We start from the raw sequence: 59,445 nt of genomic DNA on the forward strand, positions 1-59,445 counted from the left end.
TGCGCAAGTCACTGTGGATGTACATAATAGGAAAGGAAAGAAAATGCCCATGTTTATACCAATGTTGGCTGACAATAAAGAGAGTACTGTTAAACGTTAGGGATGTTAACACTCGGTAAAGTAAAAAATAGTGCCTGGTCCAACAATGTGTAATTAAATCTTTTTTGCATGGTTGATAACATCTTTCCAATGATTACTAAGTTTGTACCCATCATCACGGTTGAAATTATGTCTGTGTTTGTATATCTGAATGGCTTCGTGTACAAACCTTTGATGGTAGCCAGTGGGTTTGCAGAGCACTTTAGTCTCGAAGAAAACAATCCCATGAGAGCCCACCGCATTGTAGTTTTATAAGGGCACCACGGGGTGACCAGCCCCTCCCCACCCAGCCCCACCCCCCACCCAGCCCCACCCTCCCCACCCAGCCCTTCCCCACCCTCCCCACCCAGCCCCTCCCCACCCTCCCACCCAGCCCCTCCCCACCCTCCCCACCCAGCCCCTCCCCACCCTCCCCACCCAGCCCCTCCCCACCCAGCCCCTCTCCACCCTCCCCTCCCCACCCTCCCCACCCAGCCCCTCCCCACCCAGCCCCACCCCCCACCCAGCCCCACCCTCCCCACCCAGCCCCACCCTCCCCACCCAGCCCTTCCCCACCCTCCCCACCCAGCCCCTCCCCACCATCCCCACCCAGCCCCTCCCCACCCTCCCCACCCAGCCCCTCCCCACCCAGCCCCTCCTTCCCCACCCAGCCCCTCCCTGCACGACGGACGGACACAATAATCACCTGTGGGCTGGTGAAACCAGGAGGTTCCTACCAGTAACATCATGTGATGAATGGATTCGTCCAACGCGCTCCACCCCCACCGCCTGCTGACTTAATGGGCCGGCCCGACCCGGAAGTGGTCCACGCCGCCGGGGTGCGTGGGAGCTCCCGGGGCGCTGCTCTATCCACTGCTGGACGGCGGCCTCTTCCCCCCCCCCACGCGTGGGGACAGAGGGGTTGTTTGGCCATACTTCACCACTCCGGTCAGTACGGGTTGTTGGTGAACGATTGGGGGAGGTACAGTGACCAAATACAACAGACTGTTGGCGAGTAGCAGCACCTAAGGCCGGCACGGCGGCACACGAGGGGGTGGGTAGAACAGCACCACGCCCGGCCGCCTTTGTCTCCCCAGTGGCGATGTTTCTACACACCGCGCCAGGTACTAATTTGAGGCTGAGTTGACCTAGGGGAGGCCCAGGACCGGTTCAGATAATCGTCGCAGGTGTTGGTGGAGAACACGGTTCCTAGCCGGGTTCGTAGCGCAGCGCGCTAACCGCTACGCCACCGCTCCCCAGAGACACGTGGCGAGATTCACACACACAGAGACCCACGGTGCTGTTGGTGTGGTCCGTCTCGTACGATTTGGCGACGAAACTTGCAAGCGAAAAGCAGCTGGCGACGTGATATTTATTGCATCAATGCGTGTGCAATTTGTACGGCCGCGGGGACACAGACTTATTTGATGTAAATGCTTTACAGTGCTACCTCGGAATACGACGTTAATTCGTTCCAGAAGGAAGGACTTTTTCCGAAAATGAGGTAGCCCAACGAATCTTTCCCATAAATAAATGGAAAGGAAATAATCCGTTCCAGAGTATAAGAAATTATATTTTATATGGCATATTATACATTAATGGGGTTGTATAAAATAATTTAGACACTACTTATTACAAAAATGCATAGATAAATTAAAATAAATGCATAAATAAATTAAAATTAATTGAAATTAAAATAAAATGTAACGTCGCTTCACCTTGCTGAGAGGAGGTGATCGCCTACGAGGATGGTGGTGAGGCAGGGGAGGATGAGGAGGAGGAGATGGTATTTTTTGGAAGTGGAGTCCCCTTCCATTACAACTTCAGGAAGCTGAAATTCTGTGGTTTTTTCTCTTTCTCTTTTCTGTCTTTTTTCTTGACTTGGACCTGGTTGAGGCTCACCAGGTTTGAGTTTTACTAAAAACCTGCCCATTGAAGTTTGTTTTTGCCTTCTAAGAATGTTCCTGAAGTGTGACATTATCTGGTCATTCCACACACTACTGTTACGGCTTGTTAGAGCTTTATTGGGGTGGTATTTGCTGCAAAACTTTGCACTTCCATCCATTTTGCACACATTTATTTAATAAGTGAAGTAGGAGCTTCCTCTATCTCCTCCTCGCCTGAATTCGCAACAAAATAACGTTAAAATGACAATAAAACACGTGAAAATTCACAGAGTTATCGCAAGGGTTGTGCACTGAACCAGATCTACTGTACAGGCAGACTGAGGAGCGGCGCTTTGTTTCAGTCGTGAACGGGGTCTACGCGGGTACGCGGTGACTCATCCCGACCCATACACGTTCTAGCGAGCGCGTCGTATCCCAAGCAAGACGTCGTATCCCAAGCAAGACGTCGTATCCCAAGACATTTTTTTCTCGTCAAAACACGACGTATACCAAATTCGACGTATTCCAAAGCGGTTGTATACCGAGGTATGACTGTAATCTCTTGTTCATCTCGACGTCCTTTTTACTTCTATGTCTCAATAGCGTCACGGAGATGGCGTGACGTGAGGGTTCTGCCTTTGTAGTGAGGGTTGTAAGTTGACGCTGAGGAGGGGGAAGGAGGTGCCTTGGCCCCCATGTGGAGTGACGTCAGCCGCTAATTATTATTAATGAGGGGGGGTCCATGTGGAGGACGTCACCTGTTCATGATTATTAATGAGGGGGGCTGGTCGACGTGGAGTGACGTCACGCGCGGGACACACAGACATTCTTGGCTCATAGTAAATACCGTTTGTGTGAATCGTGCATACCGTGCGTATTCATTTTTCTAATGATTCCATGTGTATATCACGAATGTGGAATGATGGTTGTGCCCCCGTGTCTCATGAACAGCAGTTACATAACCAGTTCTAACCCTGCTATCTTCTCCGCAGTGTCTCAGTATCGCAACGTCTCCTCATCGCTCTATCCCAGTGAGTTTGCCTCTCCCCAGTGTCGCTGCTGCTCCCTGGACTCTATCTCCATGTCTCTGTTTTTATTGTCCCCGTGTCTATCCCCGTGGCCCCATCTCCTGCACCCCTGTCCCCATGGCTCTGTAATTCGCCGTGCCTGTCCCTGCATCTCTCGTTGCCCCCTGTCTCCCCATGCCCTGTAACTTACCGTGCTTGTGTCACCGCGTCTTACAATGTCTCCCCGCGCTCTCCCCGTGTCCCTGCGTCTCTCCGTGTCTCCCCGTGTCCTCCCGCGCGTCTCCCTGCGTCTCCTCGTGTCTCTCCGCATCCCCCGTGTCTGCTCGTTCTCTCCGCGTTTGATCGTGTCTCCCCTTATCTCCCCGTGACTCCCCCCCCCTGCCCCTTGTGCAGGCCGTCTCGATGGGAGTTTCCCGCCGGCTGCTGCGCCGTCTGCGCCGCTGGGCGCGCCGCGGCTCGTGCCGCCGCCTCCGCTCGCTGCTGCGCCGCCACCCGGAGATCTGCGGGGCGGGGGCCGGGGGGAGCTCGGCGGCGGGGGCGGCCCTGATCTCGGCGAGCCGCCGGGGCCACGCGTCCGTGGTGCGGCTTCTGCTGCGCCGCGGCGTGGACGGGGCGGCGGCCAGGGGTCGCGGCGGGGAGACGGCGGCGCACGCAGTGGTGCACAGGGCGCTGAGACGGCCCGCGGACAAGGGTGCGGGGACACGCGGGGGCGCTCGGGGAGAGACACCAGGGAGACACGGGGGGAGACGTCATGTAGATCAGGGTTGAGACACACGGGGAAAGATATGGGGGAGACACGGAACACAACGGGGACGTGGGTGGGGATGCATGGGGGACACGGGGGGACACGTGGCCATGCCCATGGCAGCTCTGCCTGTGCGTGCGTATTCACCAGTAGCTGTAGGAGTGGGTCGCTGTCGTGTTTAATGCAGCACTGCGCTACAAATGCGGCAGGATCCCGAGTTCGATTCCCGCTCACGGCCACCACCAACCCCAGTGACGATTATTTGAAAGGGGTCTTGGGCCTCCCCTAGGTCGACTCGGCCTCAAATGAGTACCCGGTGCAGTGCGTAAACATCGCCGCTTGGAGAGGCTATGGCGGCCGGGCGTGGTGTTAGCCACCCACCCCCTCGCATGCCGTTATCGGCCTTCACAGGTGCGACTCACCAACAGCACTTGCCCTAACTGTGTTGAGGCTACATGGTGGATCTTTGTTTGTGGTGCCGCAGGCTGCCTCCGCGTGATCGCCCTGCTGCGCAAGTACTGCCCGGACTGCCTCCAGGTGCGCAACCTGGACGGCATCACCGCAGCACACCTCCTGGCTCGCCTGCCTCACCAGGTGTGCCCCCCCCCCCTCCTCACCCCACTCCCCACTCCCTTCCACTCCCGATCCCCTCCTCCCCCAACCCAACTCCCCATTGCTTCCTCCCTGCTGTGACTCACTCATCACTTTTCTACTTCTCCTCCTCCCCATGTCTATCACCTGCTCCCCACTCCTCCTACTCCCTGTGTCTCCCATCTCCTACTCCTCTTCCTCCCCCTTCTCCCTGTGTCTCCAACCTCCTCCCCCGTCCTCCTCTTCCCCCTCCCCTTCCTCCCCACGTCTCTCACCTCCTCCCCCCTCTTCCTCCTCTTTCTCCTCATCCTCCTCCTCCGCCCCCACCCCCGCTTCTCTCCGCGTGTCCCATTACCTCCCGCCTCCACCACCAGGTCGGGCTTGCGGAGCAGCAGGAGGAGGCGGTGTCGCTGGTGGGGGCCATGCTGGGCGAGCGTGGGGGTTGGGGCTCCGAGGAGGAGGGGCCGTGGGGAAGCCGTGGGGAGGACTCCGCGTGGCTGCGCCGCGTGCAGGACGAGTGTGAGGACGAGTACAACACTGCCTGGGGGCGCTACGAGGGTGAGACGCCCACTCCCTCACCATCCGTCCGTGGGTCTCTCTGTGCGAGTCTGTGGGTCACCGAGTGATGAGTCTGCGAGTCTCTGTGCGAGTCTGTGGGTCTCTCTGTGCGAGTCTGTGGGTCACCGAGTGATGAGTCTGCGAGTCTCTGTGCGAGTTTGTCGGTCTCTCCGTGTGATGAGTCTGTGGGTCACACGCACCTCCTCCATGCTTCTCTTCACTTTCGCTCCGACCCAGACGACTTCGAGGCGGCGGACGGCAACGGCTCCGAGCCCGAGACCTTCGAGGGCTGGGTTCAGCGCCTGGCCCGGGAGCAGCGCGAGCGCAGCCGCCCGGGCCCCAGTGCCGCCGAGCTCCGGCGCCGGCGGCTCCGCGAGGAGCGCGAGCGGCGCGAGGAGCGCTGGCGGCAGGAGCTGCGAGCGACGCTCGCCACGGAGCATTCGGAGCGCCAGCGCCGCGCGGCCGCGGCCTCCTCCGCCGCGGCCGACGCCGCGGCCGCCGCCAAGGAGTCGTACGAGCGCCGGCTCCTGGCCGCGGCGGAGAAGCTGGCGCGGTCGGCCGAGTCCGCTGCCGATTCTGCCGGGGGTGGGGCGCAGCGGCAGGGGGAGCTGCGGTACGATGACATCCCGTGGCCGGCGCCGCACGGCACCGCCGAGGAGATGGCGGCGGTGCTGGCGCACGGCGTGGACCGGACGGAGGAGGGAGGCGCCCCCTACAGGCGCCACCTACGCCGCCAGCTCGTGTTGTGGCACCCGGACAAGTTCGAGCAGCGGTTTGGCGCAAGGCTTCACGTGGCCGAGCGGGAGGGCGTCCTGCGCACCGTCAAGGAGTTGTCGCAGGCACTCAACAGGCTCATGGGGGCCAGCGCCACGTGATCGCGGTGGTGGTGATGAGGAAGATGGTGGTGACGGTGGAGGTGATGGTGGTGGTGATGGTAGTGGTGATGATGAAGTTGGTGATGGTGGTGGTGATGATGATGATGAAGGTGATGATGGCGAGCTGTGGTGCAGCGGTTTAGCGCGCCGGGCGTGGTGCTGGCCGCCCACCCCCTCAGGTGCTGTACTGGCCTTCATAGGTACTACTTGTTCACTTGCCCCAACGGTCTTTGTGTGAATGTGTGCATCGGGTCACGCCACTCCTCTTTGCACGAATACACGTCACAATATTACTAAATGTAAATTATCTGAAAGTCTGAAAAATGTACAAACATACCCTTCAAATGTTGAAAATCCAACAATTTTTAATACATAGATTATCCTGATGTGTACACACGTGTCTGTGTGTGTGAGGCTGGTCGATGCTTCGGGTCTTCTCGGCCACGGTCATGCCCTCCTTTTATGCTTGCGAAACGTGGACCCCCCCCCCCCAAATAGAACATCTACACCAGATCCATAGAGTTACATAGAGACGCATAAAGTTACATAGAGATGCATAGAGTTACATAGACATCCTGAGTTGCATCGACATCCATAGAGTTACGTAGAGACGCATAGACTTACATTGATATCCTTAGTTACATAGACATCCATAGAGTTACGTAGGGATGCATAGAGTTACATAGACATCCATAGAGTTACGTAGAGATGCATAGAGTTACATAGAATTACGTAGAGACTTATAGAGTTGCATAGATATCCTGTGTTACTACTCTTTTGGTCTTTCGGTAAAGTCACGTAGATAGAAAAATAATCAAATCAAATAAATTCACGACGTTTCGATCATAACACAAGCAATCGTCTTCAGGTGAAAAATTACAGCAGGCGGAGTGCTGAGGCAGGAAGAAATAATCAGTCCGCCTGCTGTAATTTTTCACCTGAAGATGATTGCTCATGTTGTGATCGAAACGTCGTCATTTTTTATAATTTTTCTATCTACGTGACTTTACCGAAAGACCCAAAGAGTATGAATTCCACTAAAGCTTTAAGTAAATCTTTGTTACGTAGAGGCACATGGAGTTGCATAGAGTTACATGGAGACACACCGAGGCCACAGCCCAAGACCGTGGGCAGTGGTGGCAGTCCCAGCACACGGCAGGGTGGAGTGAATGTGAAACTCAACCAGCGCCAAACAGAACCAGAATACTGATCCTGGAGGAATCCGATGAGTTGTCAAGCTCTTGGTTCACAGATGTCTAGTCAGGGTACGGGGGTCACAACATTATATCCACAAACAACATACACGAAGACAACAACAATAGCAGTGCAAAGTAAAGGAGGGGAAATCAAGTCACTAAATATGAATGAAAATAAATCAAGTATACAAGTACAAGTTACATAAACATGAACCGGCACGTTTATACAAATCTTGACATCAGTGAGCTTTATAATCGAGGTTTGTTGGGTTGGATGGCATCAATATAAACGTGTCGTTAACCGCGCCACCACCCGACCGCCAATTATGAAGGTTGTGTCAACAAAACGTGCCAATTAGCTACTGGTTCAGCACACCCCGGTTGTGTGTTGGAGAGTAAATCCACTACAACATTTAGAATTCGAGTCGCAATAGTTCAGTCGTAGCGAGAGGAGTGATACGGGGGCGACTGAGCGCCAGTGAGCGAGCGAGAGCAGTGATTCGGTGAGTGCTGGGCTACAGGGCACCCTGTGGCTACCTTTGCATAACAGGTGCTATAGGCTGCTTCGGAGTTGTGCTAAACATTTGGGAGCGGCAGCCGCCCGTGAAGTCAAATCAATTCCTGTACTGCACTTCTATGGCTCCCCTTCCTGCCCGATGCATCCTCCGCCTTCACCGAGCCAACAAACCCCCGTGACTGGCGTGGTGAAGTATGTCAATCCACGGCTGGAGGCCCTCATCCAGCAGTGGATTTGGCATTGCTGCATGCGGAGCACGTGGGCTCGCTGTTTTAGGGGCCGTCCATAAATGACGTCACGCGATTTTGGAGGATTTTTGACCCCCCCCATCGTCACAAAAAGTCAGACCCTCCCCCATATATGACGTCACAAAGCTCTGCCCCCCCCCCCCCACCAAAATAAAACACGCTTCAAATCGCTTTAAACTATTGTCATTGTAGTGCGTATTAAATTGGCGCTGCACTCTGATGTAGGAGAAAACATTTATTAAAAAGTTATTTAATTAAGTAGAACGTGTTTATATTTAAAATTGCGCATTTTGATGTGACGTCACATTTCTCACCCCCCCCCCCCCCTCGTCACAAATGTCTGACCCCCCCTAGTTGCGTGACGTCATTTATGGACGGCCCTTTAGCCGCCGTTGCTGCTACTGTGTTCACTCTGGCGATGTCTGTGATGCTCGTGTCCAGGGAATCTCCGTGCCGTGCTACTCGCTCAACTAAAACTACACTATTTATTTGACCAAACTGAACTAGTTTTTGACTTTAACCAAGCAAGGCGCGCTGAGCTACGTAGCTCTCTTTCAGAAGCGAGCTGCCCACAAATGACAGCTCAACAAAGGGGGTCGTCATCATGTGGAACATTTACAAGCCGTCAATACTCGCATTGGTTCTAAACAGGGAGGGAAAACCCGGAGGTGGTGATGATGGAACATCCACAGGGAGAGAGACACGCAAACTCCAAATATACAGCAGCAGCAGGCGTCAGGGTTGGGATCGAACTCACGACCTCCTGCACACCAGGCGAGGTAGTTAACATCTCCTAGCCACCGTGATGATGAGAGAGACACGCAAACTCCAAATATACAGCAGCAGGGTTGGGATCGAACTCACGACCTGCACACCAGGCGAGGTAGTTAACATCTCTTAGCCACCGTGACGATGATGAGAGAGACACGCAAACTCCAAAAATACAGCAGGCGTCAGAGTTGGGATCGAACTCACGACCTCCTGCACACCAGGCGAGGTAGTTAACATCTGCTGGCCACGTGGTCTGTTCAGGCTGCTCTGGTGACCGATGGTGAAACCCGCCGGCAACGCGCGTGACGTCATCGCGCGTGACGTCACAGGGAAACTTCCTCGGATTCCAACATTTGCATGAATCCGTGTTGAGTCGACTCCGTGTTTTGTGGCCGATACCGACTCTTACAAAGACAACGAACCACCCGTGTAGCCTCAACAGACTGTCGGGGCAAGTGCTGTTCGCGAGGTTCCGGCACAACCACCACGCCTGGCCGCCTTCGCCCTGCCTAGTGGCGACGTTAACTGCACATCGCATCCGGTTATCATTTGAGGCTGAGTCGACCTAGGGGTGGGGGGGGGCACAGAACCGGTTCAAACGATCGTCACCGGTGTTGGTGACTCGATCGGGTTCGTAGCGCAGCGCGCTAACCGCTGCGCCACCGCTCCCCCGCGCCGATCGGGCCCCAGTACACAACGGAGCGTTGCATCGAATCGCCAATGAATGGACGAGGCGCCAATGCGTGAAGATTGTTGTTATCCATCGGGTTCGAGGGCGGTAAATGCCGACATCAGCAAAGGACATTTACGTGCGCTGCCAATGTTAAATAACAACAGGGTGGGGGGGACAATGCTGATGCGTTAATTCGCGCTAAAATTAGATGTGTACATTTATATCCTGCAGCGGAAGATTAGTGCTGCCGGATACGACAAACCACATTTGCAAGTCTTTGATCCTTTGCCGTGTCCGTAGTAGGGGTCGTATCGATAGTTCAATGTGAATGCGCGGGGTGATTGAAGGCCCTCCCGTGCGTTGTCTTGTGTGGCTCTGGGACTGCTGCTGCTGCTGTTTTGTATCGCTGCCTTGCCGTGCGTTCATTTTAGTGTCGACAAATGGGACAGCCAGTGCCCAAGTATTTATACATTCTAGTGACTCCATTACCCTTCCTATCGGTTATCTTTGCACTCCTTGTTGTTGTAACTTTCTGAGACCCCCCTCCCCCACCTTGCCCCCACTGAACATCTGTGCGGGAAGCAAAGAGCTTCACAGCTCATCGGATTTCTACTCCTCCTGCAGTCTAAATCAAGATTCCGAATCGCCGAACAACAGAACGACGAATCGAATCGACCGTCGTGCGCTGGACCAATCAGCGGCGTCCGCGAGGGCATCGCCGGACGCCCCCCCCCGCCCCTTGGCTCGCCTCGCCGCTTGAGCCAATGGGAGGCGTCCACGAGCTTTGGCGCCCCTCGACCAATGGGGCGCGTCCACAGCGGCGACTCGACCGTCGCGGACCAATGGGAGGCGTCCACGCGCCTCCGCCTGGAAGTATATAAAGCGGGCGGCAACGGGAGGAGGTGCCCGTCAGTCATCTGCAGAGCAACGTTGGGGGTTGAGCCTTGCGCGTGGTGGTGGTGGAGGAGCCTTCGTGGTCCCGTGAGCGTTAAGTGATCATTGCCAATTAGGGTTCTCGGTTATAACCGCCCGGTGGGGGTTGTGTGTAGGTCTCCATTTGACGAAGGCGGTCTAAATCCGTTGGGGCGCGGGTCGAGCCGGGCGAAGACGAGGCCACGTCTACGGTCCAGCCCAGGAGCAGTGTCGCCATAACGCAACTGAGGTGAGTGTCGTGACGGTGGTGGTTGGTCCGCGTCAGCCGTGTTCTATCCGCTGCTGGGTGAAGTCCCGCGCCTTCCTCACGCCGCCAAGCCGATAACCGCGTCTCTCTAAATATCCGGCGGGTTGTTAATCCGCCCCTCCAGATGGCAGGACGAGTTCGGTGGGCGTCTCTTGCGCGTCGAACGTAACGAGCGGCCCTCGACTGGCCGCGCGGAGCTGACGGAGACGTCAAATGGACGCTGACGACTGCGAATCGATTCGCTAAAAACAACGAATCGATTCCCCGCTTGACACGCCCGTCTCCCTGTTCGCAGCGGTGTTGCGCGAATCGAATTGTCGATTCGCGCAAAGATGTCGGGAGTCGATTCGCGTCTTGCGTTTTTTAAAGCTAAGCAAGTGTTGTGCCTGGCTATGGCTTGGATGGGCGATCACCGAGCGTGCGTAACAGTTGCTACAGGCTGCGGTGTCGCGTTGGTAAGCGTACAGTAACCACGAGCTAGCAGTGGCGCGGATAAGTTGTGCAGTACTCCACTGCCAGCGTCTATGTTCGCCACCTTCGCCAAAGCTTACGCAGTGACCGGCGCGGTGAGGTCTGGTTCATTGGCATCGCCACCCCCCGAAACGGCGAACTGTGTAAGCGACTAAGTAACGGACGTTGAGTCTTGGGTCACGCTCCCCCCCCCCCCCCCCCCCCCGTTGTTACGCCCCCCCTCCCCCCGGGTTGCGCTAACTCCCCCACCCCTCCCCGGGTTACGCCCCCCCCTCCCCGAGTTACGCTAACTCCCCCCCCCCCCCCCCCACACGGGTAACTGCCCCCCCCCCCGCACCTCCGATTAGCACGGTTGGCTACGTACGGAGCACAGAAGTTCGGTATACTGTACATGCATATACCTGGCGCCCCCATTACAACTTGTGGAGCCCAGGTGTGTGACTGTCGCCAGGCCTCTATGTTGTACCAGGTAAGCTCCACTCAGCTGCTGTGTAGCTCTTTTTTCAGAAGCGACCTGGCCATCGCATGATGGCTCAACGAAGTGGGTTGCGTGGAAATTTCTAGCAGCCAAATATTCTTAACGCGTGATGTTGATTTCTAAATGTGGAGGGGGGAAAGCCGTAGGGCCTGGGGAGAGACGAGCGACCATGTAGCAGGCATCGGGGTCGCGTTCAAACCTCCGACCACCGCATACCAGGCAAGGGATGACATCTCGCCCTGTAGAAGAAAGTTTCCTCACCCGGCACACCACATCCAGTACACCTCATCGCCGGTGTGAAAGACGTTTAGCGTACGTGCAGAGCGCTAACGAGGCCCTCGTTTGTGTCCGCAGAGCGATGGCGCCTGGGAGGATGGCGCTGGTGGTGGTGGTGGCGGTGTGCTGCGTGGCGCTGTGCCGCGCAGCCGAGGACGACAAGGAGAAGGAGAACATGGGCACGGTGATCGGCATCGACCTGGGCACCACCTACTCGTGGTGAGGTGCCAGCGCACTCTTACACGTGTACACACACACACACGTGTGTGTGTGTGTTCCCTCGCCACACACTCGTATTGAGTCGCACCCGCGGTCACTGATACACTCCTGCACACACGTGCACTGTGCAGCGCACTGAAGTGCAGAGCCAGCCGTGTGAGCGCTTGCTGCAAACGTGCACGATCGTGAATATTCTCATGGCTTTTACTAATTTCCCATCCATTCGATCCATTAATTTACTGTCAATTTAATCATCACAGATTTGCTTGCCCCCCATTGCTTCCCGTCTATTTTCTTCATCTCATTACCATTCCATTCATACAACATACACATACCAGTCTTCAATTCTCTTTAAACGCCTCGGTTAAGGTGTCGTATAAATTGCGATAAAGTAAGATGTGCATGCATTATCTGGCTTCTCTGAACGCTCGCGCATGCGTCAGAGCACTCGAACAAATGGACCGCGCGCCTGGTGAGATGTGCGTCGTGGAATCTACATGCGCACGCCTCATTCTGTACCCTCTCTTCCCTCCGGGGTTTTGAAATCCGGCAGCGTGGGCGTGTTCAAGAACGGCCGCGTGGAGATAATCGCCAACGACCAGGGGAACCGCATCACGCCGTCATACGTCGCCTTCACGGCCGAGGGGGAGCGCCTCATCGGCGATGCCGCCAAGAACCAGCTGACCTCCAACCCCGAGAACACCGTGTTCGACGCCAAGCGGCTCATCGGGCGCTCGTGGACGGACCCCACCGTGCAGCACGACATCAAGTTCTGGCCCTTCACGGTGCGTGGGTGTCGGTAGTTTTCGTCGTGCTCCCTGCCCGCCCCCACTACCCCCCCCCCTCGCATTGTCGCCGGTTTTTCCACAGTCCCTGCTACCCCTCGTACAATTGCACAAGGTTAACGCGTAGTAGTGTCAGGCCTTTTTGGGGGTTTTTTGGGTTGGATCACGTAAATATAAACGTGTCATTGAGAGCGATCCTTGGATCTCTTCGGCTCAAGTGGCGAGTCCACTGCCATGTATGTGTGGCAGTTATTTTCGTGTGGAGCGGAAGTGTCGTGGTTAGCGCGCTGCACTACGAACCCGGGGGCACCTGAGTTCGATTCCCACTCACGGCTGCCAATGCCAATGACGATTATCTGAAATATTTCTGGGCTTCCCCTAGGTCGTCTCTGCCTCGAATGAGTGTAAACATCGCTACTTGGGAGATGAAGGTGGTCTGGCATGGTACTGGCCACCCCAGTCCCTCGTGTACAGTACAGGCACCTTCATAGGTGCTTGCTAACAACACTCGCCCCAACAGTCGGTTCAGGCTATAAGGGGCATCTGCCCCTTGTCGGGTGCCACAGTGGCTATGACACGTTAACTACCTCTCCTGGTATACAGAAAGGAGGGGGTCGTGAGTTTGATCCTGACCCTAACGCCTGCTATATAGTTGGAGTTTGCATGTTCTCACTGGTTGTAGGGACTTTTCTCTTGGTCCTCTGGTTTTTCCCTCCATTTTAGAAACACGTTTTTTAGCATTTGGCCACTGTCCACCTGATTTTTGATGAGAAGCCAATTCATTGCTATCATGTGTAATAGCCAAATTGAAAAAGAGTACCTGGTGTGGTGTGTATACATCGCCACTAGGGGGAGACAAAGGTGGCAGGGCGTGGTTCTGGCCACCCACCCCCTAGTGTGCTCTGCCAGCCTTCATCGGTGTTGCTTGCTAACAGCACTTGCCCCATCAGTCTGTTCAGGTCATGCGGGGAATCTTTGTCTTTGTTTGAAACTTATTTCACACCGTACATGTGGTGTGGATTGGTGGTTATGGTGGTGGTTCTGCCTATGGTACCCTCTGTGAAAAAGAGCTTCATCGCTCGGCGGATTTCTCCCAAGATAAATAAAGATTCTCATTCTGGTTCCTACCCCCCTCTCTCTGCCGCCCTGCAGGTTCTGGAGAAGAAGGGGAAGCCCCACATCCAGGTTGAGGTGATAGCCGGCGAGTCCAAGACCTTCGCCCCGGAGGAGATCTCGGCCATGGTGCTCACCAAGATGAAGGAGACGGCCGAGGCCTACCTGGGCAAGAAGGTGCGACACGCATAACAGCGCTCGCGACCACGCTCCACGCACGCACCGGGCAAACCTCCCGTTCTGTGGGGGGGGGGGTTGGGGAGCACGAGCGTTGCATCTCGATCGTCAAGTTGCTCACGGGGGTTTGTTGTCGTCTGCAGGTGACGCACGCGGTGGTGACCGTGCCCGCCTACTTCAACGACGCCCAGCGACAGGCCACCAAGGACGCCGGCACCATCGCCGGCCTCAACGTGCTGCGCATCATCAACGAGCCGTACGCAACACACGGGGGTGGGGGGGGGCTACACGGTAGGGGCAGGGGAGCTACACGGTAGGGGGGGGCACACGGGTGGGGGACACGGGAGGGGGGGGGGAAACTATACAGTGGGGTGCCACGGTGGTGGGGTTAACAGATACCGGCCAAAACACTGGGTGAGTTTTTGGCCGGTATCGGTCGACCTCTCGTGACCGATTCTAAAATTAACCCCAATGAGCGCTGACCATCGAACGCGGTAGAGGAGACGCTGGACTCCAACTCGTCCACCGCCATCCACCCCGCTGATGGTCCTACTGGCTCTGCCCGTCCATCCCCGTGCGTGCAGGACTGCAGCGGCCATCGCCTACGGGCTGGACAAGAAGGAGGGCGAGAAGAACATCCTGGTGTTCGACCTGGGTGGGGGCACCTTCGACGTGTCGCTGCTCACCATCGACCACGGCGTGTTCGAGGTGGTGGCCACCAACGGAGACACCCACCTTGGTGAGCAGAGTGCCACGCCCCCCCCCGTGCCCCTCCCCTTGCCGCACCCACCCACTTTCTCTTCTGCCACACGCTTTACCCAACCACCACCACATTCTGGTAGTTTCCCGGCTGGTGGTCCTCGTTTTTAATATTGCCTGGGTGTGCCGTGGGGGAATGGGGTGCCGCTGTCAGTGGCTAGGAGATGTTAATGACCTCGCGTGAAATTTTCTCCGGCTACTCCGGTTATTCTTTCTACATTTTAGAATCGACGTCGTGCATATGTGGCTGCCGCTATAAATTTCTACGAGATAAGCCACTTCGTTGAGATAATCTGTGGCCAGGTTTCTTCTAAAGAGTTGCACAACTCTGTGGGACTTGCTTGGTAAAATAAGAAAGTGTAGTAGTGTCAGAAGATGCATCGTAAATCGATCTAACAGTAGTGTTATATTAACATTGTACATCAGACCGTCTAAAACCAGAGACCGCCCTTTACAGGCAGGTCCTCGATACGAACGTTCCACACTTAAACGAACGAACCCGCCACGAGACATTATTTCTGACTTTTTCGAACGTTCGGCTCCGTAACCTTTTACGAACCGAACTGCGGCGTTGACAGCACGCTGACCTGACCACGGCTCTCCCACCCCACCCTTCGACCCGCAGGTGGCGAGGACTTTGACCAACGCGTGATGGAGCACTTCATCAAGCTGTACAAGAAGAAGACTGGCAAGGATGTGCGCAAGGACCACCGCGCAGTGCAGAAGCTCCGCCGCGAGGTGGAGAAGGCAAAGCGCACGCTCTCCACGCAGCACCAGGCGCGCATCGACATCGAGTCCTTCTACGACGGCGACGACTTCTCCGAGACGCTCACGCGCGCAAAGTTTGAGGAGCTCAACATGGTGAGAAGGGGAGGGTCACCGGCGGTGGTGGTGGTGTCTGTGTAACGGTGTCTGTGTGCTACGTGTAACTGTGTATATGCTCTAACTTTGTGCTGTGTAATTATGTAGGTAGTAGCGGTTAGCGCGCTGCACTAAAAGGTTAAATTCCCAACGCTAGTGACGATTATCTGAACTGGTCCTGGGCCTCCCCTAGGTCGGCTCTGCCTCAAATGAGTGTAAACATCGCTACTTGGGAGATGAAGGTGGTCTGGCATGGTGCTGGCCACCCCAGTCCCTCGTGTACAGTACAGGCACCTTCATAGGTGCTTGCTAACAACACTTGCCCCAACAGTCGGTTCAGGCTATAAGGGGGGCATCTGCCCCTTGTCGGGTGCCACAGTGGCTATGACACGTTAACTACCTCTCCTGGTATACAGAAAGGAGGGGGTCGTGAGTTTGATCCTGACCCTAACGCCTGCTATATAGTTGGCGTTTGCATGTTCTCACTGGTTGTAGGGACTTTTCTCTTGGTCCTCTGGTTTTTCCCTCCATTTTAGAAACACGTTTTTTAGCATTTGGCCACTGTCCACCTGATTTTGATGAGAAGCCAATTCATTGCTATAATGTGTAATAGCCAAATTGAAAAAGAGCTATATAGCTCGATGGTGCCTTGCCTGGTAAAATGAGAATGGAAGTCTTTAGTAGCTTTATTGTCGAGCTATATGCTGAACAACCGCGGGGTATGGAGCTCGCTCTCCACCGTACTGACTTCCTAACCTTGGCCTTGCCACCGCTGTGCCCGTGCCCCGCAGGACCTGTTCCGCTCGACGATGAAGCCGGTGCAGAAGGTGATGGAGGACTCGGACCTGAAGAAGACGGACATCGACGAGATCGTGCTGGTGGGTGGCTCGACGCGCATCCCCAAGATCCAGCAGCTGGTGAAGGAGCTGTTCAACGGCAAGGAGCCGTCGCGCGGCATCAACCCCGACGAGGCGGTGGCCTACGGCGCCGCCGTGCAGGCTGGCGTGCTGTCCGGGGAGGACAACACCGGTACGTGTGCGCTTGTGTCTTTGTAGCGGTTAGCGCTACGCTGCGCTATGAACCTGGCGACCCGGGTTCGATTCCCACTCACGGCCAACACCAGTGACGATTATCTTAACCGGTTCCGGGCCTCCCCTAGGTCGACTCGGTCTCAAATGAGGTACCTGGTGTGATGTGTAAACAACGTCACTAGGGAGACGAAGGCGGCCGGGCGTGGTGTTGGCCACCCACCCCCTTGTGTGCCGTGCCGGCCTTCATAGGCGCTCGCTTAACAGCACTTTCCCCCTACGGTCTGTTCAGGCTACACGGGGGATCTTTGTAGGGGGCACAAGTGGTGCATCTGCCAGTCATCTCGGTCAACCCCCATGGCACCTGGGTCTGTCCCGTGACCTGCTGCCAGTGGGCACCTAGCCTGGCACAAGTCCCGTGGTGACGTCACCGCCACTTGGTGGCGAATGACGTTGGTTTTTAAATCGTTTATATTAAGTTTGCTTGCTTGCGCGCTTACGACCGTGCAAATCTTTCGGTCGTTTTTAACCCACTTCCCGTGATCCAATCGAGCTGACATTTTGCACACAGACTCGTTGTGCGTGACAATTTATTTTCGTGAAAAAAAATCCAAAATTTTCCACTTTTTAGGGGAATTTTTATTCATATTTCATTTAAAAATACCAATGTGATAAAAATGAAACTCTTACTCAAGAAAAACAGAAATGAATAATAAAATAAAACCGATGCCATTCATATAAAGGATTTATAGTGAAAAACTTTGTTTTTACGGGTTAATTTTTTTTTGTCTAAACTTGCGTTGAGCACAGTTGGCTACGTATGGTACCAAAGAAGTTAATCGAACGTGTGGCACTGACACAAATGCGCGGACACAGACAAGATCCCCCGTGTTAGCCTTAACAGACTGTTGGGGTAAGTGCTGTCAGCAGCACCTAAGGAAGGCTGGTACAGCACACGAGAGGGGGTGGGTGGCCGGCCAGCAACCACGCTTGGCCACCTCTCTCTCTCCAGTGGTGATGTTAACACTTCACACGAGATGCTAATTTGAGGCTTAGTCGACCTAGGTGAGGCCCAGGACCGGTTCATATTCGCCACTGTTATTACCCTTGAGTGGGAATTGAACTTTGGTGGCTGGGTTTGTAGCGCAGTGCGCTCACCATTGCGCAACCGCTCCACACATGCTTGTCTTGGTTATTCTCAATGTACGTGTACAGATTTTTGGTTCTTTCACATGTAGGTTGGGTAGCCCTTGCACAGGGTTGGGGCTGGCTACGTGTACACACGGTTAGGGTTGAAGATTCGTGCCTACGTGCGTGAACAACTCCAGCGTGTGCACATGTACATGCGGTGTGCGTGCTAGTTTTGGGAAAGCTCAGCATTGCAATCCATGTGCCAAACGTGGCATCGTGCTTTTAAATATGACGGTGCTGCCCAATCAAAACATACGCTCGTGTACCTGTGTCTGTCACGGGCGCCGGTGGCTAGGATATGTTAACTACCTCACCTGGTATACAGGACGTCGTGGGTTCTATCCCGACCTTGACGCCTGCTGTATATTTGAAGTTTGCAGTGTCTCTCCATGGATACTTTCCCTCCACATTTATACACATTCGTTTGTGGTGTATTTGGCTGCTGCTATAATTTAAGCTATCATTTGTTATAGCCAGGTTGCTTCTGAAAAGGAGCTCTGAAGCTCGGTGGGCTTTACCTGGTGAGATAAAAATGTTTCTTAGTTTTATTGTCGTCATCGTCACACTCTCTCTCTGCCGTGTGCTGCTGCAGGCGACCTTGTGCTGCTGGACGTGTGCCCCCTGACCCTGGGCATCGAGACGGTGGGTGGCGTCATGACCAAGCTGATCCCTCGCAACACCGTGGTGCCCACCAAGAAGTCGCAGATCTTCTCGACGGCCGCCGACAACCAGCCCACCGTCACCATCCAGGTGTTTGAGGGCGAGCGCCCCATGACCAAGGACAACCACCTGCTGGGCAAGTTCGACCTGACGGGCATCCCGCCGGCCCCGCGCGGGGTCCCCCAGATCGAGGTGACCTTCGAGATCGACGTCAACGGTATCCTTCGCGTGTCCGCAGAGGACAAGGGCACGGGCAACAAGAACAAGATCACCATCACCAACGACCAGAACCGCCTGACGCCCGAGGAGATTGAGAGGATGGTGTCCGACGCGGAGCGCTTCGCTGACGACGACAAGCGGGTGAAGGAGCGCGTGGAGGCTCGCAACGAGCTGGAGAGCTACGCCTACTCGCTCAAGAACCAGATCGGCGACAAGGAGAAGCTGGGCGGCAAGCTGTCGGACGAGGACCGCGAGACCGTCGAGAAGGCCGTGGAGGACAAGATCGCCTGGCTCGAGGGCCATCAGGAGGCCGACACGGACGACTTCAAGGCGCAGAAGAAGGAGCTGGAGGAGGTGGTGCAGCCCATCGTGAGCAAGCTGTACGGCGGAGCGGGGGCCGGCCCCGGTGGGGAGGACGAGGGAGGGGAGGAAGGGGCTGACAAGGACGAGCTGTGAGGCGGCGATGGTGGGAGGCGGAGTCGGAACGACACCCACGGCAATCGCCGCCACCCCTCTGTCGGCCAACCACGACCTCTCTGGACTCTGTAAAGTTTCCGCTGTGTTTGTTGCCTTTGTCGTTCAATGATTGAGCTGGAGAGAGACAGTGCCCCCCCCCACACCCCTGCATTGGTTTGGGTTCATCGGATATTTAAACCCTGCCTAGTGGTGGGCCCCTAGCACTTGGTGGCGGGGTGGACCCCAGATCTGCATGTGGTGTGGGTCATGCCACCCAGGAGACGGCGGTGGTACCAATGCTGGCTTTGCCTCCTTCTCCCCCCCCCCCCCCCCCCCCCCACTTTCCCTTCCCTTATTCAGCCGGGGATTTGTCAAACTTGAGAGTTTGCCAGCCCAGCAGCAGCACCGCCGTATGGTCACCAAGCGGATCGGCCTCTCCCAGTGCTCCAGGTGCCCAGGATAGAGGGGTGGGTGGTTGCGTTAGTGAGACGATTATCTCGGTTTAAGTTATTGCAGAGCAGCAGGGACGGCGACCGTTCAGACCCGATGCAGTGGGGGACTCGACTCGACGGCAAAACGGAGAATAAACGGAAACGCGAGATGAGGCCCGCGTGTGACCCGTGGTGTTTATTTACAAGCGCCCGCCCTCCTTGGGTGCAATTCTGATGCTCCACACTGCAACAACCCCGATTCTAAAGTCTTTATTTGGACTGCATGAGGAGTGAATCTGAGTTTGTTTTCAAATGGTCATTTACAACGGGCAGGCTGCAAAAAACCCGATGGGTGTACAAAATAGAGAAAATGGGAAGAAAGTCACGGCAAATACAATTCGTTGTATACAGTCTGTTCTATAACGTGGTGGTAGCATTCCTGCAGAACACACCGCGTTATGCCATAATCACGTAACAATATAGTGAAGCGGTCTGCGTCTAACACGTGATGTGTAATGCTGGCCGAACAAAGCCCGAGGGTACTGTGAGGATCCAGCAGCATCTCGGTGTCTTGTGCAGTGACGTTATGCTGAGGCGGCTCTAACAACCACGTGGTCCTACCTGCGTGCCCGTAGTTGTGTTTGCTCTCGTGTTTATACATCCAGTTTGCGTTTATTAAAACACGCGATTATAGAACAGACTGTCAGATGTCTCAAGATTGTTAAAGGCAGCCACGACAAAGCCAGGCCACACCGAGCACCACTGGTTCCCGTGTTGAACGTATGGAGTGACGCTTCACATTGGGGGTCAAGGCTCTCGCGCTTGCGTCCCCTACGCAGTGTGCGTGCCGATCCTTGGCATGCTTGTGCTGCGTGTAACGGCCTCGTCTACGATACAATACAACGCGGGGCTGGTGAGGAATCCTTGTGAGCGTCGCCTCTGCAAACGCATTTGTTCTGCCACGGACATGGCCTGGTGTCATCGACTGCTGAGAGAAGGACCCCTCCCCAAGCTCTCGCCGCCTCTCTCAATCCCACGATTTGTAATAATAATCCACCCGGCCAGCTGCTCTGTGCACACGAGCAGATTTGTAACAGCTCCATCTCCCTTGCAACCCTTGCCATATATGAAGAGTGAACACTTGGGGCTGTTGCCTGTACTGAATAAGAACCACAGCCATACATTTTGGTGGTGTGATCACCCAGCCACTTGGCCTCCCCGGCTGGTGTGGTGTTTTTTGGCAAGGCCGCCTGCACGCCACTGCGTTGGCGGCGGTGTTACCAGCAAACACCGTTCTGGTGATGTGGGCAAGGCAATTTGGGGATACTACGGTTGCCAGCCTGCAGACATTGCGATGGGCCGTCTTATATTTACGAGGGTATTTGTTCAGGAGGAGGGTTTTTGGGGTTGGGGGGGGCATGGAAGACGTGTCAGTCGGTGACCTGTTGGAATCCTTTTACTTTTGGTTTCCCCACGTGCTTTTTTTGTGCCGTTTGTTAAAAGTTTGAGGCAGTGCGACACGGTTTAATGTGTGAAGATTAGAACGCAGTCCTGTGGTGTACCTTTGCTTGTCACCTAACAATTACACACATTGTCTCTGCTGTTTGGCGGAAGGGGGAGTGTTTCGATCCATTTTCCCAGGGCGCCCCCCACTCTCCCCTCTCCTCTCCCTGAGGTCTGGGTCCAGCCGCTTTCCAATGGCCAGTCCCCACCGGGTTACCCCACGAGATTTCTCCAATTCTTGCGGTTGGTGCTGTGGCAATCAAATCTGGTGCCACCCATGCCCTGCTCGCTTCCCCCAGAGTATTGTTGCTCTGCTCTGGCTCAAGCGTCTGCTGCTGCCCCCACGGGGCTCCCCTGGCGCCATCACCCCTGTGCCCCCCTCCCCCAGGCGAGAAGGGTGGGGGGTGGGGGGTTATTTATGCTCTGCGCTACCGCTTGGAATTCTCCCCTGGCCCTGCCACCTTTGTTTCTCCTCTACTGCCTCATTTTTGCGAGGTCCGCACGCCCCCCCCCCCCCCCCCCCCCACTACTGATCTGTGTGCGCCCTCTGCCGTCGGTCGAGTGCGTTCTGTCAAACCGGAAATTGTCAAAAGTAAAGTTTTTACAGAAAAACCGCTGCCTCGGCTTGTCCAGCGTGTGCGTGGTGTTTGCTGCTGGGCGTGGGGAGTTGTACGGCGGTTCGCGCACTGCACTACAATCCTCGGTGGGCCACGGTTCGAGTTCCGCTCACGGCCACCAACGCCACTGACGATGATCTGCACCGATCCTGCCCCTCCCCCTCGGCTGACTCGGCCTCCAAATGAGTGCTTGGTGCGATGTGTAAAACCTCGCCAGAACAACTTATTTTACCAGGTAAGGGCCCACTGAGCTATGTAGCTCTCTTTCGAATTTACCTGGCTACCACATAGCTCAACGAAGTGGCTTGTGGAAATGTACAGCAGCCAAAGAATTTAAACGCATGTTTCGAAATGTGGAGGGGAACTGGAGGCCCCGGACAAAAATCCACGCGCCCGCGGGAAGAACATGCCAACTCCAAATATACAGGCATCGGGTTGGGATCAATCCCACGAAAATTGTAAACCTGGCAAGGTCGTGAACATCGTTGCACCGTGGCACCCCAAACACGGATGGGAGGTGGTGGAGACATTCCAGCTGTGAAAATTCGCCACTCCAATCCTCCCTACGTGATAATCTGGCTCGTCAAACGCCTCCATGCAAAATCACAGCCGTTTTTCATCAACAGCCGTACGAATAGTAAGGCCTCAAAAGTCTCACAGAGACCCATCCACTCGCACAGATTAACAGACTCGCACTGGGATCTCTAACTTCGCATACAGACCCATAGACTCGCACAGATCGAGAGATTCGCATACATTTTGCAGCGGGCAAAGTATAAATTCGCGAAGACAGCCCGAAGTAAAGCGACGTCACCGATTCGATTTGAAAGAGAAACATCACGCCCATCAATAATCATCTTCGTGTGGCTGTTGTTTGATGCCGAGTAGAAGCAGTGGTTCCACATCGAGGTGGTTGATGAGCCAGATGACTGCGTCTCGATTCGCAGAGTGGTGAATCATCGCTGCTGTGATGATGCCTCTCCTTCACGTAGTTCTGTATGGGACCTATGGGTCTCTTCCGTGAGTATATGGGCATCTATGTAAGTCTATCAGTATTTATAAGTATTGTTTTCTGTGAATATGGTTCTCTGTGAGTATCGGTATCTGTGTGAGTCTATAGGTCTCGCGTCACCTGCTTCAACGTACGTTAAAGAACCCGTGTTGTAATTTACAAAGACCAGCATCGCCCCCTCCCGCCAGACTTTCACACACGGGCAGCTGCCACTGGGTGTGCCCCTCGGCTTGATCACACAAGCAGCAACAACATCGCCCCCTACCGCCAGACTAACGCACAGGGGTAGCTGCCACTGGGTGTGCCCCTCGGCTTGACCACAGCAGCGGCAGCAGCAGTTGCATCGCCCCCTACCGCCAGACTAACGCACACACGGGCAGCTGCCACTGGGTGTGCCCCTAGGCTTGATTACACAGCAGCGGCAGAAATACCAACTCCCGCAGGCTGCGTGCGTCTCGCGTGGTTCCCTCGCTCCTGTGTTACGATAGCGCCATTGCCCCCCCAACCTCCCCCTGTAAGTTGTAAATTCGTCATTGCCTCGTCCACCAAACCTCAGGGGCTCGTAACCCCCCCCCCTCTCCCATAGGGAGATTGCTTTGGTCCGAGTGGAAAATCCTCACACCTGGATATTCTCCCTGTAAGGTCACGGGGGTCGTGGGAAGGTGTGTGGTGGTGAGCAGGTGTCGACTGCGCAATCAACAGTGACCTGGGTTCGATTCCTGGCTGTAGCGAACATCAGCACTGGGGGTGGGGGGGGGGGCAATGAATTCGTTCTAAGCATAGCATCCCCCCTTAAGTCCACAGTCTCATATGAGTGCCGGTACAAAGTGTAGAAATAGACACCGGGGAGACGCAAAGGTGGCTGAGCAGAGCGAGGGCCACACCACCGTCTCTCACCACTCACCAGTGTTGCCAACTCTTGAGTTGGAAAAATCCAGGACGTATCAACAGAGGAAGACGAATACTTCGCAATTCCAGTAGAGGTGGTAACTCAATGTGAATTGTTCTCTTGAGTGCTACATTGTTAATATTGTTATAGAATAACAACAAAAACTCAACACGGAGTTTCGGGCAATGACCCTTCTCAATAGCATATAGCAGCTATTTTCTCAACAACAGGACGAACCTCGGGAAAATTGAACAGGTGACAACCCTCCTTACCACTCAATCACCCATCCACCCATTCATTCAACCCCCCACTCACTCACGCACTTAGCCACTAACCCATCTTCCATTCATTCACCCAATAACAACAGCCACCATTTGCTTCTAAGTGGCAGTGACATCACCACGGCGCTTGTGCCAGGCTAGGTGCACTTTGAGGTCACGTAAAGTGTCGAAAGCTGGCTGACAGGAGGTCACGGGGTAGACCCAGAGACCCAGGTGCCATGGATTTATTGACTGGGATGACTTCGCTCGTTGTTGTTTGTGTCACTCCTCTGCCCTCTGTTGTTGCTGGGGGAGCGACTGCGTCCAACTGCCCAGTAACACCCTTCATGAACCTCCTCTACAAAGGCAGATTTTGACCCGACTGGTACCAGTTTTCAGCAAGTCGACTCAGCTTCACATCCACAGTCCGTCTCTTTACCAGCGTGGCCGACCCCACAACCCCGTACCACGCCGCCAACTTCCGGGTGAGGAGTCAACATTACCTCACCCAATGGCCGGTGGGAGGGGTCGGTGGAAGGCATTGTTACCAGCACCTCCGTGAGGGGCCCGATGGTGGCAGCCGACACCAGGATAACGGCCACGGGTGGTAAGCGGGGGCGATCCGGCCCCTATCCCAGGAACGGAATCCACTCCCCGCTGCCCTCCACGGTGGCGAATCGCTGGCGGGGCTGCACATAGAACTCCTGGTTACACAGCTGGTGTCCGAGGTGGACCTCAAGGGTGACCCTCCCCAGCAGTCCCATCCCAGCTCCACTCGCAGTGTGCAGCGCGCGATCCGGGGCCTGTAGGCGGCCCATGTCAACTCCGATCGTGTTGCAGAATCCGGGTACGCCGCCCATTTACCTGCCCTTCCACCAGCCACGTGGCCCCCGTGATTCCTGCCACTAGCTCCCGCAGCCAGTCGCTCGCAGTCGCCGCGTCCTTAGGTGTTGTTGTCGGCATCTGCGTGGGGGTCACTCGCTCACCATTATTATCATCCATTTGTGTTGGGACCACGTCTATTGCACCCCTAGTTGGTCCACTCTCAAGGGGGCGTTGGCATTTAACCCTGGCGCGTGTCTAGCGCAGGCGATCTCTGGACAGTCTCTCACGAGATGCCCCCGACGGTCGCATAGATAACACGCCCGGGGGAGGGCGGTGGCTCCATAGGAGGCCCTTGCCCACTCCCCCTCCCACTACTGATACGCATCTGCCCGAACTCTGCCTCTAATTGGGACACCCGCCCGGTTAGTCCCTCTACCGTGGAGTGTAGCCCCCCCACCTCGGCCTGGACTACCTCCATTGTGGACTGCAATTTGTTCATATTTCGGGTCACCTCCCCGCGTACTTGGTGCACCTCCTCGCGGGCTTGGGTCACTTCTTCGAGGGCTTGGGTCACCTCCCTGCGCAAATGGGTCACATGGCCGGCTACATCCCCTATGCCGGTCTGTATCCCTGGAGGCTCCCTTGTCCCCCCCCTCACTGTCCTGGCGAGCTCCTCCTCCTCTTCCTCCTCTGAAAGAAGGCTCGCGATGGCGCGCTCCCGTCCCAGCCCTCGAAACTGCGCGCACTCATTAGCGAGTTTCTCGTAACCTGTCCTGCGAGGATCGGCCAATCTCCTGGCCCCGGGAAACCGTGGGACTTTCCATCTAGGGGTCCATCGGATTAAAACCCGATGTGCCAGGCAATCCCCCACCAGGACACTACGTGGGTGCGCTGCGTGCGTGTGTGTGTTTACAGCAGGGGCCGGGAGGGAATCGCGGCGCTTGCGGAGTTGTTCCGCGGTCGTGGCACCACACACTCACTCGGCCACTCACGCAATCACCCTCTATGCACTCACCCACTTATTCACCCACTCACCTACCTACCCGCCTACTCCCTTAAGCACCCCAAGACCTGTAGACAACTTCGCAGGAAAGCAACCTCCTCGTTCCAGAAGAGGACGATCCGTGGAAAACCGGGAGAGGTGGCAACACCAGCAACACCTCGTGGGAGCCAACATCTCCCTCTTGCACCTGTGCGGGTGGGAGCGGGGTGCAGGAGGCAGGGTACAGATGGAGGCGGTGATAAAGGAGCAAGGTCACGGAGATAAGCGCGGATATAAGAGGCGATTGCTCGACGACGGCGCACATCAGTCGCCTGTTGCCTCGACCGCGGTCAGCATCTCTCTCTCTCTCGCCATGATCTATCTACTGCTCGCCGCACTCGTGGGTGCTGCCGGTAAGTGCCAGGCACAGCAGCGATGGCGCGCCCACTCCTGCGAGAACGGCCCCGTCTCCACGACGAGTGACCTGGCTGTACAGCCCGTCCTCCTACAACGTGTGGGTAGTAGTTGCCTTCCTGAAGACCGCTGCATTGTGGAACAATCTCGTTATGGTAACCGTTGACTCAATAGGGAATTAAGGAGTTAGGGGGTAGTAGGTTTCAAAAACACGAACATGACTGACATTTTTCATGATAATTTGTTATATTATTGGTAATTTTACGTATTATTTTACAATTACTGTGTTTTAGTTTAATAATATAATTAATCATATAACCCAAAAATGAGTGAAAATGCATGTTACAGTGTTAGTGGTGAAGCCGCTCAGTGTAATTAAAAGAAAAATAGTTTTACGCAAAGCGAGACAAATGATATAGGGCGGCGCACAGTCCACGATAATGCGTGAAATGCATAACGCAGGCTGAACAAAGACTGAGGCACGTGGGTAGCAGCTAGAAGCATCCAGCAGCATCCCAATGCCTTGTGTGATGATGCTACGCCGTACGACCGCTTACTCCTACGCGCGCGACGTAGTTCCATTCCCTAAATCGCGTTCTATCCAATTCGCATCCGCGTTATATATTTACAAAAAATCTGTTCCCTAATACATTCATCGCGTTGTACCAAAATCACGTCATGAAAACACGCGGCGTTACAGGAGAGCAGATTGTACGCGGTGCCCAGAAACCCAAGCGGCGAGACGATGGGCAGGAGGACCCAGACGCACAGAGAGAGCCTTGGCACAGCAAACCACGCGTAGCCAATTATCTGGGCTGTAGCCACATCGGCCGGAAAGCGACCAATGTCAAAAAACTCGGCAGGTTGGAGGCTGCACAGAGCTTGGCAGGCGACCTGCTCGGCGTAGCGGGTGCTGTAGGCTGCTTGTGTTGAGGGCAGCAGAGGGGCAGCGCAGAGCAGCACAGCAGCCGCTGCTCTGCGCCCTCTCCACCTTCAGCGATGTGCACTGCCCAGCGGGGTGAGTGAGCTACATGACCTCGCACGCGTCTCCTCGCCGTTGCTCGCCGTGTCCCACCGTGGCTACCGTGTGTCCACGTACTCCACCGTGTGTCCCTGTATCTCCATGTCATCGCGTATCTCCTGCACGTGTCTATATGTATATTCATGTCTCGACGTGTCACTTTCACCGTGTCTGTATGTATCTCCACGTGTGTGTATGTATCCCCAGGTGTCTGTATGTATCTCCACGTGTCTGTATGTGTCTCCACGTGTCTGTATGTATCCCCACGTGTCTGTATGTGTCACCACGTGTCTGTATGTATCCCCACGTGTCTGTATGTATCTCCACGTGTCTGTATGTATCACCACGTGTCTGTATGTGTCTCCACGTGTCTGTATGTGTCACCACGTGTCTGTATGTATCACCACGTGTCTGTATGTATCTCCACGTGTCTGTATGTGTCTCCACGTGTCTGTATGTGTCACCACGTGTCTGTATGTATCACCACGTGTCTGTATGTATCACCACGTGTCTGTATGTATCTCCACGTGTCTGTATGTATCCCACGTGTCTGTATGTATCTCCACGTGTCTGCATGTATCATCACGTGTCGGTATGTGTCACCACGTGTCTGTATGGTTTAGCACGTGTCTGTATGTATCCCCACGTGTCTGTATGTATCTCCACGTGTCTGTATGTGTCTCCACGTGTCTGTATGTATCCCCACGTGTCTGTATGTATCACCACGAGTCTGTGTGTATCACCACGTGTCGGTATGTGTCACCACGTGTCTGTATGTATCAGCACGTGTCTGTATGTATCCCCACGTGTCTGTATGTATCTCCACGTGTCTGTATGTGTCTCCACGTGTCTGTATGTATCCCCACGTGTCTGTATGTATCACCACGAGTCTGTGTGTATCACCACGTGTCTGTATGTATCCCCGTGTGTCTGTATGTATCTCCACGTGTCTGTATGTATCACCACGTATCTGTATGTATCACCACGTGTATGTATGTATCTCCGCGTGTCTGTATGTATCCCCACGTGTCTGTATGTATCTCCACGTATCTGTATGTGTCTCTACATGTCTGTATGTGTCACCACGTGTCTGTATGTGTCACCACGTGTCTGTATGTATCACCACGTGTCTGTATGTATCTCCACGTGTCTGTATGTACCTCCACGTGTCTGTATGTATCACCATGTGTCTGTATGTATCTCCACGTGTCTGTATGTACCTCCACGTGTCTGTATGTATCCCCACGTGTCTGTATGTATCTCCACGTGTCTGTATGTATCACCACGTGTCTGTATGTATCACCGTGTGTCTGTATGTATCTCCACGTGTCTGTATGTATCCCCACGTGTCTGTATGTATCTCCACGTGTCTGTATGTATCACCACGTGTCTGTATGTATCTCCACGTACCTCGACAGCGGCGGCTCCGCTGGGAGGAGACCACATTGTGGGTGGCGAGGAGTGCGTCCCGCACTCCCAGGCGTGGCAGGTCTCCCTCAACATCGGCTACCACTTCTGTGGCGGTTCCCTCATCAGCGACGAGTGGGTGGTGTCCGCCGCTCACTGCTACCAGACGTGAGTGGGGGGCGGGTGAGGTGTGGTGAGGTGTGGTGAGGTGTGGTGAGGTGTGGTGAGGTGTGGTGAAAGCGTGCGGTCTGGCGTGTGGAGAGGTGTATTCACAGTAGATCAGGTGGTGAGAAGCGAGGTATAAGATGAAGTGTCTGGTGAGGAATATGGTGAGGTGTGAGGAGAGGTGTCGTCACAGTAGACCACGTGGTGAGGTGTGAGGTGTCGTCACAGTAGACCACGTGGTGAGGTGTCGTCGCAGTAGACCACGTGGTGAGGTATGAGGTGAGGTTTCGTCACAGTAGACCACGTGGTGAGGTATGAGGAGAGGTGTCGTCACAATAGACCACGTGGTGAGGTGTCGTCGAAGTAGACCACGTGGTGAGGTATGAGGAGAGGTGTCGTCACAATAGACCACGTGGTGAGGTGTCGTCGCAGTAGACCACGTGGTGAGGTATGAGGAGAGGTGTCGTCACAATAGACCACGTGGTGAGGCGCGGGTGGTGAGGTGAGGCGTGTGGTAAGCTCGTCTGTGTCTACCCCCCCCCTCCACCCGCTTGCCCCCCTCACCCCCCTCAGCGCATCCCGTATCTCCGTGCGCATCGGCGAGCACAACATCTTCGCTAGCGAGGGCACCGAACAGTGGATCCAGGCCTCCAAGGCGATCCGCCACCCGGGCTACGCCTCCAGCACCATCGACAACGACATCATGCTGGTGAAGCTGGCCAAGCCGGCCACGCTCAACGCCTACGCGCAGCCCGTGGCGCTGCCCACCGCCTGCGCAGCCGTGGGCGTCATGTGCACCATCTCGGGCTGGGGCGAGACCGAGACCGCCATAGGTACACCTACACGTGTCTCCATCCACGCGTCTTCTCACCGTGTCTCCATCCACGCGTCTTCTCACCATATCTCCATCCACGTGTCTCCTCACTCTGTCTCTCCTCACCGTGTCTCCATCCACGCGTCTTCTCACCGTGTCTCCATCCACGTGTCTCCTCACCGTGTCTCCATCCACGTGTCTCCTCACTGTGTCTCCATCCACGCGTCTCCTCACCGTGTCTCCATCCACGTGTCTCCTCACTGTGTCTCCATCCACGCGTCTCCTCACCGTGTCTCCATCCACGTGTCTCCTCACTGTGTCTCCATCCACGCGTCTCCTCACCGTGTCTCCATCCACGCGTCTCCTCACTCTGTCTCTCCTCACCCCCCCCCCCCACCACCCGCGGGTCCCCAGGCAGCCCGGACGTGCTGATGTGCGTGCAGGCGCCGGTGCTGAGCGTGGCGGACTGCGAGTCCGGCTACCCGGGAGACATCACTGACAACATGGTGTGCCTGGGGTACATGGAGGGCGGCAAGGACTCGTGCCAGGTGCTCGCCTACCCCGCTCTCACCTACCTCACTCACCTACCCCACTCACCTACCCCACTGTCACCTACCCCACTCACCTACCCCATTCACCTACCCCACTCACCTACCCCACTGTCACCTACCCCACTCACCTACCCCACTCACCTACCCCACTCACCTACCCCACTGTCACCTACCTCACTCACCTACCCCACTCACCTACCCCACTCACCAACCCCACTGTCACCTACCTCACTCACCTACCTCACTCACCTACCCCACTCACCTACCCCACTCACCTACCCCATTCACCTACCCCACTCACCTACCCCACTCACCTACCCCACTCACCTATCTCACTCGTCTACCCCACTCACCTACCCCACTCACCTACCCCACTCACCTACCCCACTCACCTACCCCACTGTCACCTACCCCACTCACCTACCCCACTGTCACCTACCCCACTCACCTACCCCACTCACCTACCCCACTCACCTACCCCACTCACCTACCCCATTCACCTACCCCACTGTCACCTACCCCACTCACCTACCCCACTCACCTACCCCACTGTCACCTACCCCACTCACCTACCCCACTCACCTACCCCACTGTCACCTACCCCACTCTCACCTACCCCACTCACCTACCCCACTCACCTACCCCACTCTCACCTACCTCACTCACCTACCCCACTCACCTACCCCACTCACCTACCCCACTCACCTACCCCACTCACCGAACGTTTTTACAATGTGGGAGGAAACCAAAAAAGCCCCAGGGGAGGAGCATCACTACTACCCCACTTGCTGTACTGTCACCCCACTACCCACTTGCTGTACTGTCACCCTACTACCCCACTTGCTGTACTGCCACCCCACTACCCACTTGCTGTACTGTCACCCTACTACCCCACTTGCTGTACTGCCACCCCACTACCCACTTGCTGTACTGTCACCCTACTACCCCACTTGCTGTACTGTCACCCCACTACCCACTTGCTGTACTGTCACCCTACTACCCCACTTGCTGCACTGTCACCCCACTACCCACTTGCTGTACTGTCACCCTACTACCCCACTTGCTGTACTGTCACCCCACTACCCACTTGCTGTACTGTCACCCCACTACCCACTTGCTGTACTGTCACCCTACTACCCCAGTTGCTGTACTGTCACCCTACTACCCCACTTGCTGTACTGCCACCCCACTACCCACTTGCTGTACTGTCACCCTACTACCCCACTTGCTGTACTGTCACCCCCACTACCCACTTGCTGTACTGTCACCCTACTACCCCACTTGCTGTACTGTCACCCCACTACCCACTTGCTGTACTGTCACCCGACTACCCACTTGCTGTACTGTCACCCTACTACCCACTTGCTGTACTGCCACCCCACTACCCACTTGCTGTACTGTCACCCCACTACCCAATTGCTGTACTGTCACCCCACTACCCACTTGCTGTACTGTCACCCCACTACCCACTTGCTGTACTGTCACCCCACTACCCACTTGCTGTACTGTCACCCTACTACCCACTTTCTGTACTGTCACCCTACTACCCACTTTCTGTACTGTCACCCCACTACCCACTTGCTGTACTGCCACCCCACTACCCACTTTCTGTACTGTCACCCTACTACCCACTTGCTGTACTGTCACCCTACTACCCACTTGCTGTACTGTCACCCTACTACCCACTTGCTGTACTGTCACCCTACTACCCACTTGCTGTACTGTCACCCCACTACCCACTTGCTGTACTGCCACCCCACTACCCACTTTCTGTACTGTCACCCTACTACCCACTTGCTGTACTGTCACCCTACTACCCACTTTCTGTACTGTCACCCTACTACCCACTTGCTGTACTGTCACCCTACTACCCACTTTCTGTACTGTCACCCTACTACCCACTTGCTGTACTGTCACCCTACTACCCACTTTCTGTACTGTCACCCTACTACCCACTTTCTGTACTGTCACCCCACTACCCACTTGCTGTACTGCCACCCCACTACCCACTTTCTGTACTGTCACCCTACTACCCACTTGCTGTACTGTCACCCTACTACCCACTTGCTGTACTGTCACCCTACTACCCACTTGCTGTACTGTCACCCCACTACCCACTTGCTGTACTGTCACCCTACTACCCACTTTCTGTACTGTCACCCTACTACCCCACTTGCTGTACTGCCACCCCACTACCCACTTGCTGTACTGTCACCCTACTACCCCACTTGCTGTACTGTCACCCCACTACCCACTTGCTGTACTGTCACCCTACTACCCCACTTGCTGTACTGTCACCCCACTACCCACTTGCTGTACTGTCACCCCACTACCCACTTGCTGTACTGTCACCCTACTACCCCACTTGCTGTACTGTCACCCTACTACCCCACTTGCTGTACTGTCACCCTACTACCCCACTTGCTGTACTGCCACCCCACTACCCACTTGCTGTACTGTCACCCTACTACCCCACTTGCTGTACTGTCACCCCACTACCCACTTGCTGTACTGTCACCCTACTACCCCACTTGCTGTACTGTCACCCCACTACCCACTTGCTGTACTGTCACCCGACTACCCACTTGCTGTACTGTCACCCTACTACCCACTTGCTGTACTGTCACCCTACTACCCACTTGCTGTACTGCCACCCCACTACCCACTTGCTGTACTGTCACCCCACTACCCACTTGCTGTACTGTCACCCCACTACCCACTTGCTGTACTGTCACCCCACTACCCACTTGCTGTACTGTCACCCCACTACCCACTTGCTGTACTGTCACCCTACTACCCACTTTCTGTACTGTCACCCTACTACCCACTTTCTGTACTGTCACCCCACTACCCACTTGCTGTACTGCCACCCCACTACCCACTTTCTGTACTGTCACCCTACTACCCACTTGCTGTACTGTCACCCTACTACCCACTTGCTGTACTGTCACCCTACTACCCACTTGCTGTACTGTCACCCCACTACCCACTTGCTGTACTGTCACCCTACTACCCACTTGCTGTACTGTCACCCCACTACCCACTTGCTGTACTGTCACCCTACTACCCACTTTCTGTACTGTCACCCTACTACCCACTTGCTGTACTGTCACCCCACTACCCACTTGCTGTACTGTCACCCTAATACCCACTTGCTGTACTGTCACCCCACTACCCACTTGCTGTACTGCCACCCCACTACCCACTTTCTGTACTGTCACCCTACTACCCACTTGCTGTACTGTCACCCTACTACCCACTTTCTGTACTGTCACCCTACTACCCACTTGCTGTACTGTCACCCTACTACCCACTTTCTGTACTGTCACCCTACTACCCACTTGCTGTACTGTCACCCTACTACCCACTTTCTGTACTGTCACCCTACTACCCACTTTCTGTACTGTCACCCCACTACCCACCTTGCTGTACTGCCACCCCACTACCCACTTTCTGTACTGTCACCCTACTACCCACTTGCTGTACTGTCACCCTACTACCCACTTGCTGTACTGTCACCCTACTACCCACTTGCTGTACTGTCACCACCACTACCCACTTGCTGTACTGTCACCCTACTACCCACGTTCTGTACTGTCACCCTACTACCCACTTGCTGTACTGTCACCCCCACTACCCACTTGCTGTACTGTCACCCTACTACCCACTTTCTGTACTGTCACCCTACTACCCACTTGCTGTACTGCCACCCCCTACCCACTTTCTGTACTGTCACCCTACTACCCACTTGCTGTACTGTCACCCTACTACCCACTTGCTGTAGCTGTCACCCCACTACCCACTTGCTGTACTGTCACCCTACTACCCACTTGCTGTACTGTCACCCTACTACCCCTTGCTGTACTGCCACCCCCACTACCCACTTTCTGTACTGTCACCCTACTACCCACTTGCTGTACTGTCACCCTACTACCCACTTGCTGTACTGCCACCCCACTACCCACTTTCTGTACTGTCACCCTACTACCCACTTGCTGTACTGTCACCCTACTACCCACTTGCTGTACTGTCACCCCACTACCCACTTGCTGTACTGTCACCCTACTACCCACTTGCTGTACTGTCACCCCACTACCCACTTGCTGTACTGTCACCCTACTACCCACTTGCTGTACTGTCACCCCACTACCCACTTTCTGTACTGTCACCCTACTACCCACTTGCTGTACTGTCACTCTACTACCCACTTGCTGTACTGCCACCCCACTACCCACTTCTGTACTGTCACCCCCACTACCCAACTTGCTGTACTGTCACCCTAACTACCCACTTGCTGTACTGTCACCCACTACCCCTTGCTGTACTGTCACCCCATTACCCACTTAGCTTGTACTGCCACCCCCCACTACCCACTTGCTGTACTGTCACCCTAACTACCCACGTGCTGTACTGTCCCCTACTACCTACTTGCTGTACTGTCACCCCACTACCCCACTTGCTGTACTGCCACCCCCACTACCCACTTGCTGTACTGTCACCCCACTACCCACATTGCTGTACTGTCACCCTACTACCCACTTGCTGTACTGTCACCCCACTACCCCTTGCTGTACTGCCACCCTACTACCCACTTGCTGTACTGTCACCCCACTACCCACTTGCTGTACTGTTACCCCCACTACCAGTTGCTGTACTGTCACCCCACACCCACTTGCTGTACTGTCACCCCACGACCCACTTGCTGTACTGCCACCCCACTACCCCACTTGCTGTACTGTCACCCCCACTCCCACTTGCTGTACTGTCACCCTACTACCCCACTTGCTGTACTGTCACCCCACTACCCACTTGCTGTACTGTCACCCGACTACCCACTTGCTGTACTGTCACCCTACTACCCACTTGCTGTACTGTCACCCTACTACCCACTTGCTGTACTGCCACCCACTACCCACTTGCTGTACTGTCACCCCACTACCCACTTGCTGTACTGTCACCCCACTACCCACTTGCTGTACTGTCACCCCACTACCCACTTGCTGTACTGTCACCCCCACTACCCACTTGCTGTACTGTCACCCTACTACCCACTTTCTGTACTGTCACCCTACTACCCACTTTCGTACTGTCACCCCACTACCCACTTGCTGTACTGCCACCCCCTACCCACTTTCTGTACTGTCACCCTACTACCCACTTGCTGTACTGTCACCCTACTACCCACTTGCTGTACTGTCACCCTACTACCCACTTGCTGTACTGTCACCCACTACCCACTTGCTGTACTGTCACCCTACTACCCACTTGCTGGAACTGTCACCCCACTACCCCTTGCTGTACTGTCACCTACTACCCACTTTCTGTACTGTCACCCTACTACCCACTTGCTGTACTGTCACCCCACTACCCACTTGCTGTACTGTCACACCTAATACCCACTTGCTGTACTGTCACCCCCCACTACCCACTTGCTTGTACTGCCACCCCCACTACCCACTTTCTGTACTGTCAACCCTACTACCCACTTGCTGTCCTGTCACCCTACTACCCACTTTCTGTACTGTCACCCTACTACCCACTTGCTGTACTGTCACCCTATACCCACTTTCTGTACTGTCACCCTACTAACCACTTGCTGTACTGTCACCCTACTACCCACTTTCTGTACTGTCACCCTACTACCCACTTTCTGTACTGTCACCCCACTACCCACTTGCTGTACTGCCACCCCACTAACCCACTTTCTGTACTGTCACCCTACTACCCACTTGCTGTACGTCACCCTACTACCCCACATTGCTGTACTGTCACCCTACTACCCACTTGCTGTACTGTCACCCCACTACCCACTTGCTGTACTGTCACCCTACTACCCACTTTCTGTACTGTCACCCTACTACCCACTTGCTGTACTGTCACCCCACTACCCACTTGCTGTACTGTCACCCTACTACCCACTTTCTGTACTGTCACCCTACTACCCACTTGCTGTACTGCCACCCCACTACCCACTTTCTGTACTGTCACCCTACTACCCACTTGCTGTACTGTCACCCTACTACCCACTTGCTGTACTGTCACCCCACTACCCACTTGCTGTACTGTCACCCTACTACCCACTTGCTGTACTGTCACCCTACTACCCACTTGCTGTACTGCCACCCCTACCCACTTTCTGTACTGTCACCCTACTACCCACTTGCTGTACTGTCACCCTACTACCCACTTGCTGTACTGCCACCCCACTACCCACTTTCTGTACTGTCACCCTACTACCCACTTGCTGTACTGTCACCCTACTACCCACTTGCTGTACTGTCCCACTACCCACTTACCCACTACCCTGCTGTACTGTCACCCCACTACCCACTTGCTGTACTGTAACCCTACTACCCCACTTGCTGTACTGTCACCCCACTAACCCACTTTCCTGTACGGTCACCCTACTACCCACTTGCTGTACTGTCACTCTACTACCCACATTGCTGTACTGCCACCCCCACTAACCCCACTTTCTGTACTGTCACCCCACTACCCACTTGCTGTACTGTCACCCCTACTAACCACTTGCTGTACTGTCACCCCACTACCCACTTGCTGTACTGTCACCCCATTACCCACTTGCTGTACTGCCACCCCACTACCCACTTGCTGTACTGTCACCCTACTACCCACTTGCTGTACTGTCACCCTACTACCCTACTTGCTGTACTGTCACCCCACTACCCACTTGCTGTACTGCCACCCCCTACCCACTTGCTGTACTGTCACCCCCACTACCCACCCTTGCTGTACTGTCACCCTACTACCCACTTGCTGTACTGTCACCCCACTACCCACTTGCTGTACTGCCACCCTACTACCCACTTGCTGTACTGTCACCCCACTACCCACTTGCTGTACTGTTACCCCACTACCCAGTTGCTGTACTGTCACCCCACTACCCACTTGCTGTACTGTCACCCCACTACCCACTTGCTGTACTGCCACCCCACTACCCACTTGCTGTACTGTCACCCCACTACCCACTTGCTGTACTGTCACCCCACTACCCACTTGCTGTACTGCCACCCCACTACCCACTTGCTGTACTGCCACCCCACTACCCACTTGCTGTACTGTCACCCCACTACCCACTTGCTGTACTACCCCACTTGCTGTACTGTCACCCCACTACCCACTTTCTGTACTGTCACCCTACTACCCACTTGCTGTACTGTCACCACCACTACCCACTTGCTGTACTGTCACCCCACTACCCACTTGCTGTACTGTCACCCTAATACCCACTTGCTGTACTGCCACCCCACTACCCACTTGCTGTACTGCCACCCACTACCCACTTGCTGTACTGTCACCCCACTACCCACTTGCTGGTACGTCACCCCTAATACCCACTTGCTGTACTGTCACCCCCCACTACCCCACTTTCTGTACTGTCACCCTACTACCCACTTGCTGTACTGTCACTCTACTACCCCTTGCTGTACTGCCACCCCACTACCCCTTTCTGTACTGTCACCCCCACTAACCCACTTGCTGTACTGTACCCCTACTACCCACTTGCTGTACTGTCACCACCACTACCCACTTCTGTACTGTCCCCCATTACCCCCTTGCTGTACTGCCACCCCACTACCCACTTGCTGTACTGGCAACCCTACTACCCACTTGCTGTACTGTCCACCCTACTACCTACTTGCTGTACTGTCACCCCACTACCCACTATTGCTGTACTGCCACCCACTACCCACTTGCTGTACTGTCACCCCACTACCACACTTGCTGTACTGTCACCCTACTACCCACTTGCTGTACTGTCACCCCACTACCCACTTGCTGTACTGCCACCCTACTACCCACTTGCTTTACTGTCACCCCACTACCCACTTGCTGTACTGTTACCCCCACTACCCCTTGCTGTACTGTCACCCCACTACCCACTTGCTGTACTGTCACCCCCACTACCCACTTGCTGTACTGCCACCCACCCCTACCCACTTGCTGTACTGTCACCCCACTACCCACTTGCTGTACTGTCACCCCACTACCCACTTGCTGTACTGCCACCCCACTACCCACTTGCTGTACTGCCACCCCCACTACCCACTTGCTGTACTGTCACCCCCACTACCCACTTGCTGTACTACCCCACTTGCTGTACTGTCACCCCCCTACCCACTTTCTGTACTGTCACCCTACTACCCACCTTGCTGTACTGTCACCCCACTACCCACTTGCTGTACTGTCACCCCACTACCCACTTGCTGTACTGTCACCCTAATACCCCTTGCTGTACTGTCACCCTAATACCCACTTGCTGTACTGTCACCCCACTACCCACTTTCTGTACTGTCACCCTACTACCCACTTGCTGTACTGTCACTCTACTACCCCACTTGCTGTACTGCCACCCCACTACCCACTTTCTGTACTGTCACCCCACTACCCACTTGCTGTACTGTCACCCTACTACCCACTTGCTGTACTGTCACCCCACTACCCACTTGCTGTACTGTCACCCCATTACCCACTTGCTGTACTGCCACCCCACTACCCATTGCTGTACTGTCACCCCTACTACCCACTTGCTGTACTGTCACCCTACTACCTACTTGCTGTACTGTCACCCCACTACCCACTTGCTGTACTGCCACCACCACACCCACTTGCTGTACTGTCACCCCACTACCCACTTGCTGTACTGTCACCCTACTACCCACTTGCTGTACTGTCACCCCACTACCCACTTGCTGTACTGCCACCCTACTACCCACTTGCTTTACTGTCACCCCACTACCCACTTGCTGTACTGTTACCCCACTACCCACTTGCTGTACTGTCACCCACCCCACTACCCACTTGCTGTACTGTCAACCCCACTACCCACTTGCTGTACTGCCACCCACTACCCACTTGTGCTGTACTGTCACCCCACTACCCACTTGCTGTACTGTCACCCCACTACCCACTTGCTGTACTGCCACCCCACTACCCACTTGCTGTACTGTCACCCCACTACCCACTTGCTGTACTGTCACCCCACTACCCACTTGCTGTACTAACCCCACTTGCTGTACTGTCACCCCACTACCCACTTTCTGTACTGTCACCCGACTACCCCACTTGCTGTACTGTCACCCCACTACCCACTTGCTGTACTGTCACCCCCCACTACCCACTTGCTGTACTGTCACCCTAATACCCACTTGCTGTACTGCCACCCCACTACCCACTTGCTGTACTGCCACCCCACTACCCCTTGCTGTACTGTCACCCCCACTACCCACTTGCTGTACTGTCACCCTAATACCCACTTGCTGTACTGCCACCCCCTACCCCACTTGCTGTACTGTCACCCCACTACCCACTTGCTGTACTGTCACCCTACTACCCACTTGCTGTACTGTCACCCCACTACCCACTTGCTGTACTGCCACCCTACTACCCACTTGCTTTACTGTCACCCCACTACCCACTTGCTGTACTGTTACCCCACTACCCACTTGCTGTACTGTCACCCCACTACCCACTTGCTGTACTGTCACCCCACTACCCACTTGCTGTACTGCCACCCCACTACCCACTTGCTGTACTGTCACCCCACTACCCACTTGCTGTACTGTCACCCCACTACCCACTTGCTGTACTGCCACCCCACTACCCACTTGCTGTACTGCCACCCCACTACCCACTTGCTGTACTGTCACCCCACTACCCACTTGCTGTACTACCCCACTTGCTGTACTGTCACCCCACTACCCACTTTCTGTACTGTCACCCTACTACCCCACTTGCTGTACTGTCACCCCACTACCCACTTGCTGTACTGTCACCCCACTACCCACTTGCTGTACTGTCACCCTAATACCCACTTGCTGTACTGTCACCCTAATACCCACTTGCTGTACTGTCACCCCACTACCCACTTTCTGTACTGTCACCCTACTACCCACTTGCTGTACTGTCACTCTACTACCCACTTGCTGTACTGCCACCCCACTACCCACTTTCTGTACTGTCACCCCACTACCCACTTGCTGTACTGTCACCCTACTACCCACTTGCTGTACTGTCACCCCACTACCCACTTGCTGTACTGTCACCCCATTACCCACTTGCTGTACTGCCACCCCACTACCCACTTGCTGTACTGTCACCCTACTACCCACTTGCTGTACTGTCACCCTACTACCTACTTGCTGTACTGTCACCCCACTACCCACTTGCTGTACTGCCACCCCACTACCCACTTGCTGTACTGTCACCCCACTACCCACTTGCTGTACTGTCACCCCACTACCCACTTGCTGTACTGTCACCCTAATACCCACTTGCTGTACTGCCACCCCACTACCCACTTGCTGTACTGCCACCCCACTACCCACTTGCTGTACTGTCACCCCACTACCCACTTGCTGTACTGTCACCCTAATACCCACTTGCTGTACTGCCACCCCACTACCCACTTGCTGTACTGTCACCCCACTACCCACTTGCTGTACTGTCACCCTACTACCCACTTGCTGTACTGTCACCCCACTACCCACTTGCTGTACTGCCACCCTACTACCCACTTGCTTTACTGTCACCCCACTACCCACTTGCTGTACTGTTACCCCACTACCCACTTGCTGTACTGTCACCCCACTACCCACTTGCTGTACTGTCACCCCACTACCCACTTGCTGTACTGCCACCCCCACTACCCACTTGCTGTACTGTCACCCCACTACCCACTTGCTGTACTGTCACCCCACTACCCACTTGCTGTACTGCCACCCCACTACCCACTTGCTGTACTGCCACCCCACTACCCACTTGCTGTACTGTCACCCCACTACCCACTTGCTGTACTACCCCACTTGCTGTACTGTCACCCCACTACCCACTTTCTGTACTGTCACCCTACTACCCACTTGCTGTACTGTCACCCCACTACCCACTTGCTGTACTGTCACCCCACTACCCACTTGCTGTACTGTCACCCTAATACCCACTTGCTGTACTGTCACCCTAATACCCACTTGCTGTACTGTCACCCCACTACCCACTTTCTGTACTGTCACCCTACTACCCACTTGCTGTACTGTCACTCTACTACCCACTTGCTGTACTGCCACCCCCACTACCCACTTTCTGTACTGTCACCACCACTACCCACTTGCTGTACTGTTCACCCCTACTACCCACTTGCTGTACTGTCACCCCACTACCCACTTGCTGTACTGTCACCCCATTACCCACTTGCTGTACTGCCACCCACTACCCACTTGCTGTACTTCACCCTACTACCCACTTGCTGTACTGTCACCCTACTACCTACGTGCTGTACTGTCACCCCACTACCCACTTGCTGTAACTGGCCACCCCACTACCCACTTGCTGTACTGTCACCCCACTACCCACTTGCTGTACTGTCACCCTACTACCCACTTGCTGTACTGTCACCCCACTACCACTTGCTGTACTGCCACCCTACTACCCACTTGCTTTACTGTCACCCCACTACCCACTTGCTGTACTGTTACCCCACTACCCACTTGCTGTACTGTCACCCCACTACCCACTTGCTTACTGTCACCCCACTACCCACTTGCTGTACTGCCACCCCACTACCCACTTGCTGTACTGTCACCCCACTACCCACTTGCTGTACTGTCACCCCACTACCCACTTGCTGTACTGCCACCCCACTACCCACTTGCTGTACTGCCACCCCACTACCCACTTGCTGTACTGTCACCCCACTACCCACTTGCTGTACTACCCCACTTGCTGTACTGTCACCCCACTACCCACTTTCTGTACTGTCACCCTACTACCCCACTTGCTGTACTGTCACCCCACTACCCACTTGCTGTACTGTCACCCCACTACCCACTTGCTGTACTGTCACCCTAATACCCACTTGCTGTACTGCCACCCCACTACCCACTTGCTGTACTGCCACCCCACTACCCACTTGCTGTACTGTCACCCCACTACCCACTTGCTGTACTGTCACCCTAATACCCACTTGCTGTACTGCAACCCCACTACCCACTTGCTGTACTGCCACCCCACTACCCACTTGCTGTACTGTCACCCCACTACCCACTTGCTGTACTACCCCACTTGCTGTACTGTCACCCCACTACCCACTTTCTGTACTGTCACCCTACTACCCACTTTCTGTACTGTCACCCTACTACCCCACTTGCTGTACTGTCACCCCACTACCCACTTGCTGTACTGTCACCCTACTACCCACTTGCTGTACTGTCACCCCACTACCCCACTTGCTGTACTGTCACCCCACTACCCCACTTGCTATACTGTCACCCCACTACCCCACTTGCTGTACTGTCACCCCACTACCCCATTTGCTGTACTGTCACCCCACTACCCACTTGCTGTACTGCCACCCCACTACCCCACTTGCTGTACTGTCACCCTACTACCCACTTGCTGTACTGCCACCCCACTACCCCACTTGCTGTACTGTCACCCTACTACCCACTTGCTGTACTGCCACCCCACTACCCACTTGCTGTACTGTCACCCTACTACCCACTTGCTGTACTGTCACCCTACTACCCACTTGCTGTACTGTCACCCTACTACCCACTTGCTGTACTGCCACCCCACTACCCACTTGCTGTACTGTCACCCTACTACCCACTTGCTGTACTGTCACCCCACTACCCCACTTGCTGTACTGTCACCCTACTACCCACTTGCTGTACTGTCACCCCACTACCCCACTTGCTGTATTGTCACCCCACTACCCACTTGCTGTACTGCCACCCCACTACCCACTTGCTGTACTGTCACCCTACTACCCACTTGCTGTACTGTCACCCCACTACCCACTTGCTGTACTGTCACCCCACTACCCCACTTGCTATACTGTCACCCCACTATCCCACTTGCTATACTGTCACCCCACTACCCCATTTGCTGTACTGTCACCCCACTACCCACTTGCTGTACTGTCACCCCACTACCCCACTTGCTGTACTACCCCACTTGCTGTACTGCCACAGGCGCCCGGCTTAATGAGCCCCCCCCCTCTCCCCGCTGGGTGCAGGGAGACTCTGGAGGCCCCGTGGTGTGCAACGGGCAGCTGCAGGGCATCGTTTCGTGGGGACGCGGCTGTGCGGAACCCAACTACCCGGGCGTCTACACCAAGGTGTGCACTACAACGCCTGGATCGCCGAGACCATGAGCGCCAACTAGGAACGCGATCACCACATGAGTACCAAACACACGGATACCATGAGTACCATCTACACCGACAGCATGGGTACTAACTACACGGACTTTTTATTTGAGGCTGAGGTGACCGAGAGGTGCTCATGGTGGCCGTGAGCGGGAATCGAACTCGGCTCGACGGGTTCTTAGCGCAGCGCGCAAGCCCCCACCACACACACGTACACACACACATGCGTGTATACACACACGCGTACACACACGTACATACACACGCTCACACGCACGGAAGCACACGTTGTGTCTCTGAGTTTCACGTGGCCGCTGTTCACTTGACGATAATAAAACCTGACAACCGCCGTGTCGCACTGAGTGTGAGTCGATCCTTCTCTCCGTCCCCTTTTTAGTTGAAAACCCCTACGGGGGGTTGATTTTACTGAACGTGCCGATTATTCTGTCCGATGAAGAATCCCAACGGTGTTTCCACACGGACGATCTCTTGTTGTTGTTTATTGTTGTTTGTTGTTGTGTGGGTTAGAACGCATAATTGCAACATCTGCATCTCCTCCAATCAGCCCCCCCCCACCACCACCACGCCCTGGACTTGCGCAGAGGCCACCACTCGCACGAAAGTCCCAACTACTCCAATCCGCCATAATACCTCGGGGACCTCCGAAGTACGCGGCCAATTCCTTCCCAGTCGCAACCTCAAAGCCCTTCGCTCCCCCTCCCCTCCTCTGTGGTGTCAATAGAACCACGGGTCTCTGTGTCCGCGGGTCGCTGTGTCCGCGGGTCGCTCTCTACGCGGGTCGCTGCACCGTTTCGTAGCATCTGAGCACCAACTAAGAGTCTACCAGTGCTGTGTTTTGTGAATGTTATCCACATCGTGCGAAGGCCTGGACATTGCTCTTCAAGTTGATTCGGATCGTTTTTTTAGGGTTAGATCGCGTAAATATATAAATGTGTCGTTAAACCCGCCACCACCCGACACAGCAAATCAGTAAGATTTGTCACGTAAACAGAACGTGGCCAATTCGTTGCTAGTACAGCAACATCGGTGTGTTGGAGAGCAAAGCCACAACATTTACCATCTGACTACGACATTTACCATCTGACTACGACATTTACCATCTGACTACGACATTTACCATCTGACTACGACATTTACCATCTGACTACGACATTTACCATCTGACTACGACATTTACATCTGAATACGACATTTACCATCTGACTACGACATTTACCATCTGACTACACACAATTTACCATCTGACTACGACATTTACATCTGACTACGACCATATTTACCATCTGACTACGACATTTACCATCTGGACTACGACATTTACCATCTGACTACGACATTTACCATCTGACTACGACATTTACGCCAGTGCTTACTACGAGCTTCATCAGGCGACAGCCTTCGTCAGAACATGTCCCCGTTGCACCTGCGACCGGCCTCGAGCGATTGGGAGCTTAGAGGACGGCGGCTGTGGTGCCACTTTGTGGACCACGTCGCCCCATCTCGATGCGCCAACTCCAGCAGCAAATTGCGCTCACTTCAGTTGGCGGTCGACGTCTCGAAGTGATTTTTTTTTCAGTCATGTATTTTGGTATAGTCCTGTGAGCCCTGTGAGCCATGCGGCTCTGAATCGGGTGCAACCGCAACAAACAAAAACACGAACAAGAAACATCTTAAAGTGACGACGTCCAACAGAAAAATCAAGTAGAAAACAGCAAAGTCTTCCAGAAAAAGCACCGAATATCAACAACAAAAATCCCACTGGGATGCAATTCAAACAACAACAACCACAAGACAATTTTGATTAAAGTTATCAGTCTAACTCTGTACTACAACAAACAACAAATATGGCTAAACCAAAACGTTTTCGAAATCACTAGAATAGAGCGATAAAAACGATGTAACAGTGATCACAATGATGGCTGCGACCTCTCACAGGAATGGCGCCGCCGCCGTGGTCGCTTCCCCCCCCCCCCCACGTGATCCGTGGATCAAACACATCACTCGACACGCCGGTGTATGGCAGCAAGAGCAGTTTATGCGAATGGCGTCGCAAGAGGTCACACGTTTGGCGCAATGCTCCTCTGCTATGCGTGATGAATGAATGTGGTGGGAAGCGGTGCGCGTAGCGGTTAGCGCACTGCTGTTCAAACCCCACGACCCCAGTTCCAATTTACACTCACGGCCAACACGAGTGACGATTATCTAAACCAGTCCTGGGCCTCTCATAGGTCGACGCAGCCTCAAATGAGTACCTGGTGTGGTGCGTAAACATCGCCACTGGGGAGGCAAAGGCGACCGGGCCTGGTGTTGGCCGCTCATCCCCTCGTGTGCCGTGCCGGCCTTCATAGGTGCTCGCTAACAACACTTGCCCCAAAAGTCTGTCAAGGCTACAAACTGGTATTTTTGTCTCTGTATCGTGTGGACATCTGTGAGCTGAGAAACGAAGGCACCTGACGCTCGGCACGCAGAGGTTAGGCCAAGTTACCGCTCCAGAGCAGCCTCGATTGGAGGCCGCGTCCACCGGCAGTGGCACTGGGCGAGCAACAGTTTCAGGGGCTGCGCCACAACTTCTTAACTGGGGGACACGGGCGAATATAACCACGTGGCAAGTCAGGCCTGTCGCCGTGCGGTTTGTACTGTGAGCGCACGTGTCAATTGCAGCGCGTCCATTAGCAACGTGCCGCTGGAGTTGGCTACCGGGTTCCGGCTTTCAGAAGCTGTAACCGATTCTGAAAACGGTTACCGGTTCAAAGGTTACCAAGCCGGGCGTAAATTATTTTTCTCACCTGAACCCCGACCCTTGCTCGGAGCCAGATGATTTACCACAAGCCCCATTAATCGTCATTATTTCGTGAATATTTAAATACCGTTCTTCCATTCGGGAACACTTTCCGCACAATCTGGAACGCGCCCGTTATAACGCGGAATGTGCACCATCATAGCGCGGAACCCCGCATTGTTATAACGCGTTTTTTGAGTGGTCGACGACGAACTATTTTCTTGAGCTACTCACCCACTCGCCCAGCCACGCAATCGCCCACTCACTCGCCCAGCCACTCACTCACCCACTCGCTACCCATCCACCCACCCACCCACTCACTCGCCCGCCCACCCACTCACTCGCCCACCCCCCACCCACTCACTCGCCCACCCACCCACCCACTCACTCACCCACTGACTCTCTCGCCCAGCCACCCACTCACCCACTCGCCCAGCCACGCAATCGCCCATTCACTCGCCCAGCCACTCACCTCACCCACTCGTTACCCATCCACCCACCCACCCACCCACTCACTCGCCCACCCACCCACCCACCCACTCACTCGCCCACCCACCCACCCACTCACTCACTCGCCCACCCACCCACTGACTCACTCGCCCACCCACCAACTCACCCACCCACTCACCCACTCGCTACCCATCAACTCGCCCACCCTCTCACTCCCCACACTGCGCAGGTCACACCGCTTCTGTTTCCACTTCTTCCCTCGCAGTGTCCGCATTTTGGACTTCCTCTCTCCCAGAATCATCATCGTCTCTCTCCCAAACTGTCATAGTAACAATAATAACCTTGCTCAATTAAAAAAAGAGTTAAAAGCGATGTATTTATTTATAACAATTTTGATAGTACCAATTGTTGCTGCCCGCTCACTTGCTATTTTGGGTCGGTGCTCAGCCATCGAAATAACCGAAATCTAATTTTCTTCTTCTTGGTTCTTTCGGTAAAGTCACGTAGAAGGGAAGTAATAAAATAATAAAAATAAAACATAATAAAATAATTCTCACGATGTTTCGGCCACAACACAAGCAGCCGTCCTCAGGTGAAGACCAGGTCTGTCGAGGCGACAGCGTCTAAATGAAACACCACCACGCTTGGAGCGTCTATTTAAGCTGGTTTGGAAGGGGAGGGAAAATGCGCCTTGACAAAAGAATCTGCATATCAAGAGGAATTTAACATATTTATGGGAAATGCAGGAATGCGACTAGTGCTACTTGTGAAATGCGTAGGAGGTGGGCGGGGGGTTTTCAAAGTCATATTATGCCCATGCATTATGCAGGATTAGCAGCATCAAAGGGAGGGGGTAGGGGTAGCATTAATAAAGGGAATGAATGTTAATAGTATGTAGCTGCAGTAACTAAACAACCACGTAAAAAGCTAAAGTATAAACTACATAGTATCATCAGTATGCTCTCAAGACCATCACCTTACCCGACATTGCTGGGGTCACAAAAAAGATCTCCAAAATCCTGATTAAACACAAGATCCAGGTTCGATTCAACACAGTACATCAAATCTGTGATCTGGTCCCGTCTGTAAAAGATGTGGTTCCAGACATACAGTACCCTGGCGTCTACAAACTAAGTTGCCTCTGTGGTAGCAGTTACATTGGAGAAACCAAACGACATGTCTCGGACCGCATCTGTGAACATAAAGCAGACTTGAAACACGGTAGGACAAACACCTCAGCCGTGGCAGATCACTGTTACAATTCAGTGGGTTCACATGATATTGACTTCTCCAAGACAGAGGTTCTCTGCAAGCCATCTGGCTACCATGAGAGATTCGTTCATGAGGCGATCCACATATACAAACACAGAGACAATTTCAACCGAGAAGATGGATTCCGGCTTAGCAATCATTGGAAGGACGTAATAAACCATTTCGGATCTTAACTGATTGTGTCCACGTTTACGGTGACTTTCAGACCGCGTTCCACTCACTGACATGGACTATATATCTTGTATTCCCCGCAGGGAATGGATTCTTTGCTCCGCTGCAAGCTTCCTAGCACCACTCTCCCATTGACATATTTCGTTGCTTCCTCTTAATACCTTTCACGCGACGATCAATGGTATAGTGTATAACATATTGTAAAATAATAAATAGTATTAAAGTGTAATAATTTAATTTTCTTATATATAAAAGTCTCCGTGCGCTCGCGCTTGTGGGGGATTTGGCTCTCGGACGGTGGTGTTTAACACTGAAATAATTTGCCAGGCGGCACGCCCTAAGCCCCGTGGTGGGTATAGGCTATTCCGTTTTCCCGTCCGTAAACTTTAAAGTAGTTTAATTAACACATTTGTGCCGTTTCTTATATTCATTATTTACTTATTGCACGACATCGACTGTACCAAGTGACGCCAATTGCGTGGGGGGGGGCGGACCCTGCCAAGTGCTGCGCGTTCGCTCCAGCTCACGGGAGACATTTTCTTTTACGCGTTCTACAGTCAACACGTACACACATGACGCTGCGGATATTTCTTCACAGTGTCGTGTCCTCTTCGCCCCCCCCCCCCCCCAACACGATGCGTTCAGTTTATACTACAGACTCCGTAGATAATAATATTTTACTGCTTACATAGCATTATTCTTGCACGGGCGGCGGATGTTAGAGAGGGGGTAGCGGCCCAGCCCCTAGCCTGGCAACGTGCCAACTCCGCGCCTCGCCAATGTAGGCCAGGACGGGGGCTACGCATCGCACAAGGCCTCAACACGCCTATGCTAAGTACAAATTTCCTTGCTTGTTACGCTAACAACTCAAGTCCATTGTTTATTATTGTTAAACACATTAGTTGACAAACATTACAATAATAATGTTTGTGTGCAGATAAAAACTCAGCTTCATTGTTTACCATTATAAAACAAGTTTGTGATGCCGCCGCCACGAAGCCGTTCGGCAGGCACCAAATCCCCGACCTCGCCACCACCAAGCAACGGAGCCGACCCCGCGTCCCCCTCACCTCACCTCACATGAACACACCCGCACTCATTTCCCCCCCCCCATAGAGCTCCGAGGGGAGGTCGCCTGGCCCGACCGGTTTTTATCCGAGAGACCCTTATCGGGATTAATTCTCACGGTTTCCGGCGATCAGGGAATTGGATGACCTCCCCCGTGCTACGTGGCACCGCGGCGCTGCGGCCGGCCTTAATATGGTGTGGTCGCGGCGTGGGGCATTCGGCCACCGCGGTTGAGGCGCATTTCCCCCCACACACACTCCCACGGGTCGACGGGGCAAGCAGGGGAGGCACGGGACAGCATGAATAGCGGGGTCACAGGGGCTGTTGCGCATAGTCATGGAGGGTTGGGATAATTGCGCTTGAGCGCGTAGGCCCCATTGTTAGGAAGGGTAAGGGAGTAATTAGGATGTACGCCGCCAACGTCGCTCACTGATTAGCATATCAACAGCGCCCGGGAACCGCCGTGCGCGGGCTTGGGGTGCACGAGCCCATTGTTCAGCGCAGCATCCCCTTTGAGGTAGGGAGGATAAATAGAGGAGCGCAGAGGGGAAATCGCTCTCTTCTCTCCAGCGCCAGGCGACAGGACGCTCTCCAGTCCAGCGACCCGATCGTCCGTGAGACGCATCGAGGTACGCTGCGAAGCACGGGATCAACGAACCGCCGTGGGCATCCAGCAGGAAGTAAGTAGGTGAATTAGAATCATAGCAGATAAATCGGGAATAGGTATAAAGGTATCAGCGTAGGCCAGCCTCGTCGACTCACTGATTTAACATTAAATTACCAGGTATCAGATAATAAATCATTAATAGCGAAGCGTGGTCTCGCGTGATATTGTCGTGCAATGTGAGCGTGTGGGTGCGCGTGTGTACACTGTGGTTCACCACGTGAGTGAGCGCTGCGTAGAGCGGCGCACGAGTGGGTGTCGCGTGTGTGCAGGTGTGTGCACTCGTAGTGTGGGTGAAGGGGTCGGTGCGTCCGCAGGTCCCCGATCCGTCTGTCGCCGCCGGGACTCGCGCAGTGTGAGGGCAGCGTCGTTCGCCCCCGACCCCCGTTTAATAGCGCGTGATCCGTGGAGAGACAACGCAGCGTCTGCAGGTGAACGAGGGCGTGCGGCGAGCTATGCCTCTCACACGAGCTCGCGGAGGGACGGACCAGGGAGGGGAGCCGTCGGGCGATGAGCCCAGCGACGGCAGCAGCTGCTTGCAGAGCAGCGAGGGTCGGCGCACGGCGGAGCCCCTGCCATAGGCACGGAGCAGGGAGGGACTCCGGGGACCAGCGGCCCCAACAAGTTCACAGATGTTACAATAATTCTGTTTTTGTGAAGATAACTACTCGGGTTCATTGTTTACCATTATGAAACGAGTTGACATGTTACAATAATTATGTTTGTGTACACAAAACTCTTTTTGGATTTTTGGGTTGCTCAATTTCCCCTTTTTTTGATGCGCTTTTATAACGCTGCCACGGTCTACTGCCAGTCTGTGATTTCTGCTTATGTCTTCAATGCATTTATATTGTTTTCATCGCTCACGTCACGCTATTTACTTATACGTAGTACTGCGATACTGATAGCTGTGCCATCATCGGGGATTGCTGTGCCCGTCGATGTGTGTGTGTGTGAGTCCATGTGTGTGTCTTTGAGTCCATATGTGTGTGCGTGTAGAGCCATGCGTGTCTTTCCATGTGGGTGTCTTTTTCGAACGGACAACGTCAAAAGTGTTTATGTGTGTGTGTTAGTCCATGTGTGTGTCAGTCGATCTGTGTGCATGTACGTCGATGTGTATGTCAGTCCATATGTGTGTGTTAGTCCACATGTGTGTGTAAGTCTATACATGTGTGTGTGTCACTCGATATGTGTGTGTAAGTCAATGCGTCTGTGTGTTAGTCCATATGTGTGTTAATCCATGTCTGTGTATCTAATGTAGATATCTGTGTCACAGTCCATATGTGTATGGGTGTGTCAGTCTATGTATGTGTAAGTTCATGTGTGTGTGTCTTAGTCCATATGTGTGTGTGTGAGTACATATGTGTGTTTACGTCAATGTGTATTTTAGTCCACGTATTGCTGTGTGCGAGTCGGTGTGTGTGTGTGAGTCGCTGTATGTGTGTACGTCCATATATGTGAGTGCAACTCCATGTGTCTATATCTCAAGTGGATGTCTGTGTGACAGTCGACATGTGTATGTGTGTGTATGGCAATGTGTGTGGCACTCTATGTATGTGTGTGTGTCGCTGTATGTGTGTACGTCGATATGTGTGTGTAACTCCATGTGTGCGTATCTCAAGTACATGTCTATGTGTGTGTGAGTCCATAGTGTGTGTGTCTGTAAGTCGATGTGTTTGTGTGTCTCAGTCCATGCGCGTGTGTGTTAGTCGCTGTGTGTGCATGCCTCCATGTTAGTCAGTGTAACTTCATTTATTTGCGTGTCTGTAGGTCCATGTGTGCATCTTAGTCAATGCGTGTGCTTTATTGACCTGCTCAAGGCCTATGATACCATCAGTAGGCCTGGCCTCTGGGTTGCTCTTCGTGCTTTCCGAGTCCCGAACCCACTCATCACCATCCTTAAGGACCTTCATGATGGTGAGCGGCCCTGCATCTTAACTACGTGGCCGTGAGTCAGAGAAATTCCCTTTACACCTTGGGGTGCAATAGGAATGTCCTCTGGCTCCCACATTGGACCACGTAGTTCGTCAAGCCTTCAATGACTGTACCGGAAGAATTCCCATCTGCTACAGATATAATGGGAGGCTGATCGATGCCCGGGTGCGGTCAAGGGATGGCTCCCTATTGCTCAACCACGTTATGTATGCCGATGATCTGCTAATGGCTGCTCACTCGGAGGAGTTCCAGGTGCTGCTGCTGAACCTGGAGCTTGCCACCAACAGGTGGGGCCTTACCATCAGCCCAACCAAAGCTAAGCACCTGCCTGGCTATTTTGTACCATCGGACACTCCACCCCCACAACTCCCAATTGGTGATGGGCCAGTTGTGGAGACAGTGGAGAGTTTCCCTGGGCAGTATGCTAATGACCGGCTCCGGTTTAACAGCAGAGGTCTCACTCCGAATCAGTCGAGCTGCAGTATCTTTTCATTGGCTGCATAACGCTGTGTGGAAGCTACCTGGTCTATCACTCCGTACGAAGCTTCAGGTGTTCTCGGCCACGGTCATTCCCTCCCTTCTCTACGCTTGTGAAACTTGGACTCCCCTAATGGAACATCTTCGCCAGTTAGAAACATTTAGGCTGGCCTGCCTACGATCCATCCTGGCTTTAACCAGGCTGCATTGTGTGAGGAGCTCACAAATCCTTGAAAGATGTGGACAAAGTCCCATCGGTGACCATCCGGCAGGCAAGGCTGCGTTGCCTGAGTCATGTAGCCCGCATGGCCAGCCACCACATGCCTAAACAGCTTTTGTTCCGCCGGATCGAGGGGGCTAAACGGATGCGGCACGGGCTGGAGAAGACATGGGAGTTATGTGCTACAGGAAGACTTGGAGCTGAGTCCACTCGCGGATGACTGGTACCAGCCGTGTCAAGATCGGCCACTGTGGAGGAGGCTCCTGAAAGACGCTACTGGCCAGTTGGAGGCAGTCACCCTCCAACAACAACGGAGGGCGGAGGAGCGACGCTCACAACAACGAGTGGAGTGCCGGGTTGCTAAAGCACAGAAAGTTGCCACAGTAGGGGCCACAGGTGCTGCATCAGCCAGTCGTCTCAGTCAGTCGACCTGTGCCATCTGGGTTTGCCCCGTGACCTCTTGCCAGCGGACGTTCGACACTTTACATGGCCTGAAGGTGCACATAGCCTGGCACAAGCGTTATTGTGACGTCACCGCCACTTAGTGGCGAATGGCGGTTGTTGTTCAGTCTATGTATGTATTGTGAGAGTCCATTTGTGCGTGTAACTCTATTTTTGTGTATCAATGGATTTGCGTGTGTAACTACGTGTCTGCCTTTTTTGCCCGGGCAACGCCGGGTACTCACCGCTAGTGTTTATACAATGTATAAGCTAATATATAATATCGTAATTGTATAGTGAATATACAGCAGTGTGGTATACAGTTGGGTGGGTAGAATAATACATAGTGTAATATTACACTATGTATTATTCTAAGACATACAATTTAATGTTGGGTTTGTCTATGGCAGCATATAGTACGGGATAGACCCGTGTGATGTAAGAAAAAAGTTTAAAAAGTTTAGCTGGAAGCATATTATATTTTTTGCGACCTAGAATTGTAATGTATTACTTACGGTTAGTAGCTAAGCTTATTGAGAGTATATTTAGCATACTGATGATACTATGTAGTTTATACTTTAGCTTTTCACGTGGTTGTTTAGTTAATGCAGCTACATACTATTAACATTCCTTCCCTTTATTAATGCTACCCCTACCCCCTCCCTTTGATGCTGCTAATCCTGCATAATGCATGGGCATAATATGACTTTGAAAACCCCCCGCCCACCTCCTACGCATTTCACAAGTAGCACTAGTCGCATTCCTGCATTTCCCATAAATATGCTAAATTCCTCTTGATATGCAGATTCTTTTGTCAAGGCGCATTTCCCCCCCTTCCAAACCAGCTTAAATAGACGCTCCAAGCACGTGTGCTGTTTCATTTAGACGCTGTCGCCTCGACAGACCTGGTCTTCACCTGAGGACAGCTGCTTGTGTTGTGGCCGAAACGTCGTGAGAATTATTTTATTATGTTTTATTTTTATCATCTTATTACTTCCCTTCTACGTGACTTTACCGAAAGAACCAAGAAGATGAATCCCTGCAGTCACGAAGGCTTTAAATCTAAATCTAATTTTCTGTTCCAAGGGCGGCCAGCGGAGGGTCGCCAAAGCCATGAGCGCACTCGCCGCTTGTTGCAGAGAATTCGCGAATCGCAATGCAGCAGCTGCCCCGGTTATTATCGCGGTGTTAACCTCTCGCAGTGGAACATGGGAGACGCTGTGACGGCATTCGCAAGAATTTGAAAGAAAAGCATCAAAAACCACAAATCAATCAGCCAGTTGAAATCTACATAGCCATTATCGCGCCCTTAACTGCAAACAATTGACAGGACCCTCCTGTCAATTGAGAGTCGTGAGACCCAAGTGAGGCTTTCCAGGGTGAACACGTGGTTAGCTGCGCTACAAACCCGACGCCCTAAGTTCGATTCATGGGCAACTTGCAAAAAGAATAAATGCAGATAACAAATCAAACGGAGCAAGTATCGGCGAATTCTCAAACTGCTGTTACCTGGGGGCTCATCTTTGCATTTGTGTGGAGAACACGGGAGGGGTGAGAGAGAGAACGTGACCGGCAGTAATCCTGCCGTGTGACTCTACAATGACCGTGGCGGACAATGGGGCCGTCCATAAATGACGTCACACACCTAGGGGGAGAAGGGGGGTCAGACATTTGTGACGATGTGTGACGAGGGGGGGAGGGGGGGGGGTTTGAGAAATGTCACATCAAAATGCGCAACTTTAAATAAATATAAACAATAGTATTGTTATAACAACACACACTTTTATTAATTTTCATTATTAACTATTTTATTATTTTAATTTACTAAGGTCACCTTTTATTTATTCCATGAAGGAGCATTTTGCTTCTCCATTTTATTAAACATTTTGATTTTAATGATTCTACCAGGGCTTTTCATTCTGTGGAATGAATATATGATTGTTATAATTGTACTTCAAGTATTTTTTCATAGTTATAATTACTTTCAATATTTTATAATTATAAGAGAATTTCAATATAATATTCTGAACATCTGCAGTTTTAGTTAGACGTTGAATATTTTCAAGTAAATTTTATGCTAAATTTCAGCTTTCCAACGCCTCCTTTTGAATAAATGCTTTCTCCTACAACATGAGAGTGCAGCGCCACATTAAATACGCACTACAATGACAATAGTTTAAAGCGATTTGAAGCATGTTTTATTTAGGGGGGGGGGCAGAGCTTTGTGACGTCATATTTGAGGGGGTCTGACTTTTTGTGACGCCGTGTGATGAGGGGGGGAGGCGGGGTCAGAAATCGGCCAAACTCGCCTGACGTCATTTATGGACGGTCCCAATGACAATACCACTAACAACATCAATCATGTCAACAACATCAACGACACCAACAACACCAACAACAACACGACCAGCAACAACAAAAACATCATAAACAACAACATCAACACGATCAATAACAATATCACCAACAACAAACCCAGCTCAGTGGACATGCCGAAGACCGTACCCGCAATGTCAAGATCAGCCTCTCAGCTAAGTTCTTTAGTTTTCAGTATTTGTTTTCATTTGTAGCGACACCAGACACAGCAGTCTTCAACAAATAGGAGTCTTTGTTTATTCCAGCACGAGACGCGGGCTTCAAGGATTCCCTTCGCTCCAAGCGTCCCAAACATTCTCACTTTCCCTTTATATATCCCTCAATCCCCTTTCCCGAAGGTTTCTTAATAATGATAATAATGCAATTTGTAACGCGCGCAAATTTGCGGACGGGACGGCCGCAACTCAGAGACGCGAAGCCAAGCTCAGAGTCACTCCAAAGTCAGGTTGTAGAGGTGAGTTTTTAACTGTCTCTTGAAGGAGAAAATGGAGGCGATGCTGCCAATTTGCAGAGGGATGGCGTCCCAGACTGGGGGCAGCCACCGAGAAGCGGCGCATAGCCGTGGACATCCTGGATCTTGGTATAAAGAGGAGGTCGTGAGTTGCACTGTGAAGGCATCTGCCGTGCGCTGAGCTGCAAGTCGTCATTAGTGAAGAGAGGTAAGGGGGGCAGGCACATGTGATAGGGAGCCTGTGGAGGGTGCGGAGAGAGGCGAGTGAGTCGAGACGGGGATGAGTGTGGCCAATGACGACGCGTGCCAGGTTGTTTTAAAGTCTTTGAAGTGTTTGAGGTTGCCAGAGGAGGACCGGACCTGCTTTCTTTCCATCCAATCACCTTCCACTTTTCATGACGGATTTCAACCGTTTATCCTGTCAATCATCCTCCATTTCCCGCTGTTTCCATGTTGTATTTCTCCTCCCAATGCCTTCAATTCCCTGCCTCCAAAGAATTGTTTTACTTCCTAACTGCCCGTGTCATACACGCCGTGTCCTTAACATCGGGTGAGTATTTTCAGTTGTGATTGAACCACTACATCACCCCCCCCCCCCCCCTCTGTAGCCGTCCCGGCTCATTCCTGAAGAAAGGAAAACAGCGAACAGCAACAACAATAATGAAAAGGCTCCAGGAGAATGCAATATTTTCCGAAAACGATGACATGACAATGTTGGCGCACCTTCGCAACATGAGGCCTGCATATACACGGTGAAAACACAACAACCCAATAATGACTCCGTGTCTACATAAGTGATTGAGTGACTGCCTCGTCTCAATGTGTGCGTCGGACTGACTCCCTGCAGCACTCAGGTGTGTGCCGGCAGAAGTAAGGAGTGATGAAGACAAAACAATCATGAAGTTATCTATACAAACAGCCTGGCACTGGGGAACATCGAAATGTACGTCCCCACGATGTATCAACAACAATGTACGAACAAGACCGCGGGCGTGGCGAGCTTGCACTGTTCTGGAGCAGCGCTCGCGCCACTGAGCGCATCGTGCACAGGTCCTCGTCAGCGTCGGCTGAAGAGGCTTGCGGCAGGCAGTCCCTTATTAACCCCGGTGGAATAGGGCACAGAGATGAGGTCCATGCCTGGGGATTAACGTAAGGTTCAAGGAGGGAAAAGTGCACATAGCACCGATGGCATCCTGACTGCACGTGCACACACTGCAGTCGAATTACCTCATTGAACAGGACTGGGCCTTGTCATGGGCGATGCAAATTGGGGGAGGTCCCTACTGGAACTTGTGGGCAATGCGGCCAAGCCTCATCACCCATAGTCCAAGGGAGTGTATGAACTACCTTTTAGTTATTTTGTTCGTTAGCCACCTGCGTGTCAACAATTCAGAGACAGAGTATATTGGAGGCACTTTCTTCATTAACAACTTTCACAGTCTCGTCCGCACCCTCTCCACAGTAGCTCAGCCCAGCCTGTACACAACACCGGCTGTCTAACACTGACTGTGCTGACTGAGATAGCCAACTACTATCCTTCATAGTGCAATATCTAGCGGAGACGTTTAGCGACGACGGCGACGAGACGACAGCAACGACGCGATGAGTCCATTCCCAGAACCGGCAACCTCAATCCCCCGCTCTTGGCTCATTTTATGCTCCCAGCGCGGTCTGGCACCGCCTGACCACGCCTCCCTTCTCAAACCCGCTAGCAGGTTCCAAGGGCCTCCAGACGGGGTCCTCTGTTACCCTTACCCTAGTTTCTCCCCTCTGCCCACACCATGCACGCCCTTACCGGCGTGTGTGCTGTCTGTCCACCACAGTTGCCGCTGCTGTCCACCAGCCAGCGCAATTACACTACATCAGCCCCCCCCCCCCCACCCCTTTGTTTAAAAGAAACAGCCATCCCGGCTGATACACAGCAATGCAACCGCGTGGACAGGCAGAGCAACTCCCACAACCGAGGAACATCAAAAACCTTAAACCACAAAAAAATTCCAAAACCATCGCCGCAATACTCCCTGTGCATCCACAACCCAACACCTGCCCGCCCCCCGCTGCGAACCAACAACACTTGCCGTGACACGTGGCGCGCAGTGCAGGCAAAAAAAAACCCCATCAACAACAACACCCACCAGCACAGGTACACGAGCCCTTTCAGGGTTGCAGCTGTCCTCCGCCCTGGGTGGGCTCTCGCACTTCTTGGGCTCCGGGGATTTACACAAATGGCCTAAAGGGAGCGGCCCCTTCCTGGGATTGACAGCAGAACTTTACCCGACTACGGCATCCGGTTCTTCGTATGGGGCAGTCCTGGAAGCTTCCGTGGGCATCAGAGGCTCGAATCCTGTGGACGGCACAACACAGTCCCTCTGAAGTGCAACTCTCGGGACCAGCTGCCCCAGCTTGTTGGACACATCAGACCCTGGCCGCAGGGGACTTGGGGATGGACAGTCTAGTCGGGGTTGCACATGTGGTTTGAGACACGACGGGTGAACGAACCAACGACGACGGCCCGCCTGTATCCGCACGCACTGTGGTCGTTGCATTTGCACAACCTCGACAGGCCCTCGCCATGGCCGATATAATTTTGGGGATGTACCCAGAGGTACCTGTGGGCAGCGTAGCCAAGCTCTGTCCCCGATTTTCAATGGGAGGATGTACTCCCGTCGGGCCACGCTCTTTCATTTGCGGCTTGCTTGTTAGCCGAATTTCTCCTCACGGCCTCTCACGCTTCCGATAACCGCGCAAGCGTGACCTGCATGGATGCTGGCATAGCGGCTTTAGCTTTCCCTGAAGCCATGCCCAAGTGAGCGTCCAGGGGGGGTTAATTTTCCTGGCCATACATGAATAGAATGGGGAAAATCCCGTCGAGGCATGTGGGGCCATCCTATATGCCACCAGGACCCCCGGGACGTCCAAATCCCAGTCCGTCTGTGTGTCGCTAACCGCCTGACAGAGCATGGAAGTCAACATCCTATGCAGACGTTGAACCATCCCATCCGTTTGAGGGTGGTACAGCGAGGTTGTGACCTTTTTGGTTCCCAATGCATCATATACCTGCCGCAACAATTTCGAAGATAAATGATGGCCCTGATCCGTGAGAAGCTGCTCGGGTACCCCTTTAGCCGTGACATAGCCGTGCAAAAATGCGTTGCCAATGGATGCGGCTTTTAATGGTGGGCGAGCTTGCCCCATGGGGGCTTACGGTGCGCGCACTCGGTACAGCCTCTGACCAGGTGGTACACATCGGCTGACATCCCCGGCCAGTAAAAGTCGCGCTGCAGCGTGAGCGGGTTTTGCGGACGCCGAGGTGCTTTCACTTATTTTCCTGCACCACCCGCGTCACCTTACCCGCAGGGCGGTGGGAATGACGATACAATAGCACAGCAGCTCCGCATCCCACCTCATCAGCAAGTCCTTCACGAAGGACCACGTGGGACACTCCTGCTCTGATGGAATTCGCGTCTCTCGCATCCGCGCGACGCTCACAACAACGAGCAGAGCGCCGGGCACAGGTGGTGCATCAGCCAGCCATCTCAGTCAGTCGACCCGTGGCACCTGCTGGGTCTGCCCCGTGACCTCCTGCCAGCGGGCGTTCGACACTTCACGTGGCCTCAAGGTGCACATAGCCTGGCACAAGCGTCGTGGTGACGTCACTGAGTGTCGAATGGCGGTTGTTGTGTGAGTGTGTGCGAGTGATGTTATTGTGATGTCGGAGTGGTGACGTCACTGAGTGATGTTATTGTGATGTCGGAGTGGTGGCGCAGTGGTCGTTGTGCTGCGCTGCCAATCCGGCGACCTGAGTTCGATTCCCGCTCACGGCCACCTAGGTCGACTCTGCCTCAAATGAGTATCTGGTGCGGTATATAAACATCGCCACTGGGGAGATAAAGGCGGCCGGGCGTGGTGCTAGACCCCCACCCTATCGTGTGCTGTGCCGACCATCATCAGTGCTCGTTAACAGCACTTGCCTCATAAAACCTGCTAAAGATATACGGGGGATCTTTGTCTCTGTTGTGTGTTCT

General features: G+C 53.8%; 2 protein-coding genes and 1 pseudogene across 4 annotated transcripts; all 3 read left to right on the forward strand.

Moving 5' to 3' along the window:
* Nucleotides 1-893: 893 nt before the first annotated feature.
* On the forward strand, nucleotides 894-7,881 carry LOC133360035 (NF-kappa-B inhibitor-like protein 1). Of its 2 annotated transcripts, XM_061578605.1 has the most exons (6): nucleotides 894-1,026; nucleotides 2,957-2,995; nucleotides 3,386-3,683; nucleotides 4,222-4,331; nucleotides 4,703-4,886; nucleotides 5,124-7,881. In XM_061578605.1, exons 3-6 carry the CDS (start codon nucleotides 3,395-3,397, stop codon nucleotides 5,759-5,761), a joined length of 1,221 nt encoding a protein of 406 aa, XP_061434589.1. In that variant the 5' UTR covers nucleotides 894-1,026; nucleotides 2,957-2,995; nucleotides 3,386-3,394; the 3' UTR covers nucleotides 5,762-7,881. The 2 variants fall into 2 exon arrangements, with proteins under 2 accessions (XP_061434589.1, XP_061434590.1); XM_061578606.1 differs by lacking the exon at nucleotides 2,957-2,995 and having other exon boundaries at nucleotides 896-1,026; nucleotides 5,124-7,880.
* Nucleotides 7,882-10,051: 2,170 nt separating this feature from the next.
* On the forward strand, nucleotides 10,052-20,972 carry LOC133360034 (endoplasmic reticulum chaperone BiP). 2 transcript variants are annotated; one of them, XR_009757213.1, is made up of 10 exons: nucleotides 10,052-10,328; nucleotides 11,650-11,790; nucleotides 12,344-12,575; nucleotides 13,728-13,865; nucleotides 14,009-14,121; nucleotides 14,450-14,604; nucleotides 15,250-15,485; nucleotides 16,277-16,514; nucleotides 18,297-19,785; nucleotides 19,836-20,972. XR_009757213.1 is itself a non-coding variant. In XM_061578604.1 (9 exons), the coding sequence occupies exons 2-9, from the start codon at nucleotides 11,654-11,656 to the stop codon at nucleotides 19,037-19,039; spliced, it is 1,992 nt and encodes a 663-aa protein (XP_061434588.1). In that variant the 5' UTR covers nucleotides 10,052-10,328; nucleotides 11,650-11,653; the 3' UTR covers nucleotides 19,040-20,972. The 2 variants fall into 2 exon arrangements, 1 of the variants encoding a protein (XP_061434588.1); XM_061578604.1 differs by having other exon boundaries at nucleotides 18,297-20,972.
* Nucleotides 20,973-25,790: 4,818 nt separating this feature from the next.
* Nucleotides 25,791-43,390, forward strand: LOC133360036 (trypsin-2-like; annotated as a pseudogene).
* Nucleotides 43,391-59,445: the final 16,055 nt, after the last annotated feature.

The sequence above is a fragment of the Lethenteron reissneri genome, chromosome 67 (genome assembly GCF_015708825.2).
Source record: "Lethenteron reissneri isolate LAM-NWPU_2019-01 chromosome 67, ASM1570882v1, whole genome shotgun sequence".
Lineage (NCBI taxonomy): Eukaryota > Metazoa > Chordata > Hyperoartia > Petromyzontiformes > Petromyzontidae > Lethenteron > Lethenteron reissneri.

What these genes read in the sequence shown, in the direction of transcription:
- LOC133360035 (XM_061578605.1), top strand. Translation starts at nt 3,395, where the DNA reads ATGGGAGTTTCCCGCCGGCTGCTGCGCCGTCTGCGCCGCTGGGCGCGC. An exon ending in GAGACGGCCCGCGGACAAGG is followed by an intron (nt 3,684 to 4,221) that starts GTGCGGGGACAC and finishes GTGGTGCCGCAG; the next exon opens with GCTGCCTCCGCGTGATCGCC. An exon ending in TGGCTCGCCTGCCTCACCAG is followed by an intron (nt 4,332 to 4,702) that starts GTGTGCCCCCCC and finishes CTCCACCACCAG; the next exon opens with GTCGGGCTTGCGGAGCAGCA.
- LOC133360034 (XM_061578604.1), top strand. Translation starts at nt 11,654, where the DNA reads ATGGCGCCTGGGAGGATGGCGCTGGTGGTGGTGGTGGCGGTGTGCTGC. An exon ending in CTGGGCACCACCTACTCGTG is followed by an intron (nt 11,791 to 12,343) that starts GTGAGGTGCCAG and finishes GAAATCCGGCAG; the next exon opens with CGTGGGCGTGTTCAAGAACG. An exon ending in AGGCCTACCTGGGCAAGAAG is followed by an intron (nt 13,866 to 14,008) that starts GTGCGACACGCA and finishes TGTCGTCTGCAG; the next exon opens with GTGACGCACGCGGTGGTGAC.